At 40.4% G+C, this 72,089-nt stretch overlaps 1 protein-coding gene across 5 annotated transcripts; it reads left to right on the top strand.

The window, feature by feature from the left end:
* Window positions 1-14,072: 14,072 nt before the first annotated feature.
* E2F7 (E2F transcription factor 7) lies at window positions 14,073-58,884 on the top strand. 5 transcript variants are annotated; one of them, XM_063694175.1, is made up of 14 exons: window positions 14,073-14,354; window positions 14,532-14,781; window positions 15,492-15,584; window positions 24,011-24,286; window positions 29,399-29,567; window positions 33,816-34,106; window positions 35,344-35,502; window positions 36,940-37,074; window positions 46,075-46,260; window positions 46,997-47,069; window positions 49,790-50,291; window positions 51,995-52,250; window positions 54,151-54,575; window positions 55,948-58,884. In XM_063694175.1, the coding sequence occupies exons 3-14, from the start codon at window positions 15,492-15,494 to the stop codon at window positions 56,116-56,118; spliced, it is 2,736 nt and encodes a 911-aa protein (XP_063550245.1). In that variant the 5' UTR covers window positions 14,073-14,354; window positions 14,532-14,781; the 3' UTR covers window positions 56,119-58,884. The 5 variants fall into 5 exon arrangements, with proteins under 5 accessions (XP_063550245.1, XP_055215182.1, XP_063550246.1 ...); XM_055359207.2 differs by lacking the exon at window positions 14,073-14,354 and having other exon boundaries at window positions 14,467-14,781; window positions 54,151-54,216; window positions 54,346-54,575; XM_063694176.1 differs by lacking the exon at window positions 14,073-14,354 and having other exon boundaries at window positions 14,467-14,781; window positions 15,474-15,584.
* The last annotated feature ends 13,205 nt before the right edge of the window (window positions 58,885-72,089 follow it).

Below are 72,089 nucleotides of genomic sequence, written 5' to 3'. Positions count from 1 at the left end.
AGCACAGTTCCAGGCACTGGACACACAGCACTGAATATACAGACAAAAAATGATGACTTCATAGATGTTATACGTATAAAAAGAAAGACAGAAAATGAAAAAATAAACAAAGTATGCAATGTGCCAAATACTGAAAGCATTCTAGAGAAAGACAAAACAGACAAAGTAGATAGGGAATGCTGAGAGTGAGCGCTCAGGATAGTTGTAGCGGTCAGAGAAGACTTCACAGAGGAGGTGATGTTTGAGCAAAGACCTTGTGGTAGATAGAACTAGCAGTCCACAAAAATTTATGCTCCCCTGCTTAGCGCAGAATTATTGCTAAGAGCTGGCCTCTGAGCCAAGACTGCATTTCCCAGCCCTTCTTGCATGTAGACATAGCTATGTAACTAATTATCACCAATGGAATTTGAACAGAAGTGCCTTATCTTACCTCCAGACTGGAGCTTTAATGAATTAGGTGTGCCTTCTCTCCTCTCTCTTTCCCCTTCTGCCAGCTGAAACAGAAGACTCTGAGGCTTCAGAAGAGTTCTATCTGGCAAAAATATAAAGTGAGCCATATATGTTCTTCTGTATTTTCTGTATGAGTAAAAAGAAACACATGAAATTCATTTTAACAATACGTTTTCCAAGCACAATATTTCTAAATATTGTTTCAGTATGTATTCAACATGAAAAATATTAGAGATAATTTCTATTCTTTTTTTCAAAATCCACTATGTACCTTACACTTAGAGTACATTTCAATAGCTACCAGCCACTTTCCAAGAACTCAGTAGCCACATGTGGCACCGTATTAGTGCAGGTCTAGAACACCTTACAGCAATGAGATTAAAGGGGGCAGGTCCCTGATGGAGGACAGCCACCGTCAACCAGGAACACCCACATTGCATTATTACATGAGTGAGAAGTAAACTTTTTTACATTAAGCTTCCAAAATGTTGAGGTCTGCTGGTTGCAGAAATTGATTTCTTGAAGTGGTATATTTAAAACTCAAAACTAAAACATAAGGCATTGTTTTAGCAGTCAGTTAACAGGTGGTTCTAAATAGACATTAGAATCTGGAAAGCAGAGAGCTATGTTAAAATGAATTTCACAGTTTTACTATGGACACTTGAAAGACAGAACAAGTACCTAGTGATGCTGTAGCATTAGAGTAAGTGCTTTGAAAGGCAGAATGTCAGCCAGGCACAGTGGCTCACGCCTGTGATCCCAGCACTTTGGGAGGCCAAGATGGGTGGATCACTTGAGGTCAGGAGTTCAAGACCTGCCTGGCCAACATGGTGAAACCCCATCTCTACTACAAATACAAAAATTAGCCAGGTGTGGTGGCGGGCACCTGTAGTCCCAGCTACGCGGGAGGCCAAGGCATGAGAATCACTCGAACCTGGGAAGCAGAGGTTGCAGTGAGCCAAGATTGCGCCACTGCACTTCATCTTGGGTGATAGAGTGAGACTCAGTTTCAGGGAATAAAAAAATAAATAAAATAAAAAAGAATGTCATTAGATTCTGTATTAGTCTGCTATGACTGCCATAACAAAATACCACAGATTGGGTGGTTTTAACAACAGAAATTTATTTTCTCAGAGTTGTGAAGGCCAAAAGTCTAAGAGCAACATGCCAGCAGGATTGGCTCTGGTGAGGCCTTTCTCCTTGGCTTGCAGATGGCCACCTGCTCACTGTGGTCTCACACCTCCTTTTCTCTGTGCATGCACACTCCTAGGCATCTTCCTCTTCTGATAAGGACACCAGTCCTATTTGATTAGGGCCCCACCCTTGTGACCTCCTGCAACTTTAGTTACTTCCTTAAAGTCCCTATCTCTACATACAGTACATTGGAAGTTAGGGCTTCAACATATGAATTTTGGAGGGCATAACTAAGGCCATAAAATATGCTGAATGCTCCTTTCTGCAGTGAACAAGGGTTATAAGAAAGAAATGTGATCAGGAAACAATTGGCTGGTTTGCAAGCAGAAATAAAAGATAAAAAGAATCTAGAAATCAAGATGAGTTTAGGGTCTTGCAGGTTTGGAAAACTGACTGCTTCTAGACACCAAGCAGTAGGCGATAGGACCTAAAATGCATTCAGCCAAAATGCTCTTGAGTTGTCTTGGTTCAGCAGAGGTTTGCAAGGTTGAAGCAGACACATCATAGTAACTCAATTCTTTTTCTACCAACCCTGCTTCTTCAAGGAGCTTCAAGTTAACTGCATTAAATTAAGAGAGAAAAGTGTAGGCACAAGCAAATACAAGGAAAGAAACAGAGCAGTCTTTAAGCATCATTTCTGGGAAAGAACTTTGGATATGGTTACTGTCACACTGAACCGAATGGAAATCAAGGGAATCGTGTTTCCCAAAAATTCACAGAAACAGTAAACTCTGTCTTGAACACCTGTGGCTGTAAAAATTTCCCCAGGATTTCAAATATCTACCAGTAGGAAGCAGGTGTGAAAGCTGTGCAAGCTCCAAGGAGGTCATGTTCCTTGATGCCAATCTCAGATACTGCCAGGAAGTATAATGGACAAACAAAGAACATCACAGAGAGCACAGGCGAGGAACATAGAGAACAGGGAAAAGGAAGTTCCTCCTACAAAGCAGGACCATGCTCTAATGAAGAAATCTGCTCTATCCAAGGGCAGAGAGACTTCATAATGTCTACCCAGTTGGATTCCTCATGGCTATGGACCAGTTGCTGCCATAGGTCTTCCAGTCTTCCCCTGTCCAAATAACAGTTTTTATTTTAGTTATCTTGTTCTGGGTCCATATTTGCTGTATTAGATTGGTGGATGCAGAAAGTGGAAAATAAAATGTGTCTTTAAATTCATAGATCTCTGAACCAAAGGAGCCACATTAGCCGGAGTTGCTGGACTTTGTCATAGCTGGAACTTTGTCTCCTTTAGGGAAGGGGCCACACAGATATTTGGTGGCCAGAGGGTAGTTTGTAGCAGCAATGGCTAGCTGCCCCATGAGTTCTTTCTCTCTATGCATAGTGTTAGTTTCTTGCTGGAATGTGCTGCAGAGCCAGTGACTACAATCACAGCTCCATTTGAATCTAGAGTGGCCATGTGACTGGTTGTTCTTTCAAGAGGATGTGAGTAGAGTGATGTATGCTTTATATACTGTCTTTTTTCCTCTTGTTCGAGCTGGAAACAGAGGACTTAGGGGCCTGTGTAAAGACACTGCAAAGCACAAGGTGGAAGAAGCCTGGGTCCTAGAGTCACCACATACAGGAAAACCACCTGCTATCCAGGAACATCATTATTAGACCATTGCATGGATGAGAGATAAACTTCTGTTTTGTTAAGCCACTGAAATTTTGAGGTTTTCTTGGTATAGAATCTAGCATTACCTTAATGAATATGCTTCTGAAAGAAAAGGAAAGAGCTATGCAGCCCTTGATGAAATACTGGATGGAAAGTATTCCAGGCAGGGAGAACATGCATGTAAATGTGTATTCCTGGAGCAGAAGAATAACAAGCGTTTCCAAGGACCCACAAAGAGCCAAGTGTGGCTGAAGCAAAGAAAACAAAGGGAATAACTGAAGGTGATAAGATGAGAGCAGTAAAAAGAAGACAAATCCTTATGGCCTCTCAAGCCACTGGGAGGACTTCCGCTCTTATTTTGAATGAGTTGGAGAAATGAGAGTGTTTGCAGCAGACAGGGGACACAACCTGATATTTTAATTGGATTCCTGTAGCTGCTGTTGAGGAACAAGTTACAGAGGGACAACATGCAGGGAGATCAGTTTTGAGACTATTAAAATGATCCATGGGAGAGATGAAGGGGGTTTAAAATTGGGTGGTTGCGTGGGAGGACATAAGCAGTATTTGAATTCTGAATATAGCTTTAAGGTAACCCCTTGTCTGTAATTCAGGCATAAATGCTACTTACGCTCTGGCTGGCTCAAGTCAGAGAACTATATACGCATTGAGAGAAGAAACTGGCTCCCAGCACCTCATAAAGTGCCTGGTGTCCTCTGTACCGAAAGGGTTCTGCCAATACATAATAGTGTTATTGTTTCATTACAAGTATTAATAATTAATGTGCAAAGAGTAAATAAAACTAGCTGAAGGATTTATGAATGCTTTCTGAGTTACCTAGGTCATAAATACTTTTCATTGAGATTGAATGCTATTAATACATATTCATCTCGGTGCCATCTTTCAGGTTAACCATGAGATTGCCATTGGCCTGAGGGACAAGATTGTTTTGGGTTCTTTCAAACAGCCAACTATGATTATTTCAAAACAAGCAAACAAACAAAAATATTAGGCTACCTGTATTACCAGGGTTTTCCAGAGAAACAGAACCAATAGGGTGTATATACGGAAAGACATTTATTCTGAGGAATTGGCTCATGTGATCTATGGCACTCTGGCAAGTCCAAAATCTGATGAAGGAGGCTGGCAGACTGAAAATTTAGGGAAGAGTTACACTTTGAGTCCAAAGGCAGTCTATTGTATGAACCAAGAAGAACAGAGGTTGCAGATGATGTCAGAAGGCAGAACTGACTCTTGCTCCAGGAAGGTCATCATTTTGTTCTTGTTCAGCCTTCAGTGATGGGATGAGGACCACTCAGATTATGAAGGGCAAACTGCTTTACTCAAAGTCCACCAATTTAAATGTAAATCTCAACCAAAGCTCCCATCTTTGTCCATTTTCTGCTGCTATAACAGAATACCTAAGAGGGAATAACTTATAAAGACAATTTTTTTTCTCTTTTTTTGGCTCAGTTTTAGAGGATGGGAAGTAGAGGATCAAGGGACTACATCTGGTGAGGGCCTTATTGCTGCATCATAATGGGCAGAAGTCATCACACAGAGAGCGAGTAAGGGAGAGAGAGAAAATTGAGCTGAACCTTTCTATCAGGAACACACTCCAGAGATAACTGACCCACTCCCAAGATAATGGCATTAATCCAGTCCTCATGGCCATTAATCTTCGTGGCCTAATTGCTTCATCTTAATGCCCCATTTTTTAGCACTCTTACAATGGTGATTAAATTTTTTGAAAAATTTTTGTATTAACACTCCTACTGTTCTAAGGCAATTAAATTTCAATATGAGTTTGGGAGGAGACATCCAAACCATAGCAGTATCTTTATAGAAACTTCTAGAACAATGTTTGGCCAAATATCTGGACATCATGGCCCAGACAAATTGACATATAAAATTAACTATCAGACTACCACTTTAATTAGAAAACTTCAAGATGTCCTTTTAACAGCTCTTAAACTCAGTGAATCTTGCCTCTTATCAGCCTCACAGACTCTATGGTGATTTCCTTTCTTCACTGTGTAATTGCATATTTAATGAAAAAATCATTAGATAATGATGAAAGCCCAATTATTTTCTTACTATTGTAAAAACGTTAATTCATCTCTTGCTTTTTGAAAAAAAAATTAGCCATATAGTTATAACATGTGGTATCTCATATTGGCAAAATTGTCTGCTTTCCTCTCTTTAAAATATGTTGTCAAATGCTTCATATGAGCTTATAATTTTTTACTCCTTTAAAAGAGTCAGTGGAGAAGAAAAGAAAATTGTCTACATAACTGTATTATTTTTCAACTAACTATTTTGCTTGGTTTATGTTGACAGAGACTAAGGTAGAATCTTCTTGATATTTTTAAATATTAAAAAAAAATAGGCCAGGCAATGTACCTCATGCCTATAATCCCAGCACTTTGGGAGGTAGGATGATTGCATGACACCAGAAGTTTAAGACCATTCTGGGCAACATAGTGAGACTTCATCTCTACAAAAAATTAAAAAATTAGCTGGGCATAGTGGCATGCACCTGTAGTCTCAGCTACATGGGACACTAAGGTGGTAGGATTGCTTGAGCACAGGAGTTCAAGATTACAGTGAGCTATGATATGGCCACTGCCACCATCATAGAGGGTGGGCAACAGAGTGAGACCTTGTATTAGTCTGTTTTCATGCTGCTGATAAAGACATACCCGAGACTAGGCAATTTACAAAAGAAGGAGGTCTAATGGACTTACAATTCCATGTGTCTGGGGAGGCATCACAATCATGGTGGAAGGCAAAGGGAGCAAGTCACGTCTTACATGGATGGCAGCAGGCAAAAAGAGAGCTTGTGCAGGGAAACTCCCACTTTTAAAACCATCAGATCTCATGAGACTCATTCACTATCACAAGAACAACGCAGGAAAGACCCGCTCCCATAATTCAATCACTTCCCAACAGGTTCCTCCCATGACACGTGGGAATTGTGAGAGTTACAATTCAAGCTGAGATTTGGGTGGGGACATAGCCAAACCACATCAGACTCTGTCTCTAAAAAAAATAATAATAATATGGCCAGGTGCAGTGGTTCTTGCCTATAATCCCAGCACTTTGGGAGGTGGAGGTGGGTGGATCACGAGGTCAAGAGATGGAGACCATCCTGGCCAACATGGTGAAACCCTGTCTCTACTAAAAATACAAAAATTAGTTGGGCATGGTGGCGCGCACCTGTAGTCCCAACTACTCGGGAGACTGAGGCAGAAGAATCGCTTGAACCCAGGAGGCAGAGGTTGCAGTAAGCCGAGATCATGCCACTGCACTCCAGCCTGGTGACAGAGTGAGACTCTGTCTCAAATAATAATAATAAAATAAAAAATAAAATAATAAATAAATAAATAAAATCACAAGATTACAAAAAAAAATTAGAGAAAAGAACAAAAACAAACTACCCTAAAAGGATACTCTAGCATTATGTCACTGTAATTGCAAACATCAATAAAATATTTAATAATCATCAGAAAAGTAAAGAAATCAGTAAAATGGAAAAAGAAATTCCTAGTGCAAATTTCAGCAAGCTTAAGAAAATAGCAGAAGTGGCCACATGGGAACATTATTAAACAATGAGACATCCAGTAAAACCGAATGCAATAACAGGAAGAGATCCTCCTTGAGTCAAAACAATAGGAAGAATTTAACTTCATCAGCTAAAAAAATAGAAATTAGACACACAGAAAAAAAGAATATTAGACCAGCTTAATAAACATATGTAAGCCTAAGAGGGAAGAAATAAATGCAACAAAATATTAGATATCAGAGATGTGCTGGCCTGATACGACTTTGCAGACAGTGTGAGGGTTTGAGAGGGCGGTCAGTGCCATCTTCCACACTCTGCAGAACCAGTAGCAGCAGGAGCCCCAGTCTTAGACACAGCAAAGACCCAGACTGATGGCAGTAGCAGCAGCTGGCTCCCTTGATGGAGGATACAGAGCTTCCCGCCCTTCTGAGTGATGACAGCTTAGTTAGCAGGAAGGAGTTGTGCTACCTGGAGATGCCTGATGTCATGCATCAGCAGTGGGGCAGAAAGAAGCCAACACATGTCAGTGGAGTCCTGGGGTGTCACAGAGGCTGAAAGAACTTCTACAAGAGTATGGATGATTGAGGACTCCCAAAATTTACTGGGAAGGCAGGGTGAGTCTTTGAACAAGATTAGAGATTTCAGTACTATATATAAGATGTTACAGAGAAAACATTGTTTCCTACTTTAAAGTTAACCCCCAGGTATGTTTTGAGTAAAGATGTCTTATGTGCTACATAGATGATGTTGGTTAAATGATTACTCTTTCCAGGAAGTTTGTATTTTAACATTGATTTTGTGCAGACAATACTTTAACCTTTGTCCATTAATATTTCCCTCGGATTGTTTAGTGAAGAGATGGTGGGTTCAATATCCCACATCTCTAGTTTTTTCAAGGTAGAAAGCTCTACATCCGATGAGGTGGCTCTAGGTTAGAAAAATGCATTCATTGTATTTGAACTTCAGTTTTCAGTCCCTGAGCTGCTAACCCCAAACTCCTCTCTCCATCACCCCTTACTCCAAACTCCTCTTTCCACTGCAAACTGAAAAAATTCTCATTTCATCCTACAACGTATCATAATAAACAAATGCTAGTGGTGGCTCACGCCTGTAATACCAGCACTTTGGGAGGCCAAGGTGGGCAGATCACAAGGTCAGGAGTTCAAGGCCAGCCTGGCCAAGATGATGAAACCCCGTCTCTACTAAAAATATAAAAAAAAAGAGTAGCCAAGCATGGTGGTGGGTGCCTGTAATACCAGCTACTCGGGAGGCTGAGGCAGAGAATTGCTTGAACCCGGCAGGCAGAGGTTGCAGTGAGCCGAGATCGCACCACTGCAGTCCAGCCTGGGTGACAGAGCAAGACCCCATCTCAAAAAAAAAAAAAAAAATGCTATTAAAATAATGCTATTTGGTAGGTATTAAAAGTTACCTTCAGCCATTTAATTCTAAGCTTCTAAAAATGAAGGTCACAAAGGTCACTTTGGCCCAATATTTAACATTCTCATTATTAATGTATAAATGTACACAATGTAATTTAGTGAGAATGTGTTCAGTTTCACCAAACATGAAAATAAGAAAGTGGTTTTAGCAATATTCTTACATTTCCACACTGAGTGATTAGGAGTCAATAGCAAATCATTTTAAGGGATATACTAAGTATCCAAGTAAGTATTATAATAAAACTTAATATTTAAATATTAAGAATAATTAAGTATTAAGCATTAAATATTAAGAATTCACAGATTCTACAGAGGTCTTCCAAGTCAGCCCATCACTTCACAGAGAAAACTAAGGCCTATGTAGGGAACACGTTTTGTTCTAGGTACCCAGGAAGTTCATTCTCAAGGTTGACCTAGAATCTATGTCCCTCTACTCCTCAAAGTGAATTCCTTCCCGTCTGGATAAGACTTTGGTGATTAGAGGGAAGCTTGTGTTCCCCATTTTCTCCAGAATCTCACGTCCAGGGCAGTAGTCCATCCCATTTTTATTGCACCAATGGGTGCACTGTGTTGCCTCCAAATAACCTTGCCCAAACCTTCAGCATAAATGCAGCATTATGTAAAGGAGTGGTCCATTATACACTCATCATTCTCATACTTTTCCCAGAAACACCCAACTTAAAATTCACCCAGTCCACTGTGATCTGGAATGTTTGCTTTAACACAACTTCCTCCCTGGCCTCTGCCTTCAGCATGGACACACAAATACACACATACACACATATGCATACAAAATACACTATATGCATTCAGCGAGGATGCAAATCACGTGACTATTTTAAGAACACCGACCTTGCTCCATAGTGCTAACGATCACAAGGAGTCTAAAACTTAAAGAATGAATTCCCTCCATTCCTTATGGGACATTTGATCACAGCTGAGGCACCTCCCTTTAAATAGCTGGACATCTGGATGTCATTTGAGATGGGAGCCATAAATGCCCTTTGGCCTTATTTTCTTTTATTGTGGCTAAGGTCATGAGCAGAAACCAATCACTTTGGTTTCTCATATTCTCCTCACATTGCTTATAGTTGCTCCAAGAATAGATTTTTTTGCCTTCTCTGAAGTTGTTATCAAATAGAGAAGCAAATGCATCACATTCTCAGACCCACAAATGGCTGAAGACTAAAGTGCATTTTAAATGGCAAGACTCAGTTTAAGAACTGTTGAACAGGTCCATGCAAAGAAACTTGAGAACTGCCAGGATGTGAAGCCAAGATCCCTGTTACCTTTGTGGTGAAAAATCAGTTACCAATTCCTTTCTGTGGCTGCACGTTTGAGAACAGATGTCACACCAAGATGACTGCACTTGCAGTAGTGGGAGAAAAGGAAAGTATGTGAGGAGGCTGATACTTTAACCGAACAACTCACACTATCTTGCCCTAGAGCTGACTGACATGAATTGTACTTTTACTACGGTATATTCTTTCTGTAAAATGTGATAAATCTCTTTTTTTCTGTAAAGTGTGATTAATCTTGGGATTTGAAACCCCAAAAGGGTAAAAGACTATTCACAGGTTTGAGAAGTGGTGGAGATTTTTGCAGAGAGGAATGTCAGACATAACCTGTATATACATCCTTCTGAGCACAGCCTTTGTTACTCACTCTTCTGTTACAGCTCCACCCTGCTCATCAGATTCCTCATTTACAGCCTCAACTCCTTCCAAAAACCAGTGACATTGCCACAAACCAGCGAGATGCAGCCCCTTGAAACCTCTGTGCCTACTCTGGAGGGCAGCACACCTGTCCGGCTCTTCCTGTCCTCATTGATGGGACGTGAGGATCCATTTCTGAAATCACTGAGTCAAAAGCATCCAAAAGAATCAATGAAAGAAGAGTACAACTAGCAAGATGCTAAGGAACAACACACTAAGCACTTAAAAAATACTTGATACCCAAGGGCCAATTCCAGATCAAGTAAATTAGAAATCCCTAGGTGTGGGGTTCAGCTGCTGGTATTTTTTTAAATCTCCCCCAGATGACTATAAAGAATAGACAAGGTTGAGAACTACAAGATTAGCACAATACAGAACTGTAGGGAGAGCTGCCATGTAGGTAACACTATACTGTTTCAAAGTCAATGATGTCTCAGGCAGAAATTATTGAGGTAGAGTCATAGGATACTCCAACTGGCACAAAACCTGGTGCGGTAGTTTTAAAATATGTTGAAGAAAAAAACAAACAACCCCATCAAAAAGTGGGCAAAGGATATGAACAGACACTTCTCAAAAGAAGACATTTATGCAGCCAACAGACATATGAAAAAATGCTCCTCATCACTGGTCATTAGATAAATGCAAATAAAAACCATAATGAGATACCATCTCATGCCAGTTAGAATGGTGATCATTAAAAAGTCAGGAAACAACAGATGCTGGTGAGGATGTGGAGAAATAGGAATGCTTTTACACTGTTGGTGGGAGTGTAAATTAGTTCAACCATTGTAGAAGACAGTGTGGCAATTCCTCAAGGATCTAGAACCAGAAATACCATTTGACCCAGCAATCCCATTACTGGGGTATATACCCAAAGGATTATAAATCATTCTACTATAGAGACACATGAAGAGGTTTATTGCAGCACTGTTCACAATAGCAGAGACTTGGAACCAACCCAAATACCCATCAACGATAGACTGGATAAAGAAAATGTGGCACTTATACACCTTGGAATACTATGGAGCCATAAAAAAGGATGAGTTCATGTCCTTTGCCAGGACATGGATGAAGCTGGCAATCATCATTCTCAGCAAACTAATACAAGAACAGAAAACCAAACACCACATGTTCTCACTAATGAATGGGAGTTGAACAATGAAAACACATGGACACAGGGAGGGGAACATCACATGCCAGGGCCTGTCATGGGGTAGGGGGCAAGGGGAGGGGTAGGGGTAGCAAGGGGAGGGGTAGCATTAGGAGAAATAGCTAATGTAGATGACCGGTTGATGGGTGCAGCAAACCACCATGCCATGGCACGTGTATACCTATGTAACAAACCTGCATGTTCTGCACATGTATCCCAGAACTTATATATATATATATATATATATATATAGAGAGAGAGAGAGAGAGAGAGAGAGAGAGAGAGAAATATGGCCCCAAATTCTTTGACACTTCTCCCATTGAGAGTGAGGTATATGTCTTCTCCCCTTGAATATGGATGGGTTTTTGACTGTTTCCTCCCAAAAACTGTAGTGGAATTGATGCTATCAGTTCTTAGGCTACGTCACAAAAGGTGATACTATTTCCACTTTGCTACATGACACATTCATTTTGGATCCCAGGAGCCACCCTGGAAGAAGTCCAACTATCTTGAGCTACCAGGATATCTAGACCAGGCCATATGGAGAGGTCACATGTCGAGACTCTTCTTGATACTCCAGCCTAGTTCCCAGCCAACATCAGTGTCAACTGAATTACTGAGAGATTAACAGGTTATGTATGCATTCTGGGACTTAAAAACATCAATATAAATAAGTGTGTTGGAATAATGTCTCTGAATTTGTCCATCAAACATTTATTTTTCAGTTTTCCTCCAAATCTAAGATAACTCTTATAATCAATGAAATTATAAGTGCCTGAAGTGATGTATCCAACTGAGTTTTTTTTGTAACTTGAATAGAAATTACATTTGTATCAAAATAGAAAAAGTACTTTTACTCTAAAAATGTTAGGAAAAGCCCTGTACCGTGAAACTGTCTAACCTCAAAGAAACGATCATTAGTATTTTGAAATATCAGAGAAATGAATGGACTTTAATAATTTGAATGTTGGTCTAGAAGGCTGAATGGTGGGCCCCAAAAAGGTGTATCCATGTCCTAATCCCCAGAACCCATGAAGGAACGTTACTCTGGAAAGAGGATCTTCCCAGATGCAATTAAATTGAAGATCTCAAGATGAGATCATCCTGGACTATCCAGGTGGGACCTAAATTCATTGACAGGTGTCCTCATAGGAGACACACAGGAGAGACTTAACAGACAAAAGAGAAAGCAACGTAACTATGGAGGTAGAAATTGGAGTGAGGCTGCCACATGTCAAGGACTGTTAACAGCCACCAGAAACTGGAAGAGGAAAAGGACAAGAGCCCCAGAGGGAGTGTGGCCCTGGGAATACCTTAACTTTCCAGAACTGTGAGAGACTAAATCTCTGTCCTTATAAGCCAGTTGTAATTTGTTACAACAGCCATAGAAAATGAATACTGTTGGGAAAAGTATTTCCTTATCTAAACTTCTGCTTCCACATATGTGCAAAATTTAATAAGCTGCAATTTTTTATTGTTTAAACTTCTCATTAGGTTTCTACCTACAAAAGAGATTTCAGTTCAAAATGTTATTCCTATTAAAAATGTCAGATTTTTATTACTATTTTCTTTTGTTTAATGTTTTGCACACTTTTCTCTTTTCAATGTATGACCTAGCAGTGATTTTTTTTTTTAGGCCGTATTTACCAGCAATCTAGAGTACGAAGTGAAGGACTTGATTGAGCATTCTGAATTCTGCTGAGAGTTCATTTAAAATGTATGTATTTGAGGCCGGGCACGGTGTCTCACACCTGTAATCCCAGCACTTTGGGAGGCCAAGGCAGGCAGGCAGATCACCTGAGGTTAGGAGTTCGAGACCAGCCTGGCCAACACAGCAAAACCCCATCGCTACTAAAAATACAAAAATTAGCTGGGCGTGGTGGCGCACGGCTGTAGTCCCAGCTACTCGGGAGGCTGGGGCAGAGAATCGCTTGAACCCAGGAGGTGGAGGTTTCAGTGAGCCGAGATCGGGCCACTACACTCTAGCCTGGGTGACAGTGCAAGACTCCGTCTCCAAAAATAAAAGAAAATAAAAATATTTGGAGGGTAAGTGGTGAAGAATGGAGTCTTGGTATAGAAAGGAAAATGATACCTTTGCTGTAAAGTATATGGGGGGTAGGGACATGTCTGTACATTTAAGAATGTCTGATGCTTTAAGAAGGCTGTTTCACATTTCAGTTGAGGGATATCTTACAAAATACTTGACCAATACCTGGACTCAAAAATGTCCAGGTATCAAAAATGAGGAAAGTACGAGAAACTGTCATAGCCAAGAGGAGACTAGAGACATAGGAACTAAAGGTAATGTGGTATCCGGAACACAAAAAAGGGCCATTAGGAAAAAATTAAGTAAATCTGAATAAAGTAATGACTTGAGCTCAGAAGAATGTACCAATATTAGATCATTAATTTCAAAAAATATTCTATACTAACACAAAATGTTAATAGTGGGTGAAATTGGGTGCTGAATATATGGGAATTCTTGGTACTATCTCAATTTTTCTGTAAATTGAAAACTTCTAAACAATAAAGTCTATTTTGTAAAAAGTCTATCTCTACCAACATTCATATTTTAAACAAGAAACTGTAGGATGAAAGAAGTGAAACATTTAATACAGATCAGTGGTGTTGAGGAAATTTTCTAGACTGTCTCCCAGAATGCTAGTCCCTATTGCAAAGAACTACTTTTTTATATAAAGCTTTTTCCCTCCTAATTATTTGCAATCTGCCGAAAAGGGAACACCAAAAAACATTTCCGGATTTGCCACACACACAAAACAAACAAACAAAAAAAGTTAGAAAAACTTCTGGTTTGGCTTCCAGTCTTGTCTCCAGGGCTAACTGGCGTGCCATCTGCTCGCAGCAGAGCGGTAACCATGGTTCATGTGTCACACCAGCGTGCGATGTTAAGAAGTTTGCCCCGGCAAGTCTGGACAACTCCGCTTCCGCACAGGTTGCTGAGAGCGGGCGGGGATGGCGGCAGCAGCATCCAGAGGGTGTAGATCGTTCTTCCAAACCCCATCTGCTTTCCTCTCCTCTGGCTGTGCCCCGGGTCCCCGGGCGCGGCAAGCCGCGGGGACGTGCGCGGGTCTTCTATGCATAACAAAAGAGCCCTCCTCCTCCTCCTCTTCCTTCTCCCGCCGCCCCGCGCCACCCCCACCTTGGCTTCCCGCGGCCGCCGGGGCCCGCGTCCCCAGCAGGAATTGGCTCCCGGGCCCGAGGTTTCCAGGTACCCGGAAGGGGGAGGGGGCCGAGGCGGCAACAATTGGGCGGGTGAGGGCAAAACGCGCGGCTCGGAGCGCCAAGACTCCGAGGGGCGGTGAGCCCGGGCCGTGCCGCCGCACGATTGGCCGGAGCCGCCCCGCCGGCCGCCGCTGATTGGTGGATTCTCAAATTCGGTCTCAAGGCGCCAGAGGAGGTGTTTTAGCGGGGACTACGATCCAGGCTGGAGTTGCGCTCGGCCGGTCTGAGCGCTGGCGCTGCCCGGACGCCACGGGGTCCCCGCCAGCCCAGGGCACTCGGCGCAGGGATCTGCGCGCCTCGCTCTCCCTTCCCGATGCCGCCGCCCGGGTGCTGATCGCCGCACCACCTTCCCTCATCGGCTTGGGTCCGTGGAGGTCCCTGCAGAGGCAGGAAGCCTCCTTAGGAAAGCAGGGGTAAGCGTGCGGCCCCAGCGCCAGTGGGGAGGCGGGAATTGGGATACAGGGCCCACTCCCGCCCCGGCTGCCAGCCTGCCACTCCTCACGTCCCCCGGCTGGCGAGGGCTCGAGGTGTTTCTGCCGGGGAACCCGGTGCGCAGAGGGTGTGCCGGGTGCAGCTCTCACTCCGGCCCGGCAGTAGAGGGGATTTGCCCTTCCCCACAACTTGGAGCTTTCACTGGAGAAGTTTATTTGGGGGATCTGCTTGGAGGCCTGGGAAGGGGCTGCGCTCAGCGCTGAGTGGGTTTGGTCTAGCGATCGGGTTTCCTTCCCCCGATTCAAAACCCCTCAAAGCCGAATTCCTCTCAGTTCTTTGCGCCAAAATTAACTGACCTGGGAGACCCTGTACTTTTCTGACAGATTTGCCCAACACCCTTCCGACTTGGTAACTTTATTTTGCCATCTAGCTTTTCATAAGGAGTTACTATTTTTGTAGATTTTTTTTCTTCCCAGATTTTCAGTATTACTAAGCACACTTTAGGTGTTTGAGTTTGTTCGCGTGAGTTTTAGAAAGTTGAGGGTGGCTACAACTCCTGGAAATGCCCAGGATGTGCTTAGAGAAGGGGGAATTTCATATTGACAAACAAGTAACACATATGTAGATATTTTTGTTTGAGGAAAAAATACCTAATTGCAAAATCATTTTCTAGTGTAATTGTGCATTACAGATGGAGGTAAATTGTTTAACACTAAAAGACCTGATCAGCCCCAGGCAGCCCAGACTAGATTTTGCAGTTGAAGATGGGGAAAATGCACAAAAGGTAAGCAAACATAAACACCTTAGTTTCTAATATATTAAGGATGGTGATGTTGAATTCAATTAAGTGTTCCAACATGCCATTTGTATTTGTATTTAAGCATAATAATTAATATTGATAAACATTATAGAAACATTCTTTTTTAAAAATAGAGCCATCCAAACCATTATTGTTGGAATTCTACTCTCAGATATAGTGGGAAAAATAGGCAAGGTTACATGTAATGTTGTAACCAATTTATATAAGTCAAAAATACGCTGGCTACAGCAATCAAAGTTTATAATACAGTTGTCAAGGGTGGTGTAGCTAGTGCTCTGTAGGAATGCTAAGCCTCAGTTCCCAGGAAAATAGACCTTTGCAGGCATAAATGCTGGATTATTAAAGTGCTGTGAAATGTCTTCATACCAATGTACTAGCTCCCAGAGACTGTTCCATTCACCCAAGAGTAGACCTGTGCCTACTATATAGGGAGATAAAGTGGCTGAACTCATCAGTATATTCTGAATATTTTACCATACTGTTGCTAGTTTTGCACTGAGCCATTCCCTTACATTTTGCACCCCTTGTGATTTGTAAGACCAAGATGTTGTTTTCAAGAACATTACAAAGTAAACTGACCATAACAATGTCTAAACTATCTGAGCATTTTTAGGCACAGGCAAATAGAAATAACAAACCAAGTTTTAGAAACTTTGAATATAAATCTGTGAGTAGCAACTTGGGCATTGAACTTCTCTGAGCTCCTGGTCTTATTTTTAGGCTTAGCATCAACAGTGAAACTCCTTGGTTGCAAAGCAACCCAGGCTCATATGAGCCTTTGAAGAATACTTGATAATTGCTAATTTAGGATAGATGCGAAATTGTATGCTCCCCCATCTAGGGATTTTTTTTTTTTGTCTGGCATTTTTGATTTATTTTTATTAGGTAAAGAAATACAGTAGTCCCCCTTATCCACAGGGAATGTGTTCCAAGACCTGCAGTGAGTACCTGAAACTGTGGATAATAGTGAACCAGATTGCCATTAGTTGGAACACATTTCTGTTTATTCTGTTTATGTTTTCCACCCCCAAATTTAGTGCCTTTTCCATCTTAACTAAGTACTTATGTACCATGGCTATAACTTTTGCAGTTTGGGGTATGACAGCAAAACTAGGATGAATTTCTCTTTCATTCTTTACAATTTCACAGATAGGAGACTAATTCTTACAGTAGATCTTAGCAACCTTGGCGTACGATTTTTTTCTTTCCTTAAGTCAAGAACGTTCACCTTTTCACTTAAAAGAAGCACTTTATGGCTTCCCTTTGGCATATCCAAATTGCCAGCATCACTACTCTTGTGCTTTGGAGCCATTATGAAGTCAAATAAGAGTTACTCGAACATGAGCACTGCAATACCGTGACAGCCAGCCTGAAAACACAGTGGCTGCTCGAGCAGGTAGTATCTACCGTGCAAATACGCTGGACAAAGGGGTGAGTCACATCCGAAGCAGGACGGAGCAGGATGACGTGAGATTTCATTACACAGAACTGCACACAATCTAAAACTCATGAATTGTTTATTTCTGGAATTTTCCATGTGATATTTTTGGACCACAGTTGGCCACTGAAAGTGAAACCACAGATAAAGCGAAGATTATTTAAAGTGGCCTTTTTTTTTTTTTTCTTAATTATCTAAGTCATGAGGATGGAAATGCCCAGACTTAAAGTATATATTCAGAGTTTTGGCTTTGAGAGTTTTAGAGCAAAACTTTGTTTTCCTTTCCAATTTGGATGGTTCAGCCTTGAAAAAATACACATCCATACATTTATATAACGTCTAAGTCAGTGCTTTACTTCTCTTCCTCTGGGTCAATGACTTTTATCAAGTACCTTCAACAAGGACCCTTCTCCTCTAGCATCAGCAAGTGCTACTGTGTCCAGTTGAGCTTTCACATTCTAATGTGTGTGGGGAAAAAAACTCAAGTGACTTAAAGAGATTGAGAAAGCAGTGACAATGTTTGAAATAGCATTTATGAGCAGGGATTATGTCAACTCAAATAGAAGGCAAGAGATGAGAACAGGGTGCTTCCACAGAGTTACTAGGAGGGGCTTCTGTCTGTCTTTTTCATGCTGCTATGAAGTAAAGGAAGGATGCTTTCTAGGGATAATGAAAACATGGGGTTTAAGAGCCAAGAGGTCCTGGGTTTGATTTCCTACTTTGCCATTTATTAGCTATGTGAACCTAAAACAAATATACTTAGAAAGTCTTTCAACAAATATTTTTGTTCCAGATGCTGGGGATGCGGTGATTTAATGAGTTTCCTAATCTCCCTAAATCAATTTTTTTCTTCCAGAAATTGGAATCAATATATAATACTCCCCACATTGGGTTTTTGTAAAGCACCCATAGGCACATAGTCTTCACACTGTTTTGAATCAGACTGATAGCCTAAAGATGAACATGATGTCCACCCTGCCCTCAGTTACCAGGGAGACTTTCAGGGGCCCAGATGTAAAACTATACTGTGATTTGGTGAGTGCTATACTAGGTGTAGGAACAAATTACCTGGGCAGAAAGAAGAGGAGGAAATAAATTCATGGGAAGTTCAGAGAGAGTTAAAAAGCTTCACAGAGGAAGGAACATTTGGGCTAAGCCTTAGTGGATGAGGAAGCTCAACCTACAAGAAAGCAAGAGTGAACGAGATGGACATTTTAGGCAGAAGTAACAGCGTGAGGTGTGAGCATTCAAAAAAATGTTCAAGAAATCAAGAGTGGCTGGAAGCTAGTGGTGCTGAGTTGTTCCTTCTTGGAATCTCTCCGGGGAATACCTGGAGTGGTGTCTTGCTGGATCAGCGGTCATTTAGAGGATTTCTTTCTTGGCCATTTGCCCGTTGGTCAAGGTCTGTAAGTACTGTATTATGCATGCATCTTCTTACCAGTCATGGAGAAACTTTTCTTTAAAACATAAAGGAGTTTCCAACTTCATTACCCAAAGTTACTATGCCTCTTACCTGTTTACAATGCACTTGAGACAACAAAAGTGGAAAACAGTCTGGGCCAAAGAGGCTAGGAGAGCTTTGTGAAGGAGCTAGCACCTGAGCTGTGGCTGGAAGGAAGGAACACTGAGTCTCAGGCAAGTAGAGAGGAGGGGAGTTAGTGAAGAAGTAGAAATGAGCATGGCATATTTGGGGACAATGCCCAAACTTAATGGGCATGGGTGTTCTTTGAATGTCATTCATCTCTCTTGGGAGTGGGTGAGAATGAAGGTGAGTTCAGTTTGGAATATGTTTGTACCTGTGTGGTTTATAGGTAAATAAATATGTGCAGAAAGCAGCAGGTAGCCTGATTTTGGAATTCATGAAAGGTCGTAATCAGGTCCGAACAGGAATTGTCAGCATACAGGTTGATTTTAAAGCTTTATACGTGGGAGTGGCAAATAATGAGAGAGCGGCAGAGGCTTGTGTGTGGACTCTTGCGGTTTGGTTTGTAAGAGTGAAAATAGAAGGAGGCTGAGAAGGCACAATCAGAAGTATGAGAAGAACCAGGAGAGAAAGAAACAGTGGTATCTCACAAGTTAAGGGCTGAGAGTTCTATAGAACAAAGAATAGTCAACAGTCTTAACTGCTGCAGTGAGGTCAAGTAAGATATTTTGCCATTGACTTGATCTGGCAACTGAGAGGTGACCTAAGTAAGAGCAGTGGATCAGAACAGACTGGTAGTTTGAGGGACCCCTAGGAGGTAGGCAGAGGAAACCCTCAGTGTGGATTGCTTCTAGAAAGTGTGCTCTGGAAAGAAGGAGAGTTGTCGGTCCATAGCTAGAAGGAGACACTTTCTAACATGTAGTCGTTGCAATGAGACTTAAATAGTAGACAGAATTTCAACAGGCAAAGCCAGTGGCATTAAAGAGGAAGTGGTGGTGTGAGCACCAGCTTAGCTGTGACAAAGTGCAGGGCAGGTTTGAGTAGCAGGGGGACTGTTTGGGCAGAATGTGGGATGTGCATGAGAGGGAACTGAAAAAGAAGTTGGCTAAATATGGCCCAGAGCTAATATATACACTTGACTGTGTATATTGTTTGAGATAACATGATCAAAGCTGTGTCGGACACAGGAGCAGGACTAGAACCAAGACAACGAAGACCTTTGTTTGGCAGCATAAACTAGTTTACCTATAGTCAGTGTGCTGGTGTTATTAGTAATAATAATGAACATTTGTATAGCACTTCACAGATGACACAGTGCTTTTACCTTCTGAGCTCATTATCACAGCAACTCTGTGGTAGGTAAGCCAAGGTATATTACCTCTATTTATATATAAGAACTAGAGGGCCGTTTCACAGGACACTCTAATGGAGGGAGTGATTTCCAGGGTGTTGCAGGTTAGATTTCCTGAAGCAGATCTTACCCAGAGGTTAAGTGTGCAGGAGGTTTTTAGGAAGTACTCTTGGGATCAATGCCTAGGGAAGGGACAGGAAGGCATGGAATTGGACAGAAGGAAAAGTGGAGCTGCAATACAGTCACAGTGGAAATGACCCTCTGGGGAGTTCTAGGGCAGCCATCAGAGGAGTCCAGAGTTGGGGCAAGGAGGCCTGGCTTTTTTTTTTTTTTTTTTTTTTTGAGACAGAATCTCGCTCTGTCACCCAGGCTGGAGTGCAATGGCATGATCTCAGCTCACTGCAAGCTCTGCCTCCTGGGTTCACGCTATTCTCCTGCCTCAGCCTCCAGAGTAGCTGGGACTACAGGCACCTGCCACCACGCCCGGCTAATTTTTGTTTTTGTATTTTTAGTAGAGACAAAGTTTCACCGTGTTAGCCAGGATGGTCTCGATCTCCTGACCTCGTGATCCGCCCGCCTTGGCCTCCCAGAGTCCTGGCTTTTATATGTCTGTGCTACTTCTACCAGCCAATGAGTACAGGAGAGGCTTCCCAGGAAGTGGTGTGATCTTGGACAAGTCAGCCGTCTTCAGCCAAAGCAGTCCAGTTATGGGATGACTGTTGGCATTACTTCTAGCAGCTGGGGAATGAGTCATGTCTGAAGAGATCAGGGTACATCCCAGCATCCACTCCACAGCTAGGCAGCCTTGCTAGAAAACCTTGGAGATAGATACTTTCATCTAAATTCCTCATTTTATACATACGGAAATCTGGGCCCAGACAGAATGAACAGTTGTCCAGGATCAAAAAGATACAAACAGCTGGGACACAAATCAGGTTTCCATTGCAGTGCCCTTTCCACAGCCGTATATGCTGTCAGCATAGCAGGACAGACAGATGGAGCAAGGTGTGACTAGATTGCAGTTGACTTTCTGTCCACCTGAGACCTTAGAAAACAATTGGCTTGGCATTTTTTTCTCTTGATGTAGAGGTGTAATACAATCATAACCTACCACATGACCTAGCTCCCCTCCTACTTTAAGTATTCAGTAAACTACAGTGAAAATATATCAAAGTATATGAAGAAATAATCCATTCTCAGTTGCTCCCTCGCTAGAGAAAAAGTAACTCTGTTGGAAGCAATGGAGAAGACATGTAAATCTCTGTCCACCCAGCATGCCTGGACCACACCCTCCACCATGAGGATACCTTTTGGAATAACTCATCAAAGCACAGTGTTCTTTGAGTATCTGCAGTGGGCAACGCATTGTGCCAAAAATTGCGATGAACAAGACATGTGGAACTTGCTTCTTGACCTTTTCAAGGGCACAGTCTTGTTACTGAGACAAGACACACATCCTGGAAGTTAAATAGCAATATGATGTGCTGTAGTATATTTAGCTCGAAATGCCAGAGTGAATGGTAATAAAGAATAGAAAAGAGGGAAAAGATAATAGCTAAGTTTTATCGAGCACTCACTATATGCCAGGAACTAATCTCATAACCCTTGAGATTGGTATTTTTATGAACTTCATTTTCGGTTGAGAGAAATAAAGTATAGTGAGGTACAGGAACTTGCCACACTCACCCCTGCTGATAAGCAGCAGGGGTAGGTTAACTGGCCCTACATCCTGCGTATATAACTATTTCCCCATGCTGCCTCTCCCTAGGTACTAGTGAGGATCAGTGGCCTGCTGGGTACCTTTGGTTGGAGCTGTGGAAAAGATAACTTCCTCCCAGTTTGTGCCCAGGACACAGGCTCATTTTTAGATGTAGAATTTCAGAAAGTTCTGCCTTCAGCTGTTTCTTGCATACCAATGATTTTACACTGAATAAGGTCATAGGTGACCTCAGCCAAGTTATTTGACTTCTCTGTGCCTCAGTTTCTTCATCTATACAACGGAAAAACATTAGTGCCTATGTCACAGGATTGGATGAGGAGTCAATACATGCAAAATACATGAAACAGAGCGTGGCACATAGTAAACAGTAATTTCCCTTGAGAGTTCACCTGTAGAAGCCTTTATCAGAATAGCACACTAACAGGGACTTGTTAAAAGAGGTGGGTAGATGCAGCATTCTGGGCCGAGTACTTACTGTAGTATGAGAAATCGCCACTTCCACTGACTCCTCTCCTTCCTCTTATACTAGCACCGAATGTTGCCATGGCTAGCATGCAGCTTCTGCTGATCCAAGGAGCAAGAGTTGCCTTGCCTACACAAACTCCAGTTTCTCCCAATATTTTACCTCTTCACACGTTGCTCATTTATAGGAAAACACTTACTGTAACCCCCTGCTCAACCAAAACCCAGCATTCAGTAGCTATATAGAATGTACAGGGAAGGAGTGACAGAGAACTCATCTACCTTTGTAATTATATGAGACACTATTGACTGGAAAGGAATACTACAGAAACAGCAGAATCTTTCTGTTTTTGAATATTGAATTATCGAATTCTCATATTGAATTTTTGAAACTTTTTTAGGGGAAAGATATGTTTTAATTACTTGTTAGTTCCAAAGGTGGATTCTATATACTTAGTCCTTTTTTACAATGGGCCCATCGTTAGTCTTTTCTTAGAATTATTTAAGACAGTCTACCTCAACAGGTGGTCTGGAGGCAGATGCTATTCCACAAACTATCACCAGGGTGCAAAAAATTAAGAACGGAACTTGAGAGTTAAGCACTTAAAAACCTCAGTAGTCTAGATGTGGTGGCTCATGCCTGTAATCCTAGCACTTTGAGAGGCCAAGATGGGATGATTACTTGAAGCCAGGAGTTTGAGATGAACCTTGGTAACATAGTGAGACCCCGATCTCTACAAAAAATTAAAAAAGGCCAGGCCTGGTGTCTCATGCCTGTAATTCTAGCACTTTGGGAGGCTGAGGCAGGAGAATCACTTGAAGCCAGAAGTTCAAGACCAGCCTGGGCAACATGGCAAGACCCCCGTCTCCACACAAAATTTTAAAAATTAGCTGGGTGCAGTGGTGTGCACACCACTGTAGTATGCACACCACTGGAAATCCCAGCACTTTGGGAGGCTGAGGTGGGAAGATCACTTGAACCCAGGAGTTTGAGGCTGCAGTTAGCTGTGATCATGCCACTGCCCTCCAGCCTGGGTGACAGAGTGAGACCCTATCTCCAAAAAATAAAATATAAGTATTTGGGTGTAGTGGTGCATGTCTGTGGTCCCAGCTACTTGGGAGGCTAAGGCGAGAAGATTGCACATGCCCAGGAGTTTGAGGCTATAGTGAATTATGATCACACCACTGTACTCAGGCTGGGCAACAGAGTGAGACCCTAACTTTAAAAAAAAAAAAAAGGAAGAAAAATAAACCTCAGTAGCAATTCAGTATTGCCACCATATCTAAGCTTATGATTAGTGGTCTCTTCTTGTTGACGAAGCTGTGGGTCAGTTTGAGTGACAAACTCAAATGGCAAATCACATCTGGTGGGAGTTGTGTTGCACATTAGTCCTGTGAAGTAAGGTCACATATCAGTTTGCAGGAGTTTGGAAATCTAAAAAAACGAGTCCTTTACCATGGGTAGTTTGAGATGCACTGCTCTGGAGAATGACATTAGAGAGCTCTCTAGGTTGGCTTAAAATGTGGGATTTTGTTGGATACTCTTCCATTAACTGGTCCTGCTACTAAGTGCTGTATTAGCACTGGTGCACATTGAACTACAGAAGCATTGTTGCTCTTCACTAGTCAATGCAAACTTGTAAGTAGTGTTTTAAAAAAGATGACACTTAGAAACAATATGGACTCAACCCACATTGGCCCTCATAGTCCTCATCTGTTATAAACATGCAACAGTAACAGATACGTTGTGATTTCTTTTACAGAGATACCATGAAAGATAGGTGTAAAAGGAGTAGCAGAGTATAATCTACTTCTCATTGGAGCCACTCTTCTATTCCCATGACTACTTTTCGTTAGTCCTATCCTGATACTTTTCAGCCCTAAACATATGGTCCTATTTGTATTTTCAAGTCTTAGTGAATGGTGGGAACAAAGTATACTCTTAGCTGATACCTGCCCTTTCTCATTCTTGCTAAAAGTTTCTTTTTTAAAATAGGAAAATATATTTGTTGATCGATCAAGGATGGCCCCGAAGACTCCAATAAAAAATGAACCAATTGATTTATCGAAGCAAAAAAAATTTACTCCAGAAAGAAATCCCATTACTCCAGTTAAGCTTGTTGACAGACAGCAAGCGGAACCATGGACACCCACAGCTAACCTGAAGATGCTCATTAGTGCTGCCAGCCCAGATATAAGAGACCGGGAGAAGAAAAAGGGACTATTCCGACCCATTGAAAACAAGGACGATGCATTTACAGATTCTCTACAGGTAAACAGACTGTGCTCCTCAGGGATTTTTTAGAACTTAAACAATTTTACTTGATTATTAAAAAGTCATAGAACTGTCAACTTTTCAGCTCCTATTGAGCCAAAAGCAGTGGCAAACTGAATATCTTTTGATTTGTAGTATAATTCTCATTCTATCTTATTTTTCATAATGAATGCTCTCTTTTCTGTATGATACTCCCTGGACCAGGGCTCATTTAAAAATGATAAATTATTTTAAAGTAATGATATTTAATCATTTTTATTTAATGAAGGAATTTGGATTTTTTTAAATGCTGCTGTGAATTTTAATTTTGCCCAGATTTTAGGGATAATGTTAATGTAAATATTTTTGATTTAGGAAATTCCATTATTCTTATATATGTTCAGTTGGTTAGTTTGGGGCTTTATTGAAGTTAAGCCATCTTTAAATTACCTGTTCTGTGGGGAACCAGTGCTGTTGAATAAGCAGCATGTCTATACTTTGTTAAAAAAAAAAAAAAAGTTAATTATTTTCACTTCCCATCAAGCTTTTTCTCAGACTTCCTAAGAAAAGTTTTGCAGATTTCAGTATTCTTAACCATTTTTCTCTTTTTGGCGGATTTTTCAAGCTATAAAAATTGCCAAAATGAAGAAATTGGGAAGAGAGAAAAAAGATGTCTCGAATTACAACTTGAAATTCATAGAACAAAATGAATTTAATCTGTTATGTATCTTGCAGTGGTAGATTAGCAGTAGTAGTAAGAGATTCTTTCATGTAACTAAATACAAATCACACAGTAGTTCCTATGTGCTTGAAGCCAGAGGAATTTCACAATTCCTTTTTTTAAGTCTGGGCTGTTCTTTGGCTTCCTTTGTGTCTTATGTTTGATGTGGATCACACAAGGAGCTAGTCTAAGGCCTTAGGTTCAAATCACTAGCTGGGTGAGTGGGGGATATCACTCAGGATCTCTGCATCTCAATTTACTCACCTGTAAAATGAGGGTCGTGGTACCTGTCCTGGTTTTATTGGGGTCCTAAAAACTAAATAAGATTAAATGTGCCTTTTGTTGTCAAAGGCATGTAAGTATTAGATTTTTTGTAATTTTTTTGACAAAAATATAGCAAAGTGAAAATCAGCCAATGGGAATCGTTAGTGACCTCTTTCACAAGGTAACATTGTTGATCTCTTACTTTGGCAGAACTACTTGTTTAACACGCCCCTAAAACAATTAAAATTTTGGTTTTCTACCCAGGCTTTATAGAGAGATTTTAGCTAATCAGTCACTAGAAAGGTTCACCACCTGTAGGAAGTAAATGCCTAAAATTTCGGTGGATTTAAAACAGACTTTCTTTTAAAATCCAGGGCTTTAATATCTTGCAGCAGTGTTTCACAATTTTTGGTATACAGGTGTTATACATCTTTTGTCAGATTTATCTCTAGGTTTCCAAATTTTTTGATGCTATTGCAAATTTTATTTTTTTTTTAGTTTCAATTTCCAATAGTTTGTTTCTAGTATATACAAATACAATTGATTTTGTGTGTGTGTGTATTGATCTTGTATCCAGAAAACTTACTATACTGATGCTTTTAATGTCTGATTTATTAGATCAAAGTCAAGTGTTTTAAGTAGTTTTTTTTTTTCTTTCTAACTTTTAAGTTCAGTGGGTACATGTGCAGGTTTGTTACATGGGTAAGTTGCATTTTGCGAGTGTTTGGTGTGCAGATAATTTGGTCACCCAGGTAATCAGCATAATACCCAACAGGTAGTTTTTCAATTCTCACCCTCCTCTCACCCTCTACCCTCAAGTAGGCCCTGGTGTCTATTGTTCCCTTCTTACTGTCTTGGGGTACTCAGCGTTAAAACAGACTTTTAATACCTTTTTAAAACTAGTGTTTATTACCTTTTGATAGACTATTTGATCATGTAAAATACACTTATCCTTTGCAGTACCTTTAACACCATGAATCTACCTCTCAGCCCAAAAATGGATGCAATGTAATTAATTTACATTTCTCTCCCCAACAGAATAACCATTCTTCTGAATTTGTATTTATAGTCTTAGAGGACTTGCTTTTGTCAATCAACATACATCCCTTAGGTTCATTTGTGTTTTCGCATGTAGCTGTAGTTCTTTCATGGCTGTATGATATTCCATTGCATGACTACACCACAATTTATTCATTCTCCTGTTTATAGCCATTTGGGTTGTTTGCAGTTTAGGGCTAATACAGACTATGCTATGATATTCATTCTTGTTTATGTCTGCTGGTGTACATATACAAGTTTGCCTTGGGCAGTGGTTCTCAAAGGGTCATCTGGGGACCTCAGTGTCCACAGACAGTCTTTCAGAGAGTCAGGAGGTCAAAACTGTTTTTCATAATTATACAAAGACTTTTGCCATTTGAACTCCCATTCTCTCCCAAGTGTACACTGGAGTCTTCCAGGAAGTACACAATGTGGATATTGCAACAGACTGACTACAAAAGGCAAGCACAAGAATCAGTTCTCTTCTATTAATCCAGAAACTAAAGAGATTTGAAAAATAATATATAAAATACCCCTTTCTCACAAAACATTTTAACTGCCTCAATTTTAATTTCTAACATGGTAACTATCAATAGATAACCCACATAAACAAAAAGCCCTGTGGAGTCCTCAGTAGTTTTTAAGAACATAAAGGGGTCCTTGGAGCAAAAAGTTTGAGAACTACTGTTTTGGGTACATACCTACTAGTAGAGGTGCTAGGTCATTAGATATACAGATGTTCACAAGATAATGCCAAATTACTTTCCAAAGTACTATTTGCCTCCCCCCAGAAATATATAAACTTTTAGTCATCCATATCCTCTCTGACACTTGAAATTGTCAAATTTAGTAATTTCTGCTAATCTCATGTCTATACAGTGTGTATCTTTTTGTGATATTCATTTGCTTTTCTTTGATTACTCATGAGATTAAGCTTCTTTCCACATGTTTACTGGCCACCATGTTTTTTTGCTCCTCTGTGAAATGCCTGTTTGTGTTGTTTGCCAATTTTAATTGGTTTTTTTTTGTCATATTGATTTGTAGGGGTTGATTATATAATGATACTAAACCTTTATTATATGTGTTATGTATCTATTCTTTCAGTTCGGTAATTGTCTTTTCCCTTTATGTTATTTCTTGATGGACAAAAGTTCTTAAGTTTAATATAGTTCATTTTTTCCTTTTAAGGGTAATGTTTTTTGTGTCTGAAGAAGCTCTTCCCTATTCCAAGGTTAGAAAAATATTCTCCTTCATTTTCTTCATTTAAAATTTGCTTTACATGAAATCCTTGATCCATTTGGAATTGCTTTTTGTGTATGGTGTGAGTCAAGATACAACTTTGTTTTTCTATACATATCATCAGTTGTCCCTGCACCATTTATTCAGGAGGTCTTTCTCTTCCCCCTAGCTGGCAGTGCAACTGCTTTCATATTAAAATTCCATTTACATGTGTGTCTGTTTCTGAACTCCTCCTGTTCCATTGTCCATCCCTGCCCTAATACCCTATTGTAATAAGCACTGATATCAGGTAAAATGGGACCCTCAACTTATTTTTCTTCGGTGTGTGGGCTACTCTGGGCTGTTTGTTCTTCCATGTGTATTTTAGATTGGATTTTATTGAGATTGCGTTTAATCTAGAGATTAAGAATTAACCTCTTTAAGATACTGAGTTTTCTTATCTATGAAGACAATATATTTCACTAAATTTTAAGTATTCTTTAAAATCTAAGTTTTAGGATTTTATGCAAATAGATTTTTGCTAGATTTATTTCTAAAATCCTTATCATTTTTGTTGCTTTCATAAATGATGTCTTTTCAATTTATTTGCTGTTACTGTTGTATAGGAATGCAGCAGACTTTAAAAAACATATTATCTTGTATTCAACTACCTTGCTAAATTCTAAAACTATTATTAATGATTTGTCTGAAATTCTTTTGAGTTTTTTTGTGTGAATAGTGACATCTTCTGCAGAAGGAAAGTAGCTGATTACTTTCCAGTCCCTGTGCCTCAGTTTCTTTTTCTTGTCCTTATGCATTGACTAGGGTCTTCAATATGATATAGAAGAGAAAGTGATAATGGGCATCCATATTGTTTCCTGACTTTAAGGGAACACGTCCAAGGTTTTACAAATAGATGTTTGCTGTTGTGTTTTCATGAATACCTTTCGTTGAAGAAGTTCTCTGTTATTCCTAGGTTTTTTTATTGTATTTTTATTATACTTTAAGTTCTAGGGTACATGTGCACAGTGTGCAGGTTTGTTACATATGTGTACATGTCCCATGTTGGTGTGCTGCACCCATTAACTCATCATTTACATTAGGTATATCTCCTAATGCTATCCCTCCCCCCCTGCCCCCCACCCCATGACAGGCCCTGGTATGTTATTCCTAGTTTTTTAAAGGTGTTTTTGAAAATCATGAATGACTGTTAAATTTATCAAATGCTTTTTCTGAATCTGTAGAAATAATTGTATCACTTTTCTTTTGAATCTGTTTGTCGAAAAGCCTTTTAATTTCTTGGGGCTTGAATGGAGCCCCTTTCAAATGTCGGTTGAGGAGACAGGATGCTAGTTTAATGTATTTACAAATAAAAGGATAAGGAAGAATATGATTGGACTGCCTTCATTCACTTTCATCAACCTTTGGTCGATTGTAAAATATAAAACAGTTTGGTGACAGAATGCAGGCCAGTGCGTCTGAAACTTCCACGTCATTAGAAATCACCTAGAATCTTATGAAAAGGCAGATTCTGATACAGCTGATGCCTGAGCTTCTACATCTCACAAGCTCTTGGTGATGCTGATTCCACAGGCCTAGCGAGCGCACTAGTAGCTAGACTGTAGCAAACTGTAAATGACTCTCATTTTTCATTTGTCAAACTTTTGACTAATAGACTCAGCCTCAAATTATAAAGGAGAAAAAAATCAGTCCAGAGAAGACAATAGATAAAACATTCAGGGAATTAGATTAGGAAATGTATTTTAACTAGAATCTAGGATGGTATGGATTGAGATGTCCCCCCAGTTTGCCAACACTGGCCATTGCCATTTCTCCATTAGGATGTTAACTGTGACATCTTCCCCCTCCCTTCTATCTGCCCTCTGTAGCTTGATGTTGTTGGGGACAGTGCTGTGGATGAATTTGAAAAGCAAAGGCCAAGCAGAAAACAGAAAAGTTTAGGACTCCTGTGCCAGAAGTTTCTAGCTCGCTATCCAAGTTATCCCTTGTCAACTGAGAAAACTACCATCTCCCTAGATGAAGTTGCTGTCAGTCTTGGTATGTATCATCAGATTACCTGGAGGCCTGTCTCCAGTTACAGTGGGAAACTGGTTTCCTTGGGCAGGCTGAAGGCTTGAGGTAGAGTGGGCCCCTCAATTGGGTGAAGACAGAGGAACAGGCAGAGCTTCCTTTGTCATCGTCAAATTTGTTTTCATTATACATGGAATTTCAGGGAGCCTTTTAGACCTGAGGACCAAATGAGAATGCAGTCTTTTTTAACCTTAAAAAATATTTTTATAATAAGTAATATTTTTATAATAGAGTTACATTACAAATTAGTATCTCATATTTTAAATTCATCTTACTTCAGACAGACGCAAAACTATTTAGAAATAGCCTGCTTTTTATTTTTAATAATGCTTCCAGGAGTTCAGCACTAGTGTTATTTCAACTTTGTAAAGCAAGATTTGAGAGGAAGAGCATTATGTTTAAAGCCCTATACAATGATTGGCACAGCAAGTGGGTCAAATTAGAAAAAGGTCATTTGGACATAACTCAAACAACTAAACCTTATAACAAAGAAGAATCCGTGTGTGCACGTGCATGAGTGTATGATGTGAGATGGGTGTGTGTGCTGGAAATATGTATACACCTGCTTCAGAATAGAGACCCCTAGTGGACATTGCAGTTAGTTCCAGAGTGAACATATTGTTGACACTCGTTAAATAAGCAGAAATCATAATGACATGAAGGTGTCAGGGTGTCCCCTTAAAAATAGGAAGGTTTTACATACACACAAAAAAAGAAAAAGTTCTAAAGAAATCAGCTAAATAAATAAATGATAGATTATAATTTTTAGTTTGTTTCTTAGTTCTATTTCTTCCATATCCTAGAGAAATGTGCCCAAGTAGAGGAAGGTCTACTTGAATTATTCAAGCTGAAAGCTAAACAGATTTTGGTTGTTGGAAACTGAGAAGAAGAGACAGTGGGTTATGATAAGAAGACCATGGGCTGGGCTTTGGGTCACATAGGGCTGGATTTGAAGCCCAGCTCTCTAATTTACAGGCTGTAAGAGCTTTAAAAAGTAAATTAACCTTCTTTTGGTCTATAACTTAGAAACTGCAGCACCTACCTTGCAGAGATATAGCAAAGTTAGGGATAATGTCAGTAACATGCCAAAGTCAATGGCTGGCATGGAGAGCTCTTATTATGTGGAACAGTTTCTAGTCAGCTCTTACTAGAATGTTGATACCCTAGCTGTCCTGTCCATCTCTATAGGAAGAGGAAGTAGAATGCTATGGTTTGGGGGCCGATTTGGAGCCCAGAAGTATAATATAGTATTCTAGGATTGGGGGCAATTAATCAAGAAAGGGAAAGTGAGCCAACTGAACATCAAAAAATTGGGTCCCCTTGCTGGCCCTGGGTGTATCAGTTGCATTCACACGGCATTTCTAATGGGAGGGTATATGGAATGTTATACTCCCTCAACAAGATGTGTTAATATATGAAAACCGACTAGAATAAAGAAGCAGGCAGTTTTAGGCAAGGGACTGCTGACTGCTCCTGCCAGCATCTTCCAGTAGGCATGGTGAAAATCCAGTTGAGGGCTTTTGGGTCCAGGGTCCTAGAAAGCAGTCTTACAGTAATGAAAGTAAAATGAAAGATCATCTGATATCCTTTTCATTGGGGTTCATGAAGCCTACTTCTTCCGTGTACCCAACTTCCATTGAGGAGTCTTGCACTGGTGTCACTGCAGAAGACAAAGGATTAGATGTTGGAGGGCTGTGTTACATCCCAGGGAGGACAGAAAAGTGGACTCCTACTTTTGTATGGCTGCAGATCGTTGTGCACATCCCCATGTTATGGCTGCCTGGAGCAGAACTCCAGAGATTTTTCCACAGCTTCCCAATGCCTCCTGATCACCCAGACCTGCCAAACAAGCATGCCATCTTTTCATGTGACATCATAAAATGGCATCCCTTGCTGGAAGCTGTTTCACTGACGACTATCTTTTGGGGTTGAGTCTGAAGTCTGTGCTACATCCCAGGTTACAGACTGCAGGACTGTATTTAACTAAGGACGTGCAGAGCATTCAAATTGCATTGTTTTCCAGATTCCAGGGCCATGTAGATTTAACACTGGATATCATGGGTAACAGTTTAGAGAACTGGAAGTGACTTAATAGCACAGCCTAGGAAACTGTTTTCTGGGCTGAGAATTCTTAGTAAGTCCCATCAGCAACTAAGGGAAGCATAGCAAAAATTAGTAAATCCTTGACCATATAACTAATGCCATGATTGGGATTAATAGAATGACCTCAATACAAAAGAAAAAGAAGACTGAATGCAGGGAAAACTGTTCTGACAGAGCAAGCCCCCAGAGTAATCTACAGGTCTTGAGACCTGTGAAATGGAACTTTTTAGTGCACCAGCCAGTGGATGGGTAAACTCAGTTCAGATGAAAGAGGTAAGGGATTGTGCAGACAGGTAGCTCTCATGTTGGTTTTCACCAAAAGCACCTACTAAACACTCACTGTGCATCCTGAGAATCATACTGAGAATCTCCAGGTGGTCAGAAACTTATTTTGTTTTCCCTTCTTGGGATGTCTAGCCACTAGATGGAGACTTAACAGCTTGTTATCAGATATCAACTAACAAAACAGCCGGGCATATGGCTGGCCCTGGGGTGTCAGTTGCGGTCACATGACATTTCTAATGGGAAGGTTTATAGAATGCTATGCTCTAAACAAGATATGTTAATACATGAAAACAGACTGGAATAAAGAAGCAGGCAGTTCTGGACAAGGGGCTGCTGCCTGCTCCTGCCAGCACCTTCCGGCAGGCATCTGGCACCGAAGCCTGAGCTTGTGAGGGTAACAAGCCTTTCAGGGTCATGAGCTGAAATGTTCTGATTTACTGTGAAATGCCTCTTCATGCATGTGATAGAACTTCCTCTCAGCTCTGGAGTTCTCATTGTAATTTGGTATATTTCTCATGTTAAATTTTTGAAGGGCCAACAGCTACATTCAGAGTCTGCCCTGATTATATAACAGCTCCTGGCAAGTGAAATGAAAGAAGGCATCTTTGTAGCTGGGCTGGTTTTCTGCAAGATGCCTGGAGGCTTTTGCTATGTGCCCAAGGGCCTGTTGGATAACAGAATGAGTCACAGACGTGAGATTTTTAAAATCTGTTTCTACTATGACCTCTTATGCTAGCAGGGATTTTAGGTATAACCAATGTCATGCCAAAAGGAATGACAAAAGTATGTATTTAAAATTAACACCTACTGGGGACTCTACAGTTACAGTTACATTTCATCCTCATTATTATATAAGATACATACAAAGGCACAAAAAGGTTAAATAACTTCCCAAGATCACTCAGCTAGTAAGGGATATATCAGGGATTCAAATGTAGGCAGTCTGACCCAAGAGTCCCCCACCCTTAACAACTATAAGTTTTTTTGCTAGGTTTAATGGACAGTTTATAATCCCAGCTGCCTTGGGAGTGTTGGGAAAGTGAGTAGTGAGCTGCCGAGCTTCGTGGTCAGCTTGTACTGGAGTCTCTGTGTTTCACTTTTGGGCTGTTTGCCGGGCTATGGTGAATGAGAACACAGAGAATTGTCAATAGCCATGATGAACAAAAGGAGACTCCCATGTTGTTCCAACCCCAGCTCTGGCTTCTTTCAGCAATATGAGAAGGGTATTCAAGCCCTTGACACCTGCATTTCCAGTTCAAAATAGAAAACATAATATTTGCATCCATTTTCCTTACTGGTCCATTGAGAGCGTTATCAAGGTAATTTTTTTATATCATTGGAACTTCATGAAAGGATAGATAGTATTGTCTAATAGGGAAGTGTCAGTTATTGGACACAGTTGATTTTGTAGTCTGCATAATTAGGAACACAAGTCACAGTCAACCATCCATTCATCAAGTGTCCATTAGGCACACTGTTACATGTATTGCTCAGGCCACCAGTTTCAGCTGCTGAAATGTTTGTGTGGTTTCCCTAATGGGTCTAAAGAGCAGTTGCTATACTGTTTGTCAGACAGATGGAAATGTCACCATCTCTAGATAGATGTTTTATCTTAGATTTTTTTAAGGGTTGGATCTCAAGAAGGAAAAAGAAAAATAATTTCTATTGCTTGCATCCTTACAGGTTGAATTTCTTGAGCATCCACGCAGTGGGCATTATATTGGGGATCAGACAAAGTAGTTCACAGACATAGTCCAGGCCCTCAAGGAACTTCTCTTCAAAAATGTTTGTCTGCATGATGTCCATCAACCTCTGTTTTTCAAACAGGTGTGGAAAGGAGACGCATCTATGACATTGTAAATGTGCTGGAGTCGCTGCATCTGGTCAGCCGGGTGGCTAAGAATCAGTATGGCTGGCATGGACGGCACAGCCTGCCAAAAACCCTGAGGAACCTCCAGAGACTAGGAGAGGAGCAGAAATATGAAGAGCAAATGGCCTACCTCCAACAGAAAGAGCTGGACCTGATAGATTATAAATTTGGAGAACGTAAAAAAGATGGTGATCCAGATTCCCAGGAACAACAGTTATTGGATTTCTCTGAACCCGACTGTCCCTCTTGTGAGTCCATTGTAACTTCATGAGTAATGGCAGAGAAAGAGCAAGTGATGGTATCTTCTGCAGATTCACTGCTCAGATGGGAAGTGCCAGGTTGACAACCCTGGAGGGAGATGTTCTCTTATTCTCCTCACTGAAGAAAGAGAAGCAGATCGCTCCCCAACTGGACTGCCCACTTGACCTCATTCAAATAAACCTGGCTCATGGCAGTTCACTCGAGTTTGGCCTGTTGGGAGAATAGATCACTAGCATTACTCCCATTTTTAGATTGGCAGCCCCATGCTGGTTCTTTTTGTGCATCTGTATGATTTACTTTGAAAAAGTTATATTTTCAAAGAATTTTATCTAATTATATATTGGAGTAGACTTAGACTACTTAGAAAAGAACTCCATTCACAGAAAATGTTGATAAGAAAGACAGACAACCTCTGCTTTCATTTGGTGCAGAATTTTTATTTACATCGGCATCGTTCTTCCCGATTGATATTTAGCCTCTTGTTTTAGCCATTGATCTTCATCCCTGTTGCTAAGATGACAAAGTACAAGTATCACGTCTCACTTGCAAATATAAGAAATGGAAAGAAAGGTGGGCCTGGTTTTCTTTAGAGTCACTGCCTCCTGCCTTTTAGTTCCACCCCATGAGCCAGTACTTATCTTAATAACCAGAGAAGACAGCCATCTGTTGGGGATGGTTTGCCTGCCATCCACAGGAGCACATATCTAATCTGTCTCCTGTTTATATGTAGTTCATTTATTCACATATTTCTGAAAAGAAGTGGAAGAGGCGGGCATCTTCTATGTTTAGGGTATAGTCTAGATATTGTGGACACAGAAATAAAAATGGAGTTTTTGCCTTTGAGAGGAGAGTTGAGGCTCTGAAAACAATTCTGTATTCCCACCCTATCTTTTTATCCTTCTACATTAATCTTTCCAAGAAGTTGCTTCAGGAAAACTACCGTATGGATTCTATTATAGGAAGTATAAGTATAAAGCATTGAGTGGTTTAAAATATGCATCTCAGAGTTTATGCCTACTGTAGAGTAATTTTACGAGCCACAAGAAAATCTGCCTCATTTCTTCCTTAGCTGACTTCTGTGATGTGTATCCAGTAAGCTTCTGCCAATGACAAGGGTGATCTTTCCATCTGCTGATAGGGCTAGATCATTTTGGCAAGCTGCAAGTATAGTCTTTCTTGTAGAAAATCATATGCTTTGATGCTTTTGTTTCATTCCTTGTGTAGCATCTGCAAACAGTAGAAAAGACAAGTCTCTGAGAATTATGAGCCAGAAGTTTGTCATGCTGTTCCTCGTCTCCAAAACCAAGATTGTCACTCTGGATGTGGCTGCCAAAATACTGATAGAAGAAAGCCAAGATGCCCCGGACCATAGTAAATTTAAAAGTAAGAATCTTCACCTACATCAACTTACTAGCACATAAAGGGTGGGATTTCATGTGTTGATATTTTCTGCTTCCAAGATTAAAAATATATATATTGTTTTTGACATACATACTCCTTTCCTGCATTCATCAAGGTTTTTGGTGCTGTGAGAGGTAAGTTAGTCACCTACTAGAATTCAGCTTAGGGTCCTGTCAGTGCCTTTTCCTCGGTGGTTTCAGTAGAGTGAAAAACAGAACACTATCCTGAGAACTCCGGTCAGGGAGGGTGTGAATTATTTTGCATTTCTCTTTAGTATTGCTGTATCCAAGACAGAATGTCTGAGTTTTCTTTCCCCTTTTTTCCCCACCCCCTGCATACTCTTCTGAAGGGTGGAGATGAAAATTGTCTACAGGTAAGAACCAGAAGAATGGCCAGGGTAAGGGTGGTGGGACATGGACAGGGAGAGAGTTTCCAAGCATCACACCCAGTACATCCTCCTTTTCTGTCCAGCTTGGATACTGAGCCAAATGCCCTGGGCTGCTGGTAGCCTGTAAGCCCCGGGAAACCATGAGCTGCAACATCTGGCTATTTTTTGTTTCCAGCTGAAATTACAGTCACCCTGTGGGTGAAATGGCTAGATAAAATCAGGATTGGGAAGAAGAAAGCTGCATCCAGGGTGAATGCTTCCTATTTCTGGATGATAATTCAAACTCCTTTGCTTGATCTTAACACTGAGGTCAAGTGGGTTTCCTACCTGTAAATCAATTTCTTGAATAGAAAATACTTTGTGGTCATTATCCTGCCTGTCTCATGTGCTACCATCCCTTCTGAGTATTTCCTGTACTTTGTATATATTTAAGTGTTTCTCCCAAAGCCACTTAAGATTCAGGCAAGGCCCATCCAACCCCTTCTCACTGGGTGGCTAGAATGCTACAATTTCAGGTGAGGAGCTCCCTGTCTTTAGTACAGTTGTACTGTTGACCTTGAGCATCCTGTGTGCCCAGGAGTGCAGCCTGGCAGGAAGCTCTGGGGAATCTTTGTCATTTTCACAGACCAGCTGCCTTGTGGAGCTGGCGCCACAGTATCCTGCTTGGAGAAACTCAGGGCATGCTTTTGACATGCCATGTCAGAATTACATTTACTAAGCTTTTAATTACAGCCCGTTCTCTCCCTTGGTGTTTTTGCAATCACAGTGCTCCCTGTGTGTTGCCAGGTGCCTCTTGTAAGAGGTGTGAAGTTGTGGAAATGGAAGGACACACTGACCTTCCCTTAGCCTTCAGATACCGCAGGTACATAAATCCTGGGTGATTTTATGACAGAGCCACTGGTCTCCTCATCCCAACCTGCTGCTTTCCACCTGAGGTTTATATGGCAGCCGAGAAAAGTTACCTGTCACATAAACTAAACTGTCATGGTGTCACAGGCAGCATGACCGTAATCGTGTTTTATATCTTCAAGCAAAGGTACGACGCCTCTATGACATAGCCAATGTTCTGACCAGCTTGGCTCTGATAAAGAAAGTGCATGTAACAGAAGAGCGAGGCCGTAAACCAGCCTTCAAGTGGATCGGGCCTGTGGACTTCAGCTCAAGTGGTAAGGTGGCATGGTTTTGCTAGCAGGCTGTTTTATTTAGAATTCTCAGTTCCTTTTCCAAGTCTCACATCTACTACACAGTGAGACTGATCTTTTTCCCATGTCACATACAAAATAGACTAGTGACTCCACTCTTGGAACAGTTAACATTAGCCTACAAATTGTGCATGCTGGTTTGCCCACACATGGTAGGAAAGGAAATACTGAGTGTTTATAATGTGGGAGTTTCTGTAACTACTAATTTGCAGCTCTTTGTTCTGAAGCTTTTTCCTGAAAGTTTGGGACCGAGAATTAAAAATGACACCTCTTTTGAACTCCAGTTGTTGCTACATTAGCAGAGTAAAACGTGGTTTCTCTTTCAAATTCTATATAATGTAAAAATTATAAGTAAAATTATGAGTAAAAATCACATCAGTTACCATCACAAAACTAATATGTGGTTAAGATTGCATCTAAATATAGTATGGATGTAATGGACTTTTTTTATTTAAAAGGTTATAAATATCATAATTTTACAAAACTGGAGTCAAAGAGGATATTAATCTTCTACTTATTTCATGGGTAATATATGAGCAATCAGGGACTAGATCCAACTGCACCAGCTATTTTACATACAGCTGTACTGCCTGGGAAAAAGCCATTAAAGTCATTTTTAAATTACCCTTCCAATTTTGGTGTTAGTGGTATAAATGTGAGCCACTTAACCCAGGCGTATAAATATATAGCTCTCCACCTCACTTGTAGCACATTATTCACTTAGGATCTAGATGAAACCACTTAAAATCAAGTATAACAAATTCAACCCAGTGCGTACACACTGAGTGTGGACTCTGTGCCAATGACTATATTAAGGGCCCTGAGAGACTGAAGATGTGGGTAACACAGTCCCTACCTGCATGAAGCATACAACTTTGCCTTTTTCTCCTTTCTGCCTCTGGTTTCTCCCGTTCTTTTCACCTGTGAAGCCCTCTTCTTAACATGAAAATATTCTCAACCTTCAAGATCTGGCTCAAATGTCAACTCCTCTATGAAGTTTTCCTGATAGCCCAGAGCAGAGTGTCTCATCTGAACAACTGCAATTGAGTATTGTGCTGTTTGTGCTGGGTGAGGTAGATATGGTGGTGTCGTCCCTGCCCTACACATTTGAGACCAGCGTTATCTTTATTCATCCTTGATTACCCCATAGTATCCAGAACAGTGCCTTACTCACTTTAGTTGGTTAATGAGCTTCTATAATTAGGCATATAGTTAGCATACATTTGAAAGTTAGAGCAATTACATGCTAGACTGGGTGGTACTGGCTCTGTAGGCATTCAGAGAGGATACAGATTAAGTTCTGATGGGCTGTTAGATTTTGGAGGGATGAAGAGAACATGGGATAGAAAATAATGAGATACAATGTGATCAGTGGGGACTGCATTTTTGGAAGGCCTCAAAAATTGAGGGCAAGAAATTTGGACTAGATGTGATAGACAGAATTAACCAAGAGTCTTCGGACAATGATTAAAAGAGAGGAAGGACTCAAAGGTGGTCGTACCATTGAAGAAAATAAGATAGCTGGGCTGGGCATAGTGGCTCACACCTGTAATCCCAGCACTTTGGGAGGCCAAGGCAGGCAGATCACCTGAGGTCAGGAGTTCGAGACCAGCCTGACCAATATGATGAAACCCCATCTCTACTAAAAATAAAAAATTAGCCAGGCATGGTGGCATGCACCTGTAATCCCAGCTACTCAGGAGACTGAGACAGGAGAATCGCTTGAACCCGGGAGGCGGAGGTTGCAGTGAGCTGAGATCGCGCCATTGCACTCCAGCCTGGGCAACAAGAGCGCAACTCCGTCTCAAAAAAAAAGAAAGTAAGATAGCTGGAAGATGAGCAGCTGTTGAGAAGTCGAGGAGTTCGTGTATTTGCACGGAGGGATAGAACTGGGAGAACTCTGATTTGACATGAGAGAAAGACTTTGGAGGCAAGTCAGGAACATTAAATTGAACGTATTTTCTCTGCCCTCCAGAAACCTGATCTTTCTGTATTCCCTAGTTTCATTACTGATAACATCAAGTTTCCTTTGATTCCTTGAGCCACTCTCCTCCCTTGGCTAGCAATTTCTCACTAATTTCATAAATGTCTTTCTCCTCTTCTTTCCTGCCAGCAGGGTACAGTGTATTACGAATAGTGTTTTCTTTTTAACAGCTTTATCAAGGCATCATTGATACGCAATAAATGGCAGGAAGTTAAAGTTACAATTCGATGTTTTTCATATGTATGTACCTGTGAAATCATCAAGAAAATGAACATATCCATTACCTTCAAAAGCCTCCTCCTGCCCCCTTTGTAATTCCTCCCTCCTGATCCCCACTCCCATCCCCAGGCAACCACTGACCTGCTTTCTGTCATTCTGGGTTTGTTTGTGTTTTCTATAATTTTTTGGTAAGTGAATCATGTATGGTTGATCTTCGTTATTCACAGATTTCATATTTGCAAATCTATCTACTTACTAAAATGTACTTTTAACTCCAAAGTCGGTACTCAGGGTGTTTCCACAGTCAGTTGTGGTCATGCACAGCTTGGTGGAGAATTTGGGTCTCCCAATGCACTTGTTCCCAGATGAATCAGGCGGTACTCTGCCTTCTTGTTCCAGCTCTCATACCATAAGCCAGCATTCTGTTTGCAGTCTTTTTAGTGCCACTTTTTCACATTTTTGTGCTTTTTGGCTCCCAAATATTGCTGTCTAGTGTTTCTTAGCACAAGAAAGCTGCATTGTGCCTTATGGAGAATATACATGTGTTAGATAAGCTTTGATCAGGCATGAGTTACAGTACTGTTGGCCAAGTTCAATGTTAATAAATCAACAACAAATATTAAACAAGGTTTCTTTAAAAAGAAACACACATAAACAAGGTCATATATTGATAGCTTATGAAAATATGGTAACCAGAGGCTCACAGGAACCTAACCCTTTATGTCCCCTAGAAGCAATGGGTCAGTATTTGCTAATTCAGTGTTTGCAGTGACTTTATAGAACATAACTACTGTGAATAATGAGAATCAACTATAACCTGTACTCTTTTGGTCCGGCCCCTTTCACTCAGCATAATTATTTTGAGATTGATACATATTGTAGCATGTTTCAGTAATTTATTTTTATTACTGAAGAGGCTATTATAAATAAAGCTCCTGTGATTATTTGTGTACATGTCTTTGTATGGGCATATGTTTTCATTTCTCTTGGGTAAATACCTAGGAATGGAAAGGCTGCATCATATGGTAGGTGGATGTTTGAAATTTTTGAGAAACTTCCAAACTGTTTTCCAAAGCAGTTATAGCATTTTACATTCCTACCAACAGTATATGAGAGTTCTAGTTCAACCATATCTTGCCAAAACTTGATATGGTCAGTCTTTTTAATTTTAGCCATCCTGATAGGTGTGTAGTGGTATCTCATTTTGGTTTTAATTTGCATTTCTCTAGTGATTAATGATGTTAAACATCTGTTTTGCCATCTGTTTATCTTCCTTGGTGAAGTGTGTGCTCAGTTTTTTTGTCCATTTATTGCTATTGGGTTGTTTGCTTTCTTATTACTGAATTGTGAGAGTTGTATATACATTCTGCATACAAGTCTTTTTATCAGATACATGATTTCCAAATATTTCCTCTCCATCTGTGGCTTTGTCTTTTCATTTTCTTAACAGTGTCTTTTGAAAATCAGAAGATGTTAATCTTCAGGAAGTCCACTAATGTATTAATTTTTATTAATTTTTTCTTTAGTGGGACATGCTTTCAGTTTTTATCTAAGAAATCTTTGCCTAACACAAGATCACACATGTGGTGTGAGGTATGGATCAATGGGGTGCTTTTCTGAGGGGATGGGAGGTTGCATATGGATATCCAGTTGTACCAGCACCATTTGTTGAAAATATTATCCTTTCTCTAGTAAATGTCCTTTGTGCTTTTATTAAAAACAAATTGACGACATATATATATGGTAATGTTTCTGGACTCTCCAAACTGCTGCATTGATCTGTTTGTCTATTTGATGTCATGCTAATACTGGCCTCTTAAAACAAGTTGGGAAGTAGTTACTCCTCTTCAGTTTTCTGGAAGAGTTTGTGTAGAATTGTTACTATTTTTTCCTTAAATGTTTGGAAGAATTTGTCAGTGAAGAATTGATAAATAAATAATTTTCCAGTGAAGTCATTTGGGTCTGGTTTTTATCTGTAGTTAAAAACTTTCTATGTGAGAAGGTTTTTAACTACAGATTACAATTTTTTAATAGCTATAGAGCTATTCAGATTATCTCTTTATAGCTCCTTTAACTTTGAGTTAACTTTGAGTTCTTATTCTAGTTTCTCAAGGTGGAAGCTGAAATCATTAATTTGAGACCTTTCTTCTCTTCCAATAAGCATTTAGTGCTATAAATTTTCCTCTCAGTACTGCTTTAGCTGTATCTAACCAATGTCGATGTGTGTGTTTTCATTGTCTTCCAATTCAAAATACTTTGTATTTTCCCTTTTGATGTCTTCTTTGGCCCACAAATTATTTAGACATGTAACATATAGTTTCTAAATATTCTGGGATTTTCCAGATACCTTTCTCTTAAGGATTTTTAATTTCATTTAATGTAACCAGAGAATATACTTTGTATAACTTGAATCTTTTAAATTTATTGAGACTTGTTTTATGGTACAGATAGAGTCCATCTTGGTAAATATACACAAATATACAGAGTATATATTCTGTTGTTTGGTGGAATGTTCTATAAATGTCCAGTTCTTTTATATTCTTACTGATTTTATGTTTACTTGTTCTAGCAATTATTGATAGATGGATATTGAAATCTTTGATTATAGTTGCAGATTTGTCTGTTTCTTGTTGCAGTTCTTTAAAGTTTTGTGGAATGGATTTTGAAGCTCTATCATGAACTCTGCATAAATATTTAGGATCACTGTCTTCTTGATGAACTGACCCTTTTATCATTATAAAATGACCCTCTTTGTTCCTGGAGATAATTCTTTGCTCTGAAATCTACTTTGTCTCGTAGTGATATAGTCACTTCAGCTTTCTTTTTATTAGTTAGCATAATATATATTGTTTATCCTTTTATTTAAATAATTTCTGTCTCTATTTAATGTGAGTGTCTGGTGGGCAGTATATAGTTGAATTTTTTTAAATCTAATCTGACCATTTATGCTTTTCAGTTGGGTTATTTAATGACCGTTTATACTTAATGTGATTCTTGATCTACTTGGATTTTAATCTGTCATCTTGCTATTTGTGTTCTGTTTGTCCCATTTGCTTATTGTTTCTTTTTCCTCTTTTTCTTTCTTTTGGATTTATAAGTATTTCTTATGCTTCCATTTTATCTCCTTTGTTGGTTTCTTGGCTATAATTCTTTGTTGTGTTATGTTAATGGTTCCTTTAGGGTTTATAGTATACAGTTTTAATTTGTCCCAGTCTACTTTCAAGTGATAGTATACTACATGTATTGTACAAGAATCTTGCAATAACTTGCTTTCATTTCTCCCTGCCTGGCCTTTGTGCCATTGTTGTCAAACATTTTACTGCTATATATGTTACAAACCCCATAGTGTGTTACTGGGGTTTTTTTGTTTGTTTTTTTGGTAGAGACAGGGTTTCACTACGTTGCCCAGGCTGGTCTCGAACTCCTGAGCTCAAGTGATCCACCCGCCTCAGCCTCCCAAAGTGTTAGGATTAGGGGTGTGAGCTACTATGCCTGGCCCACAGTTAATTACCTTTTAAAGAAACTTTAATAAGAAAATTGTCTAACCCTAACCCATGTTGTTACCATTTCCAGTGCTTGTCATTTTTTTGTAAATGTAAGTTTCCATCTAATATTTTTTTTCTGCCTGATGAACTTTAACATTTCTTTTAGTGCAAGCCTGCCAAAGATGAATTCTTCTAGCTGTTGTATGTCTGAGAATGTCTTTATTGTGCCCTTGCTTTTGAAAAACATTTTTGCTGGGTAAAGAATTCTAGGTTGGGCCGGGCGCGGTGGCTCACGCCTGTAATCCCAGCACTTTGGGAGGCCGAGGTGGGTGGATCACGAGGTCAGGAGATTGAGACCATCCTGGCTAACACGGTGAAACCCCATCTCTACTAAAAATACAAAAAATTAGCCAATTAGCCAGGCGTGGTGGCGGGCGCCTGTAGTCCCAGCTACTCTGGAGTCTGAGGCAGGAGAATGGCATGAACCCGGGAGGCGCAGCTTGCAGTGAGCCGAGATCGTGCCACTGCACTCCAGCCTGGGCGACAGAGCGAGACTCTGTCTCAAAAAAAAAAAAAAAAAAAAGAGAGAATTCTAGGTTGACACCAGGTGGTATCGCCCATGCCTGTAGTCCCAGCTACAATCCTCCGATTGTTTGAGCCCAGGAGTTCGAGTCCAGCCTAGACAATACAGTAAGACCCCCGTCTCAAATAAATAAAAGAATTTTGCGTTGAAGATTTTTTTCCTTTTGTTCCTTTTTTTAAATTTATTTTATTTTTTTTGGAGACAAGGTCTTACTCTGTCACCCAAACTGGAGTGCAGTGGCGTGATGGCATGATCATGGCTCACTGCAATCTCAAACTCCTGGGCTCAGGCAATCATCCCACCTCAGCCTCCCAAAGTGCTGGGATTACAGGTGTGAGCCCACACACTCAGCCGTTTAGTTCTTTAAAGAAGTTGCTCCACTGTTTTCTAGCCTGCATAGTTTCTGGCAAGGAATCAACCATCATCCTATTCTTTATATGTAACATGTCATTTCTCCCTGGTTGCTTTTAAGTTTCTCTCTATGATTGGTTTTAAGCGATTTGATGATGTGTGACTTGGTGTCCTTTTCTTCATGTTTCTTGTACTTGGTTTTGTTGCATTTCTTGGATCTTTGGGTTTAAAGTTTTCATCAAATTTGGCAAATTTTCGGCCATTACTTAATCAAGTATTTTTCCTGTCCCCTCCTGTTTTTACAGATTCCACTTATGCTTGCTTTTGGTTACCTAAAGTTGTCCCACAGTTTGCTTTGTTCATTTCTGTCTTTTTTCTCTTGTTTCATTTTTGTACAGTTTCTATTGCTGTGTCTTTAAGTTCTCTATTCTTTATTTCTACAATTTCTAATCTGCCATTAAATGTATACACTGTATTTTTCATCCCCCCACTGTATTTTTTTTAATCTCTAGAAGTTTGATTTGAGCCTTTATATTTTTGATGTCTCTAAGACTTAACATATCCAGTCTTTCCCCTAGTGTCTTGAATTTATGGTATGCAATACTAGTATATGTTTTAGTGTGCTGATCTACTTCTCTATCATCTGCGTCACTTCTGGGTCCATTTCAATTGATTTTTCTCCTCATTGTGGGTAATATTTTCAGTTGTATACCAGACACTGAGAATTATACATTATTAGGTGATAGACATTTCTGTATTCCTAAAAATGTTCTTGGGCTTTGTTCTGGGATGTGGTGAAGTTACATGGAAACAGTGATCCTTTTGGGTCTTGCTTTTAAGTTTGGCTTAGCAAGACTCTATCAGCTTTTAGTCTTTAGTACATTTTCCCCATTACTGGGGCAACACCCTTTTTAGTACTCTAACAAATGCCTCCTGAATTAGGAGGTTTCTCTACTGTAGCCATTGGCAACAGGCACTTTTCCCAGTCCTATATGAGCTGCATTGTACCCTCTAGTGCTTTTGAATGGTTCTTTCCCTGGCCTTGGGTATCTTTCTGACATGCATCTGTACTCCACTGAAGGTTCAGTTTGGACCTTTGCAAATCCCCAGCATTCTCTCTCTGTATAGCTCCCCTCTCCAGCATTCTGCCCTGCAAACCCTAGCTGCCTTGACTTTCCAGGACTCCCAGCTCTATCCTCAACTTAGGGAGACCTACAGTCTCTGTCTAGGTCCCCCTCCCTTCATCCCAACCTAGAAACATTCTCCAGGCAGTAAGCAAAAATCGTTATAGAGCTCACCCTATTCGATTCCTGTCTCACAGAGATCACTGTCCTTCATGTCCTGATGTCCAAATGTGTTGAGAGCCACAGTTTTATGCATTATGTCCAATATTTTGTTTCAAGAAGGAGGCAGATATGGCCCCTATTACTGACTTGACCTATTTTCTTTTTGATTTCGTAATTTCTGATTTTTCTAATTGGGCTTTTGTTATAAGAAAAAGAAAACCGTTGTTGTTGTTCATTTTTAAGTTGCATTAATGTGAAAGCGCATGTTTTAGAAAACATAAGTCCAGCTGGGCCTTTCAGTTTATTAAATCAATCCTCTAACTAAAATGTGCATGCTTTGAGCTTAGAAAAAAATCAGCACAAATGAATATGGTAGAGATGACTGTACAACAAGGATAGCTGCCTCAGTCTATATAGAAAGTTGTGTCTTAACCCCACATATACTCCGTTAAACACAAACTGTGTCTCCAGGGCCTAACCTTTTATTATCTCACTGTTCTGCAGCATTTCAACCATGAGGTTTCTGCTGACCTTATTCCTTTGGTCACGTAGTAACTGAGCCTCCTACTGCATAAGAAAGAAATAATAAAGCATCACAGAAAATAGAGATTCTCCTATTCATTGCTGTAGGTCTGTGGCATAGGAAGCTGATCTCAATTAATCTTGAAAGTGAATCTCAAAATATGCATGTTGGGCTGAGCATGGTCGGGCTTTCCTTTGATACTCTCTGCTCAAATAGAGCATCTAAAATGTGAGGCTCATTCTAATTCAGGTTGAAGAACATCTTGCTCTACTTCTGTTGCAATTCAGATAATTTTAGAATATATATGGATTCAATCTCATTTTATAGTCATCCACTAACTTAAAAAAAAAAGTACATTGAAAGAAATGGGGGTTTGAGACAAGGCTCATAAAATTCCTTTGATTGTCTTAGTTTTTGATTTATAGGGTGGTAGCTCCATTACAATTATAGGTTCAAAGCCATCTCTTAAATAGACGAAAATTATCCTGAATTACAGCTGTATAACAACACTACCAATTCTCTCGTTTATGTAGATGAAGAACTGGTGGATGTTTCTGCATCTGTCTTACCAGAATTGAAAAGAGAAACATATGGCCAGATTCAAGTCTGTGCAAAACAGAAGCTGGCTCGCCATGGTTCTTTTAACACAGTTCAGGCTTCTGAGAGGATCCAGAGGAAAGTGAACTCAGAACCGAGCAGCCCATACAGAGAAGAACAAGGTATCTGCCCTTGCATAATCTATGGAGTCCATCAGTTGCCATGTAGCTGTAGCCCATGCCAGTGCAGCACCCACGTGCTGGCGTTTTAAAACAAACTGACTCTCTCAGCCCTGCCTGTTTTTTCCAGTGGTCTACTTTTTACTTAGCTGAAGTGAAACAATTATTGGAAGCAAAGGAGATGCTGATATCACAGTCTATGAACATGACCCCTTGCCTAAAATTGATCCTAGTCACCTTGTAGACCAATTGGTTTGGCATAGTTGACCCTATTTGATGTATCTCAGAAATTCATTAGACTTAAAGCAATGCTTGTTTTAAATACTTCTTTTTTCTTTTTCTTTTTCTTTTGAGAGAAAGGTAATTCTGTCACCCAGGCTGGAGTACAGTGGCATGATCACGGCTCACTGCAGCCTTGACCTCTCAGACTTAAAGAGTCCTCCCACCTCAGCCTCCCAAGTAGCTGGGACCACAGGCATGCATCACCATGCCTGGCTAATTTTTCGTTTTTTGTAGAGACGGGGTCTCCCTGTGTTGCCCAGGCTTATTTTGAATTCTTAATGAGACCTGAATTCATGAACAGCTAGCTTCTGAAAATTTCTCTTTGAATCAAAACCATAGCAGATTTGAGTAATCTTTGAGCTGAGAATAATGAATTCTCACCTAGATAATTCTCAGTATATAGTTGGTATGTATAAGTCTCTTGCTATATTTGTTAAGCCTTCATCTTCCTTTTCAGGATCAGGTGGCTACTCTTTAGAAATTGGAAGCCTGGCAGCTGTCTATAGACAGAAAATAGAAGACAATTCACAGTAAGTAGTCTATAAAAGCTCAGAGTGTATTCTTTTCTATCTCCTAGTGTTAACTTTGACTAAATTACAGTGCCACCCATCAAAAGAAAAAATTTAGGTTAGCCGTTTATTTGTTAGGAATTGGTAAGTTTTCTCTTTGTGCCCTACACTGTGCAGAAAGTAGCATCAGGGACACAAAAGTATGAAAAATGTATCCTGTAAGCTATGATGGCTTATAGGAACAAGATAAAAAGACCAACACGGAAAAGAGACAATTCATAATTAACATGACCCTGAGAAATGATGCATCAGAGTTCCATGAATCACTTCATCATTATCATAGTTGGTTTTGCCACTAACTACCAGGTACCGTTCCAGGAGCCTTAGTGTATATTGACTCATCTGATCATAAGAGCAATCCTTTGAGGTTTTACAGAGAGGTATTACCCTCATTTTACAGAGAGGAAACTGAAGTGCAAAAAGGTTATGTAACTTGCCCAGTCACATTGCTAATAGGTGACAAAGCTGGGATTCATACCCAGGCTGTCTGACTTAAATTTGGGGCCCAATTTTGAAAGAAATCATGTGTCACCAGAGAAAGCAGAAGAAACGCTAAACAGAGTAATTAGAAAAGTGTTTAACGACAGATATGGGAAGAAGCAGATTACGAGGCAGGGCCAGGGAGCAGAAGACACCAAAGCCTGGCTCGTTTTGCTGTCATGGTTTGTCCAAACAGGACAGGAAAAGGAAAAATCATTCAGCAAAAGAGGTTAGGTGTTGGAGGCAAGTAGGTCAAGTTGGCAAAAAGCTTTGAAAGCCAGAGAAAAGTTGGATTCATCAGGGAAACCATAAAGAGCTATTGGAGGTTCACTGATGAAGATCATCCTGGCTACTTTTTGCAGGTGGGATTAGGAGTAGAGAAAGGCAGGCCACAGAACAGAGCATTTGTAGTCGTTCTGGTCTGCTGTAGGGCAGAGCTGAGCTGTGCTCACCAGAGGTGGAAAGAAAGGGAAACCAGTGTGAGACAGTGAGTTGGCAGGGCTCGCTAAAGGAGACAGGCATCAGAAAGAATGTCTGCATGTCAGGTGATAGTGATGTCATTGGTGGAGATGGAGAAGTTGAAGGTGGATGGCTGGGTGGAGGGATGGTGGGTGATATACCCAGGGTGGGCATGTTCAGTTTCACAGAGCTGAGCAATACCCATTACTCAACCAGAGGCAGCTGATTGGAGAGATGACTCATCTCTGCGGCCCAGGGTACTGCATTTTATTCTCAGCAGCACAGTAGGCAGTGAGATGGTAGGCAAAACAGGTCTTCCATGATTCCATCAGAAAGACAGAAAGAAATCCTGGTCCTCTGTTTACTGTTTTTTTTCTTGTGTGTTTTTATTTTGTTTTGTTTTGTTTTCTGCTTTTTGCTTTTTCTTTTTGGAGACAGAGTCTCACTCTGTTGCCCAGGCTGGGGTGCAGTGGCATGATCTCAGCTCACTGCAACCTCCGCCTCCCGGGTTCAAGCGATTCTTGTGCCTCAGCCTCCAGAGTAGCTGGGATTACAGGCATGTGCCACCATGCCCAGCTAATTTTTGTATTTTTAGTAGACACGGGGTTTCGCCATGTTAGCCAGGCTGGTCTTGAACTCCTGACTTCAGGTTATCCACCTGTCTTAGCCTCCCAAAGTGCTGGGATTACAGGCGTGAGCCACCACGCCTGGCCCTCTGTTCCTACTATTTCTTAAAGGATCGTTCTTCTCTATTCCTAAAAATATACTAAGAACATAAACATGGCTTTAAATATTTGGAAATTTTTCCAAACGAAAGGCCCAAACATTGTTTATATCTTATTTATTTCATTTTCTTATTTTAGAGACAGGGTCGCCCAGGCTGGAGTGCAGTGGCGTGATCGTAGCTCACTGCAGCCTCGAACTCCTGGGCTCGAGCAATCCTCCTAGGCCCCCCACAGGAGGCATGAGCCACCCTGCTGGCCTATAAACTTGTACATTTATGGGACTTAATTTTGATTGTGTGCTGCCTAAAATTTTGTTAATAACACCAAGCAGAATGGGACAAGAATGACAGAAAATAATAATTTAGAAGATAAGTTTGTTTCCTCACTGCCCACTTCATTTCTTTCATACTGGATTTGTGAAATGAGACGAATGAGATTAACCTTTTTTTAAATCAAAGTCCAGTCTCTGTTACTCTCCCAGCGTCTCTCACAGTCACTGAGAACATGGGTTTTGCCATCAAACAGATGTGGGCATGGGGCCCAGCTTCTCACTTCAGAGCTGGCTCACCCGAGGCAGGGTGATCAACCTCTGCGCTTCAGTCTTCCTCGCTAGTAAACTGGGGAAATGAGAGTAGCTATTATTATAATAATTGCATAAAATTGTTATACTATTAATGCTAATTATAATAGTATGTACATGCCTGGCAAGGGTGTAAGTGCTTGATAATTGATAACTATCAGATGTGGAAGAGATGAAGGAGGAATGAATGTTCACTCTCACCTGAGATTCCAATGGCTCTTCCCACTTCGGCTCTCCCACCCCATCCTAACCATTTATCCAGGCCATACCTGGGCGTCTAACTCTGGGATGAGCTAACACGTGCTCAGCAAGTGCGCTTTCGTATCTGCCTGAGGAGTATTATCTCATTCCTGATTTGGCATGGCTGTCTTTGGGAAAGTAAAGGGTCAGGAGTTGGTAGAATGTGCTAACTTCGTTACGCTTCTTTTTTATTATAGGGGAAAAGCCTTTGCCAGTAAGAGAGTGGTGCCTCCATCAAGCAGCTTGGACCCTGTTGCTCCTTTCCCTGTCCTCTCTGTTGACCCAGAATATTGTGTTAATCCTTTAGCCCACCCAGTATTTTCTGTTGCTCAGACAGACCTGCAGGCATTCTCCATGCAGAACGGTCTGAATGGACAAGTGGATGTCTCACTTGCTTCTGCAGCCTCTGCTGTGGAGAGCCTGAAGCCAGCACTCCTTGCTGGCCAGCCTCTAGTGTACGTGCCCTCTGCCTCACTGTTCATGCTGTATGGAAGTCTGCAGGAGGGACCAGCGTCAGGGTCAGGGTCAGAGAGGGATGACAGAAGCTCAGAAGCCCCAGCCACAGTAGAGCTGCCATCTGCACCCTCAGCTCAGAAGCGCGTCTGTGAGGAGAGGAAACCTCAGGAGGAGGATGAGCCAGCCACTAAAAGGCAAAGTAGGGAATATGAAGACGGCCCGCTGTCGCTCGTCATGCCCAAGGTAAGGGAGTGCAGGTGGATGTGTCTGGTGACATCCTGTTAGCCCTGAGCTTCCTAATGAAGATACACTGATATTAATAAGCAATGGAGTCTGGAATATGGGGCTGTTTCATGTCACTTGCATAATTAATTAAGCACTGGAGTGGCTCTCCCAAAAATCTTGTCTTAAAATAGTGCATAAGAAAGGTGATTTTTATAAAACTCACACTTTCTATAAAATGCTAAAAAGTATAAAGAAGAAGAGTTACCCAGAATCCCACCACATAGAGGCATCACTATTAACATGTTTATATATTTCCATCCAGTCTTTTTTACATCCTTTTTTTAAAACAAATTAGGATCACTGAAATAAACATCTTAATCCAGGATGCAGCTGAGTTCCAGAGGGAGGAATGTGTGTGCTGTCTGGCTATCAGATCTTATGCTTGGTCACTTCTCTTCACTGTTCAGTGATCCTGTTTCCCTAGCTTCAAAATGAAAAGAACAAAAGTATGAGCTGTCCACATCTCCTGCTTAGTAGCCATTCAGAGGTTAATGAGATATGACCAGTAAATCCAGAAAGCAGGAGCTCTGTCATTACAGTGGTTTGCAGTGGGTAGGCTGGGCACACTTCGTGGAAATCATTACAATAATTAAGAACCTTTCTCTATTTTTTTTCTCTTACCAGAATGAATTTTTCTCATTTTGTAGATAGCCTGGGGTTGCAGATCAGAAGTGAAAGACTGACTGGCATATCTCTTAGGTAACCAAGACATCTTGGGCCAGCCCACAGTTCTTATAAGACCCGAAAAGACTAGTATCAACACCCTTTATGTGTGTTACTAGCTCAGAAATATATTTCACAGTCTAACCACCATGGCCAGTTTTCCATTGCTAAAATCTCTTGTCATTTCTCTACTTCGAAATCACAATACTATCAATGCACAGGACATGACCTTTTCAGACCATTCCTACAAATACAGTGGAAACCTCTGACATACACAAATCAGTGTGGCACGCAGCTATATGCTACCTTTATGTGTTAGCAATATTAAGAAAGCTGTTATTAAGATTTACTAATCCCAGCCGGGCACGGTGGTTCACGCCTGTAATCCCAGCACTTTGGAGGCCAAGGCGGGCGGATCACCGGGTCAGGAGGTCGAGACCATCCTGACTGAAACAGTGAAACCCTGTCTCTACTAAAAATACACACAAAACAAAATTAGCTGGGTGTGGTGGCGGGCGCCTCTAGTCCCAGCTACTCAGGAGGCTGAGGCAGGAGAATGGTGTGAACCCAGGAGGCAGAGCTTGCAGTGAGCCGAGATCGCGCCACTGCACTCCAGCCTGGGTGACAGAGCGAGACTCTGTCTCAAAAAAAAAAAAGATTTACTAATCCCAGTACTTTGGGAGGCTGAGATGGGCGGATCACCTGAGGTCAGGAGTTCGAGACCAGCTTAGCCAACATGATGAAACCCCATCTCTACTAAAAATACAAAAATTAGCCAGGCATGGGGGATGCCCCTGTAATCCCAGCTACTCGGGAGGCTGAGGCAGGAGAATCACTTGAACCTGGGAGGCGGAGGTTGCAGTGAGCTGGGATCGTGACACTGCACTCCAGCTTGGGCAACAGAGTGAGACTCCATCTCAAAAAAAAAAAAAAAAAGAGAGAGATTTACTACTGGAATTTTAACTTACTTTCTTGCTTCCTGGTTTGGTTGTGTTTAGAAACCCTCAGATTCCACAGACCTTGCCTCTCCCAAGACTATGGGTAACAGGGCATCTATACCCCTCAAAGACATTCATGTGAATGGCCAACTCCCTGCTGCAGAAGAGATTTCAGGAAAGGCAACAGCAAACTGTTTTGTTTCTTCTGAGTGGGGAAATCCTTCAAGAAATACAGATGTTGAAAAGCCTTCAAAAGAAAATGAAAGCACCAAAGAGCCTTCTTTGCTACAATATCTTTGTGTGCAGTCTCCTGCAGGTAAGGGATGTCATCATGTCTTAGAGTCCCTTGCGGCAGTCAGATCAAGAATTGGATTTTTAAATTTTTGTCTGTGTCACCTGACCCAAAGTGGCTTAATGATGTGCCTGAGTCATTTTACTCTTAGCCCCTTTGTTTTCTCCATCTATAAATGAAGGGAGAAGCTGCTTCTACTTTCACCAACTTCAGGAGTAATGGGAAAATAATTGAGGCAGGTGATTAAAAAAAAATACATTAAACTTTATTTGGTGAAAAAGCACGGTAATTCAGCTGAATCTAGCATTGGTTTAGTATAATAGTGTGAACCTGTTGGCCATTGCATGCAGCTAGTGTTTTGAGGTCTTGAACATCTAGAGGTACTGAGTATATAGCATTGTGGCCAAGTGCCAGGTCTGGAGTAAGAGGGCTTGACATTTAAAACCACTTATTATCTGCGTGAACTTAAGTATTATTCATCCTCATTGGTTAAACAGCAGTAATAATAGCACCTGCTTCATATGGGTGCTGTGAAAATTGAATTAAATTTAATAAGATAATACATCTAAAGCACTTAGAATAATAGCACCTGGCACTTAGTAAGACTCAATAAATGCTGTTACTATTTTGTATTAAAGCCGAAATACAGATGCCAGATTTTAAAAATATGTACTTTGTACATAAAGCTGCTCTTGATGCAAAGATATCTAAATTGATTTTCCTCAATTCCTTGTTGGCTTAAGCCTAACCTGCTAGAACAGGTTAGGTTAGTATTTATTATTATTCACTTATCTAGAAAAAATTCTTTATTTCTTTAGTAAGTATCTTTTAGTGCATTCTCTAAGCACTGAGTATTGGGGATACACAAATGAACAAAAATAGATTCAGCCCCTGCTGAATGAAAATTACAGCCCAGCACAGGGGTTTTTAACTTCTTCTGTGCCATGGACCTTTTGGCAGTCTGGTGAAGGCCATGGATTCCTCCTCAGAATGTTACGGATGCATAGAATTAAATACATGGGATTACAAAGGAAGCCAATTATATTGAATGCAACTAGAAAAATCATTTTTAAAATTACTGATAGTAATAAAAAGACCTGGCAGCAAGCCCAATAGTGTCAAAATTTCCAAGTTGTGATGAGCTTAACAGTATATTAAGAAATCTGTAATAGGTTTAATGTAATATGCACATATCTGTACTATTTCCTAATGACAAAGTCAAGGTACTGTTAAAATTGTTAATTTGTTGCCTGTGATAATTGAGGGAAATAAAAATTTTCAGTTAGGAACTTATAAAGATATTTTGGCCAGGCACAGTGGCTCATGCCTGTAATCTCAGCACTTTGGGAGGCTGAGGTGGGAAGATCACTTGAGCCCAGGAGTTTGACACCAGCCGGGCAACATAGGAAGAACCTGTTTCTACAAAAAATAAAAAAAAATTAGCTGGGTGTGGTGGCATGCTTGTGGTCCCAGCTACTCTGCAGACTGAAATGGGACGACTGCTTGAGCCCAGGAGGGCGAGGCTACAGTAAGCCATGATCACACCACTGCACTCCAGCCTGGGTAACAGAGCAAGACTGGGTCTCAAAACAAAACAACAAAAAATAAGTAAATAAATAAAAATAAAGATGTAATCTTTCCCATCTAAGCTTTTTGCCTTCTCAGTTTGGGTTCAGTGGAACTCATGTTAAAAACTTCACAGGCACCAACTAAATGATCACACAGATAAATGTGGGATTACAATCTTGGCCACAGCTGTGAAGGAGCAGGGTGTGGGCTGTTTGGCCTGGCCAGCTGGGGGAAGGTCTCATCATTCATTGATTTATTGTGGACTCCCGTTTGAAAGGGCCATGACAAATGTGAGCTTGAATGATATCCTCATGATGACATATATTGATTTTCTCCTGTTCTGCTTTTCTTTCAGGATTAAATGGTTTCAATGTACTTTTATCTGGCAGTCAAACCCCCCCTACTGTGGGCCCGTCCTCAGGTCAGCTGCCGTCTTTCAGTGTCCCTTGCATGGTCTTACCATCTCCATCTCTGGGCCCTTTTCCTGTTCTCTATTCTCCTGCAATGCCGGGCCCGGTTTCTTCTACTCTTGGTGCTCTCCCAAACACAGGACCTGTGAATTTCAGCTTGCCTGGCCTTGGATCAATAGCCCAGCTTCTCGTCGGCCCCACAGCTGTGGTTAATCCAAAGTCGTCCACACTCCCTTCTGCAGACCCTCAGCTTCAGAGTCAGCCCTCACTAAACCTGAGTCCAGTGATGTCAAGGTCACACAGTGTCATCCAACAACCTGAGTCCCCCGTTTACGTGGGACATCCAGTCTCAGTAGTAAAATTACATCAGGTGAGGCCTGAAGTTTCCTGAAGACACTGTCACTCTGGGAAGGGGTATGCCTGTGTTTAGCTTTCATTTTAGCCACATGACTGCCGGACAGAGGCACTAGGTCAGGCTCCACCTGGCTTCCGTTGTAGACCTAGAGGTATCTGCTCCTTTTATAAAGCACTGAGACATGAGGTGAGAGATCCTGTGCTTTAAAGACAAAAATGTATGTTTTTAGTTGTCATTCTGTTTCTTATAATTAGAGGGACCTGTTTTAGGCACAGTTCGGGGGGATTTTTGAGGAATGCTAAATATTTTTATTATTTTGGTGATCTTCAAGCTTTTATTTCACTAGGTCAATAAAAGAAGCTACCCTAAATTTTAATTATACAGCTATAAAAACAATCAAAGGAAACAGAAGTCTTGATAGTAACTCAGAGATTCTTAGCCTGTCAGTCATTTCTTAAGATGTGATGTTTAGAGACTGTGTGTGTGTATAATGTCTGTATGTATATACATCTATAATACATAGATGTATATACATCTATACATATGCAGAAAACATACAAATATACATAAAGATATGTTATCAATATAAGTCAATGAGTCTATATTTGTCCCCCAACCTCCATTTGTAGTTCAAGTATTCGTTGAATTCCTATTACACATTAGGTTGTTCACAGTGATTACTTTCTCTCCCAGACAAAGAATTATGTTTAGCCAAAAATATTTTAGACAAGTTATTCAGAGGCTCAAAAGTTTGCGAGACATTGAAATGAACATGTTAGGTTTGAAACAAGATGATTATAGCGTAACATAGAATTTTTTATCACCATGTGCCAGGCACCGATCTAGTCAGTGAAGATAGAGCAGTGAACCAGTGAACAGGATAATGGTCCCCGCCATTTTATGGCACATTAAGGGAATAAATATTTAACATTTAACATTAGGGGATAAATATTAGCAAGTAAAGAGAAAGAGCCAACACACAAACCATGTTGGCCTCACATGCTCTAAAGTGCTTTACAATTATCTTATTTAATTCCTACAACCTTGTGAAGTCAGTACTTTTACCATCGCCGTTGGATGGAGGAAGAAACTGAGGGACAGGTTGCTTAAGTAACTTGTCCACAGTGGCAGAGCCCAGTCCCTGGCTCCAGATACCAAAGATACCTCTTTGGTAGACTGCCTTTCTGCACCCAAAACAACAAATATGAATTTAATTTTCAGTTGTGGTAAGCAGGGGAGACAAACGGGGTAAGTGTGATAAGAAAGCAAAGAAGAAGGAACACCTGCCTTGGGATCCTAACACACAGGTCAAGAAGGGGCTGCCTTTCTACTCAGAGATCAGAAACAATATGACTTCACTTCTGTTTTTACTTTTTTCTTTTTTCAGTCACCAGTTCCAGTGACCCCCAAGAGCATCCAATGCACACATCGTGAGACGTTTTTCAAGACACCCGGCAGCCTTGGAGACCCTGTCCTGAAGAGAAGAGAAAGGAACCAGTCACGAAACACCAGCTCGGCCCAGAGGAGACTAGAAATCCCCAGCGGCGGCGCTGACTAACCTGCCGCTTTGCCAGGTGGGGGTGGGATCAAACGCCCTGAGAGTCCCGGATGTCCGAGGCGGGATGCAAACCATCGCGTCCTGAGCACGGGTCCTTCCTCTCTCTTTCATCCACACTTCTGTTAACTTCCCACCACCATCAATCATCTGATTTCCTGAAAGTAATTAATTGTGCATTTAATACCAGTTAGAGTTCCGACTCTGCATGGTGTCACAGTGAAAGCGCCGACTGACTTATGGTTTTGATTCAAGAATCGTCTTATTGCTGGAAGTAGATCTGAATAGGCTACCGGAGCCTTGTTTTTCTAAAGGGGGGCGCTGTCTAGCACTTAACTAGGGTAAGCATTCTTAACATGTATTTCCACTTGCCCTGAGTAAATCTGTGGTGAGAGAAGCTTCCTTTCTGCAGTTTAAAAAAGCTACTGCTTCCTTAGGCTTCATCAGGAAGCCACCTTCAGTTGTGAATCCTATGGTATTATTTATTTTGTTCCTGAAATGGGATTTAGTGCAAAAAGTTTACAACTACAGTCTTTAACACATTTTTTTCAGGGTATGACGACTTGAATGTTTATACTTTTATTCTATAATTTGCCCTGCACTTATTTTACAACCTAGTAATAATGTGGATAAATGTATCTACATGACACATGTCAAGACCAAAATAACTGTGAATGACACACCTTGCTGTAAATGAACTGTGCTAACCCTGACTGTGGGCTTGAGAACAAAGATGAACTCTAGAACTCTAGCAGCCTAACTGCTGCTTCTCAAATAACTGTGTGAACAGTGAGATATTACTGTTTGTTTCTAAAAATCCTACTGTGCCCAGTTTCCTTCACTACATGCCCTGCATTTTTTATTTAAATGTTTAGCTGTAGTGCCATCAGATATGGATGCCTTCTAACAATTGCTGTTTGTAAAATAAATCAGGATGGTAGAAAGTGATTATATGGAAAATTGGAACCTGGATGAGACCTTTTCGTTGAATTCTGAAGAGCAATGATGTGAAAATTGATACAGGGCAAGAGATGATTCTTTTGTTTTTCTTCTACTTCATGTCCGGAAGAGTAAGAGGGAAAATGGACATATGTTTCATATCCAAGGGTATTCAAACTGTAGTTAGTTGGTACCTCTGAAAAATGAGAATGGTGAGCGCACGGGTTGGTTGTTCTAGCATGAATACAATTCTGGAAACTGTTATGCAATTTCCCTTTTTTAACCCACATTACTTTAGGGGTGCATTAAGTCGCCAAACTATACTAGTTCTTTGTATTCCTAGACTTGCTGATATTTACCTCTCTCGTCTCTTCAGAGTAAATGGTTCCCTTCTTTCCTTCCTACTTTCCTTCATTCTCTCTTCCTTCCCTCCTTCCTACTTCTTTTCTTCCTTCCTCTTCCTCTCTTAAAACTATCTTAGATGTAGAATCCTGGTGTAGGGTTTTATTTTATTTTTATTTTTTGACCCAATAAAATGTTATATGAAAGAATGAAAATATTAATTTAAGAGACTCTGGGAGTCTGAATAAAGTAGCTTTATATTAACTACAGTATAATATTAGCCTTATTACCCCCACAAGATTTTTTAAAACTTGAGGTAGGTAGCTACGTTAAATAAATTTGCTACTTATATAAAAATTTTTATCAACACTAAACTTTTAAAGTTTACAAGATTTTTTTTTTCCTTTTTTACAGTCTTCTATAGAGTTAGGTTAAAAATGTGGTTCTAACCATCAACAATTGCAAGGTAAAATGACCCTGAACTAAAACTGATGGGTTCCCTATCAAAACAAATAAAAATATACCTTTTTCAGGTTTCAATCTGTGCAGGGTATATGCATGTTAATTCTACCATGCTTAAGAACTTCCACAAAATATTTCATGGAGAGGTCTGCATTTAGACGGAAACAGAAATTGCTTTTCCCCTCACTGTTCCTGAATGCTCTATACTTGTTTTACATTTTTGCTATCTTTTTTTATTATTCTGATCATGATATGACCATTTAACCTCAGAATTCATAATTCCTGAGGGGTGTTAAGAAGCAATCCCATTGGTGAGGATATTATGACTTGGTGACCATTCTTAGGAGTAGAAAACCAAGGACAATTGCTTCTGTATTCAGTATCCACTTCTTAATGTGGCTTTATATATAAAAATAATAATGCAGTGGTTGTTTCTGTCAGGAAAATAAATCTTACAGAACAACTGGTGGAATTGAAGCTGCTGCGCTAGACTTGGATATTTTGGGTAGTGAAGAAGCAATGGCAATCTTGAGTCTATTATTGTATAATTTAGTAAAAGAAAAAAATAATCATTGGTGGTCCTACTAAGAGAATGCAGCTTTTTTGAGTTATCACAGAGGCTGTGTGTGCCCTACACTGACCAGGGTTTGTAAAACCCTTTCATTCTGGTACAAGAGTCGGGGGTATAACTTTTATACTTGAATCTACCTACCAAGTTTACATTTCTCAATTCCTTTTTGTAAGGTGCTATTTCTGTATTTAAATAACTTTCTTTTAACGTAAAGCTGCTTTCTGCTTATCTTATTGCACTGCTAGTTGTATGTAGGTATTAATTTTATTGCTGCTTACTGCTTTTGTTTTCTTATTATTTAGCTCTGCTCTTTTTCCTAATGGCTATATTATCTATAGCTATTTACTTGTAACTGTACTACATGTAAACTGATTTTTTGTTCTGATTTTTTTCTAATATTTTTAGGAAAATATTAAGCTTTATAAAATAGCAATAAAAAATAATTCATTTAAGAAGAGATGGTGGTTGTATTTTTTTGGTAGGCTTTTTTTGCATACTGTTTTGAGTAAAACCATTAACAGCTACAACATAGCCAACCAGGCCCTCATAAACACAAGTCAGATCTTTTTGCTGAGATCACCCCGTGGTTGCTAAATGCTGAATCTTAGTGCATCAGAATTACATGGGAGCTTGCGGGGGTTGAGGTACTGTGTAACTGAGCTTCTGATTTCTACTAAGTCCCAATCTCTGTAGGTTTGGAGCTTCCAGATGATTCTGATGTTTATCCAATCTAGGAATCACAGGTAAATGCAGACCACCCCTCAACTTCTTGTAGCATCCATTAAGTCAAATGCTTCTCATTGTAGCTAATGCCCACCTTTCACTGAGAGCCAATTTCTATTGTTAGCCTCACTTTTAAATTGACCTGCAAGAAGACTTAATCTGATGTCCCCCTAGCTCTTTATATCTCCAGAGTGATCTATGTTGCACTGTTGTCGGACTCCCCTGCTAAATTCTGAGGTGACACTTGGAGATGTTTGAGCTGATTCACGTGGAGAATTCTTCGAAGGCCTCATCTTGGGAGCATTTGCCCGAACTGTGATGCAAGCAATACATATTCTTCCAGCTGCAGCTCTCTCTCTGCTGCTGGTTCTCCTGCCGTCCATTCCACACAGATCCTTGGGCAGGATTTTGAATGGTCCTAGTCTGGCCCTGATGTGGTTAACTGAATCATGGGGGTGGTTTCCCCCATACTGTACTCATGGTAGAGAATACGTTTCATAAAATCTGATGGTTTTATAAGAGGAAACCCCTTTCGCTTGGCTCTCATTCGCTCTCTGGCTGCTGCCATGTAAGATATGCCTTTCGCCTTCTGCCATGGATTGTGAGGCCTCCCCAGCCACGTGGAGCTATGAATCCATTAAACCTCTTTTTTCTTTGTAAATTACCCATTCTCAGGTTCATTTATCAGCAGCATGAGAATGGACTAATACAGGCCCTATCTCCCATCAGCCACATCCAGTGCTCTTTGCGTTGATTCTAGGAGAGAAAACCCAGCCAAGCACACAGGCTTCTCCCTCCACTGCCAAAGCTGCTGGCCCACTCATCTCCCTTAGGTCCCCCAGGTGAGTCAGACACCAGAGCATACCTCTCACTGCACGAAAGAGGTGTGAGAGAAGCATCACCCTGAACACCTCCCCTTATTGGCTCATAAGTGGCAGAAGTGAAGAATTACAGCATAACTTCAAAGAGATCCTCACTAAATCCATTTCTTTTTCCATCCCTTCAACCCTTTCACAGACTTGTAGGTGAACGCATTCAATACCTGGTTCACTAGTTTTGTAAAACTTCCTCCACCAATTCTGCAGAGTCCAACACCTTTGGAATGCAGCATTTCCTGTGACTAGGTGCTGTAGCCAAACTTGCCATTCAATCTCCTGTTACAATAGTTACAAGCTGCCATTGTCCAGGATTTGCAGTTATGGCACTCCATATTTCACACTTATCAGAGTAACTTTTGATAGCTATCAACTTGTTTTTAGTGTGAAAATCAGTTTAATTCGATGTCCTTTTCTACTCGAAAATGCTTCTGAAATTAATAAATCATACCCAAAGCTAAAATTATTTTCTTATTTTCATACTCTTACATCAAAATCCTTTTTTTGTAACTAACCCACTGGTAGTCTCCAATTTGACTGTCTTTTCTGTTAATATAGAAACATCCAGTCTTGCCCCAACTGTGCTCTGAAGAACTCAGTATTCTTAATATTAAGATATTAACTCAATATTCTTAATAGTAAGAATCAGAAGTGGATAATACTGGTAAAACAGTTATTTTTTTTCACTGTAAGATTAGAGACATAAGCTTATAAGAGGAAATATACATACAATGTGTTTTTTTAAACTGGTTTGATTATGAGACCATTTTTTCTTAGACTGTCTTACAAGCAGCAGAAGATACTCCAAGAAGCAAAGAATCCCATTAAAAAACCCTGAAATTACTTACTCTTCACTGAAAAGAAAAACAGTACTAGCTTCTTAAGGGCAGAGCCCCTGGGTGATTTATATCTGTATTCACCATACCCACCACAAAATGTGTACTCAATAAAAAACTGGGGGGAAGAATATGGGATGGATTAGTTAGCACAAACATTGTTTTTAAAAAACCTTACAGGGCTCTTTCATTGCACGGTTCCATGTACATAGCTTGTTTGTTTTGCTTGTTTTTGTTGGTTTGTTTTACTTTAGAATGGCCTCCACAGCATCACCAATGTTCATAAAACAAAATTAATCATGATAATTCTGCATTTAAACTTTTTTTTTTTTTTTGAGCTGGAGTCTTGCTCTGTTGCCCAGGTGGGAGCGCAATGGCACAATCTCAGCTCACTGCAGCCACCGCCTCCTGGGTTCAAGCAATTCTCCTGCCTCAGCCTCCTGAGTAGCTGGGACTACAGGTGCGCGCCACCACATCAGGCTAATTTTTGTATTTTTTTTTTTTTTTTTTTGAGACGGAGTCTCGCTCTTTCCCCCAGGCCAGACTGCAGTGGCACTATCTCGGCTCACTGCAAGCTCCGCCTCCCGGGTTCACGCCATTCTCCTGCCTCAGCCTCCCGAGTAGCTGGGACTACAGGCGCCCACCACTGCACCCGGCTAATTTTTTGTATTTTTAGTAGAGACGGGGTTTCACAGTGTTAGCCAGGATGGTCTCGATCTCCCGACCTCGTGATCTGCCTGCCTTAGTAGAGACGGGGTTTCACCGTGTTGGTCAGGCTGGTCTCAAACTCCTGACCTCATGATCTGCCTGCCTCGGCCTCCTAAAGTGCTGAGATTACAGGCATGAGCCACTGTGCCTGGCCTCTGCATTTAAACTTTAGTGGCATGCCATGCAGTGTTTTCCTCTTAGGCATGCCTTTCCAGTTCCTACAGAGTCTACCCTGGCTCTCAACTTGCCTGCCAGCTATGCAAGATATTGCCTATTGACCCTCAGCATTGATTTTCACTCCTTTTCTAAGTTTTTTTAATCACAGGGGCAACAAGGCAGGCAACTACATTTCCCACATTCCCTTGCTACAAATGATTTTGTTAGTAAAATAGACTTATGCAAGATTTGGTAGATAGAAAGGAAGCTGAGGCTTCCTTATAGTAGAAGCACTTCATGCACAAATTGCAGCAGGCTCAGTTTTTGCAGCAGCCATACTTTATTCTACTGTCTAGTCCAGGACTGTGTATCAGCTGTGACACTGGTAGTGGTTTTACACTGTTCCCAGCCATCGTGCAGCAGCAGCGTTCCCCCCATCCTCTGAGTAGCAGCCATGGTGGCATGATCCAAAAACATTTCACAGCAGCCCCTTAATTTCCACTTTCCCTCCCTTCCTACAATTGTGTAAGCACCTAATTCCCTGTATTAAAACCTTCCTGTTAGAAATACCTAGAGTGTTTTCTAATTTCTACACAGAACCCTGCAGTGCTATCTCCCACCTCTGCTCCCTTCTTCTCCCCACTCCTCTGCCCATCCTGTCACTCTACTCTTGGTGGTCACATTCTTCATATTATTTTATTCATCCATGCCTTAGTGCCAGCCATTCCCTTTTTCTAACATACCCTGACATCCCCATTTCTCTTCCTCTGTCAGGCTACCTCATATGCATCTTCCCAAACCCATTTCAAATGCCCATCCCTCAGGAAGAAGTTGTTTTCCTCACCCCATTGTGAGATCCTTCAAGGCAGGAATTAAGTTTTTCTCATCTAGGGCCCAGCATTGGGCTTAGTATATGAACAAATAGTCAACCAGGCTGAAAAGGTTACATAATAGTGCACCTTGACTTATTAGAGTAGCTGTAGTTTAATATGCAATGGCAACATGAAAATAGTGAGTACAATAAACAGAAGCTTCTCACCAAAATCAAACATTTTATGCATAGCTCTATTGCACCATAGTCATGCTAATTATTTATTTACTCAATAAACATTCATGGTTCCTATGCAAACAGAAGTAGCCTTGGTGGGAGGGCATTCCACCCTCTTTTTTTCTCTTTAATAACGGTAGAGAACTCTAGAAACTTAATGCCCAATGGAACTTTAAAAATTGTCTTATTTGTGCACCTATTTTACAAGGAGGAAATTGAAACAAGGAAATTAAGTAACTTGCCCTGCATTAAACAGTAATTTAACCACAAAGCTGAGACTAGAGCACAAAACTCCAAATTTCCCAGTCCCGCACCCTCACCCCTATGCTATGCCACTTACCAGGCTAAGACAAATTGTTTTAACAAAATGTGATAGGTGTAGTCCATACAAACCCATCAAATAGGTGATCCATACAATTCCCAGATTGTACGCATTTTACAGACCACACACTTGTATGTGCAGGAAGTTGTAATTTTATTATGCAGACAATCCTCTCTTTACATAGTAATGCAAGACCACAAAAACAGTCATGCATACTGAGAGTGTGCAAAGCAATCTTCACTTTGAACTGGTCTTGAAAGATGCCTATTAGATTGCTGGGTGGGAGGCATTTTAAGCCAAGTGATTGCTGCAAAAGCATGCATGCATAATTGCAATTGTTCTGTGACTTCTTGAATTTGTATCAAGATATTAAAAATTCTCTTACTGTTGGCTATAGAGAAATGAAAAGATATTAAAACTAATATTTAGTGTATAATTTATAGTATTAGAGAGATTGAGAATTAAAGTGTTTTGTTTCTTTGTAAAAACTTATCAAGAGCAGCTTGAAGAACTCTTACCTTCTCATCAACATATAACTTACGATAAGTACTGAACATCTTTTTTATGCCTTGGTGAATTGTCATGTTCCTTTCTAAGTTTGGATCAGCTTCCAACATTTTATCTTTTACACTTTTGATTGCAGAAAATATCTCCAAGAGTTCATTTAATGGATAGTTTTTACAGACATCTCTTCCTCTGGGGCACCTTCATGGTTTTCATCACAGCCACATTCCTCACAGGTTGATACATTCACCCTAAGTTTCCATAACTGCATATCTACAGTTTCTCATATGGTACTTCACTTTCATCTTTCCTGGCCAATTCTCTCTTCTGATTATTCATTTTATTAAATGTCATGTGTCTATCGCTAGGAAACAAGCAGGCAACATTACTCCATGCTTTGCTGTCTACATGAAGAGAGACTTTGTGCATCAACAACAGACTTTGAAATAAATGACGTCCGGGCACAGTGGCTCACCGCTGTAATCCCAGCACTTTGGGAGGCCGAGGCGGGTGGATCACGAGGTCGGGAGATCGAGACCATCCTGGCTAACATGGTGAAACCCCATCTCTACTAAAAATACAAAAAATTAGCCGGGCGTGGTGGCAGGCGCCTGTAGTCCCAGCTACTCTGGAGGCTGAGGCAGGAGAATGGCGTGAACCCAGGAGGCGGAGCTTGCAGTGAGCCAAGATCGAGCCACTGCACTCCAGCCTGGGTGACAGAGCGAGACTCCGTCTCAAAAAGAAAAAAAAAAAAGAAGAAAGAAATGACATGATTGCTTGTTGGTCATGATGGGCATCTGTTATTTATGTAGAGAGTGTATCATACTAACTAAAATCTGAATCATATTATTAGAAGATTAATATTATTTAACCCATGACAACTGACATACATGCATATTAGAACCAGGCAAAGCAAGGGCTGCCTATATATATATATTTCTGGGATTGAAAGTAATTTCTATTTTAAGCCCTCATTCTACCTTCTGGCAGAAATTAGTCTCATTCAATTCAGCCTCCACTCTACACACAACTCCCTGAAACTCTCTAGAGGCAGTTGAAGTACTTTTAGTGGCAAGTATTTGAAAACATAATTCAAACAGGCTTAACAATAAGGGGCCTTGTTGGCTTACATCACTAAAAGCACAGAGGTAGGACAAGGACTCCAGCTCGTTTTTGTTCCAGTTCATTTGGTTCTGCTTTGCTCCATATGTCAGTTTAATCCACAGGCTGCAGCCTTCTCTTCAAAGGAAGAGAAGAAAACAACTTATCAAAGTTCTTCCAGAGGGGTAAGAACTTTCTCAGAATTCCCCAGTAAGTCTCTCCCCAATTCTTATTGGCCCAAACTGGGTCCCGTACCCATTTCTACACCAGTTAGGTCCAGATGGGATTATCTTTATTCCATGTAGACCTATCCTGGAACTGAAGCACACGGGCTCCTGGAAGCTGGGGGAGGAGGGGGGTAACACTTGACCAAAAATCAGGTTCTGTTAGAATGGAAAAGGCATAAAACAGATGCTAGCTAGCAACAGCAATTTCACTACAGCCCTGAACCCACTTCCTACAGTCACACATCAAGCCATGAGCAAGGGCAGACTGGTTCTCAGTCCTTACCTGTTCAAATTGTCATCAGCTAAGATGTACATTTTCCCTTCTGCTCTTTGGCCCTAGTTGTCCCTTTTGATGTCACAGCAACTTCCTTGGGTGCCAAATCCACTCCCTGGAATACCTGGCCGGGCCTTGCTCGGCCCCCGCTCATTGGAAGGCAAGGCCACTCTAGGTCAGCTGGCTCTCAGTTCAATGTTACCACGGCACTCACAGCCCCTACGAAAGCTTTCTACTGCCTTACTCACCGCCCAGGGGCCCAGGAGAGGCTCATGAGGCTGTCTTGGCTTCTTTCTGCCAAGAAAATCGTCTAGGGTGAGACTAAGCCACAGTTTCATTTCCTGTGAAGTCTGCCCCCTTGGAGCCACCATTTCTAAAGCTGCAACTTGAAAAGCAATTAGCTTTTTAAACCCTACAAGGCCACTCTGTGAAGCCTTTCAATTATGTTGTTGGCATAAATCTTAGAGAAACTCTTGTACACCGAGAGACAGGTATAACAGTGTTTATTGTGCCATTGTTTGTAACAATCAAAAGATATAAACAAACTGAAGTTCCAACAACAGGGATAAATAAACTGTGATCTCTTTCCATAATGTACTACTACTAAATAGTTTAACTGAAATAGCTAGATCTGTATGTAACAACATGGATATGTCTAAAATATATACTGCTGAGTGGAAAAAGCTGTAAATATAGCAAATGTTAACAGTTGGTAATTTTGGGATATAAATTCTCATGTCTTTTTTGTATTGATCTCTGTACTTTTCCGTATGATGGAATAAGTTGTAAAATTAAAATGAATACAGTTGACCCTTAAACAATGAACGGGTGGGGACTGTGACCTGCATGTAGTCAAAAATCTAAATACAACTTTTGACTTCCCCAAAACTTAACTACTAATAGTCTACTGTTGACCAGAGGCCTTACCAATAACATAAACAGTTGATTAACACATATTCTGCATGTTGTATGCATTATATACTGTATTCCTATAATAAAGTAAGCTAGAGAAAAGAAAATGTCATTAAGAAAACTATGAAGAAGAAAAAATGTATTTACTATTCATTAAATGAAACTGGATCATCATAAAGATCTTCATCCTCATCATCTTCACATTGAGTAGGCTGAGGAAGAGGAAGGAGAAGGGTTGGTCTTGCTGTCTCAGGGGTGGCAAAGGCAGAAGAAGTGGAGAAGGTGGAAGGGGAGGCAGGAGAAGCAGTCTTACTGGGTGTAACTGTTTTGAAAAAAAGTCCCGTATAAGTGGACCCACACAGTTCAAACCCATGTTGTTCGAGGGTCAACTATATTTTTAACAATTTTAGAAAATGATAACCATCTGTTTACTATGGTTATCAACAGTTCCTAGATTTTGGATTTTTGTGATAAGTTATTACATTGGCTTGAAGACCTGTGATCTCTTCCTGGAGGAAGTGTGTACATCCTTACCATGTTGAACTCAACAGAGGCCATGAACTTACTTTTTCTAAAGAAACTAGATGGAAATGATGTGTGTTCTCCTGGAACAGAAGTTTTGAAAGACTGCTCATGGTTTACAAGATCTTGTTTCTCTCTCTGCCAAGAAACCAGATGCTCCAAATGGGCTGCTCTGTTACTGTCTTGGGCAAGAAGCAGAGCTATAGCCAATCTGCAATGAACAAGGACTTGTCTTCAAGTTGTTGAGTTTTGGGGTTGTTTGCTACCTCGACCTAATTTAGGCTATCCTGACTGGCATAATTTAATAATAATAATAAGTGAGGGGACCAACACAGCATGGCCAACATGGGATTTTAGAAAGTCAGAGCTTTCAAAATCATTGCTAACATTTTCCAACACCATCTTTTGTTGTTGGTTTGGTTTTTTTCGGGGTTTTTTTAGTGCAGAAGTTATTCTAGCAAAATAATAGTGACTTAAACTCAGTGAATCCAACACTGAAACCTTAACTATGCCCCCTCGACCCCTACCATGGCAGCTCATTTTGGCATCAGCCTTATGAAAAGCTTCCTTATAGAGAAGCTTTTGGGATAAACCAGTGATTTCAGCATCAGTGTGGAAAGACTTTTCAAAGGATAGATCTATACAGATAACTTTAAGGGGATTAATTTATTTATATCTTCAAATTCCATTTGGGTGCATCTCTAAAATATATTTGCCTAGGTAATCTCTGGTCAACTGTTAAGCTAGTTCTCTGTTCCCACTGCCCCTTTCTCTAAATTTTCCCTCTCATTGCAAAAGAAGAGCTTACCTCCCATGCAATTGAAGGTTACAAACGTTCCCTGTCTGGGGTATAGAAACCTCTAGAACATCCATCACAGGGATGATTTGAAATATTATTGTCTGTGCTGAAAGAGTAAATGATTCTGATGACTGGGCACCAAATCCTGCTGCAGGTCCTGTAGTTTCCGATTCCTTGGCTGTCAACAACCTTGAAGCAAAACCTAATCAAGGTGTCTACTGGTCATTAAAAAAAGAAAATTATTTAAAGTATAAGTCGGCTGGGCACAGTGGCTCTCGCTTACAATCCCAGCACTTTGGGAGGCAGATCACCTGAGGTCAGGAGTTCGAGACCAGCCTGGCCAAAATGGCGAAATCTCATCTCTACTAAAAAAGATCACCTGAGGTCAGGAGTTCGAGACCAGCCTGGCCAAAATGGCGAAATCTCATCTCTACTAAAAATACAAAAATTAGCCGGGCTTGGTGGTGGGCACCTGTAATCCCAGATATTCAAGAGGCTGAGGCAGGAGAATTGCTTGAACCCGGGAGGTGGAGGTGCAGTGAGCTGAGATCACGCCACTGCACTCCAGCCTGGGCGACAGAGCGAGACTCTGTCTCAAAAATAAAATAAATTTTTTTAAAAAGTATACATCATTTAGGGCAAATAACTTGGAAATTGTTCTAAAAATTCAGTTAATGCTGCCTAATAAAATTTCTTCCATACTTATTTCTGTGACTGAAGTTTCTTGAGGCTTACAACTAGAGAAAAATGATAAATATGAATAGTATCGATGCTGACCCTTGTCTCATTCTAGCAATAATGAATATTCATCATGGATATGTAAACTAATTTTTTAAAGCCTCATATATCTCAAGTATTAATTACTTTTTAATGTTTAATAATTATTTTAAATATTATTTTAAATAAATTTAAATAAAGTAAATAAAATTATTTTCAATAAATATTTTAACATTTGTGTTTCAATCAGTTGTATACTTAAAAATGTAGATAACTAAAGCCTTGTGGTCAACAGAAAAAATTATAACTTAAATTTTAATTTATATTTATTTTTGTTACAGAGAAATATATATAGTGTTTTATATGTACATAATATTAAATATAGCATTATATATTAAAACATAAATGTGTGTAAAACAGAATTTAAGTCTATTGGGGAAATGGAATTCAAATATAAGACCAAGGAGGAAAAGGAATTATGTGAAAATTACTCATTTAAAAAAGCTTTTTTGTGTAATTTAAAAATAGCTGATGGTGAATATCAAATCCCACTGGTATTTAAATTCCCTTCTATACATTTAAAGGAGAAATATAGCAATTTTATTTTGAAATGTCAATATTCATGAACCATAAGAGATTATATTATTTACAACCATTTAAACTTATAATTAAAATGTTTACATATCAACTTAAAAATGTGCCATAAGTTTTCAAAATTATTTTCAGGGGCACGTGAGCAAAACCATCGGAAGGTCTCAGAGATAGAGCTTCTTATACCCATCCCTCAGCTCCCGCTAGGCTCCCCGCATTGTCCACACGGTGGCAGTAGTGTCTGTGCAGCCTGACGGATTTCCAAAGCTAGAAGACTTCTAAACCATTTCTATATTTCATTTGCAATCAACGTGTTAAATAAACAGTTTACATTTCCCTTGCATTAGAGCAATAAATGTCCACTGTGACTTACCACTGCTGAATTTCAAAATATTTCATTAAAATTTCCAGTCATGTAACAAATAAATAGCTATAAATACCAGAGCTACATAAATCACTTTTCACCCACCTGGGAATGAGCTGGACGTTAAATTCGTTTTTACACTCCTCCCTGCTTCTCTCCTCCCCACTGTTCACACAGTGTCTGCCCACCCCTTAGCTTCAGTTGCTAAACAACTGAAAGAGCTCTGTTGTTCTTGAACACTAACCATTAACTGCCCTCATTTTCTCTAATGAGAACATGCCTGCAGCCCAAATTACCTCCTTTGCCTGAAGAACAGACCAAGATGCTTATAACTTATGCTAATCATAAGGCAAATCCCATCCCAATAGAGAAATGCAAGAAAAGGACATCCAGAATGCTTGAGCAACTCTGAACATAGTACACAAACACTGTACTCATAAGGGCCAAGTTTGCCTTATTTAAAAGATTATGATTTTATTGAGCACCTATTATATGCTAGGCACTATGCGAGTGCTTAACATGCATTATTTATTTTAATACTCAACCCCACTTTTTGAAGGTTTTTATGCCTCAGAATGGGACAACTTTTTAAGATTGAGTTGGACAAAAGGTAAATTGTTGTTTTAAGGAAGGGGAAATGGGAATGGAAACTGGCTTACCAGTTAGTCTTAGGAAAATCTGGTTTTCTATCTTTTTTTTTTTTTTTTTTTTTTTTTTTTTGAGACGGAGTCTACCTCTGTCGCCCAGGCTGGAGTGCAGTGGTACGATCTCGGCTCACTGCAAGCTCTGCCTCCCGGGTTCACGCCATTCTACTGCCTCAGACTCCAGAGTAGCTGGGACTACAGGCGCCCGCCACCACACCCGGCTAATTTTTTGTATTTTTTAGTAGAGACGGGGTTTCACCGTGTTAGCCAGGATGGTCTCAATCTCCTGACCTCGTGATCCACCCACCTCGGCCTCCCAAAGTGCTGGGATTACAGGCGTGACCCACCGCGCCCAGCCAGTTTTCTACCTTAATTTTCACTTTAATTATCTGGATTGGAAAGCTCAGGCCCTTAGAAGTTAAATGACTTGCCTAGATTCTGTCAGAACGTAACGCCATTGTGGCACATTGCCTCTTGCTCATATTGGACACAGAATGATGTGGGAATTACTATCTTTCAACATCTTTGCCCAACATGTAGAAATATGATGAAAATTTCTACATTAAAATTCTGGTAGTCTCTTGATGCATGAAAGAAATGTTTGTGGTATGAGGGGAGTTGTGACCCCAGTTTGCATCTTGCTTTGCCACTTGTATAACCTGAGAAAGTCCCCATCTCATTTGGGGCCTCAGTTTTTCCTCTGTAAAAATAAAGGTAAGTACTATCTACCTCATAGGAATGATTTGAAGATTAATGTTGTATATTAATTGGAGTATGTTAAACTCCTGTAACAAATGGACCGCAAAGTGCATGATGGTTCAAACACTATGCAGGTTTTCTTCTCGCTCACCTTGCAGGGCAAGGCAGGCATACCTCATCAGCAGCATGCCTCTGCTTCAGGGGAACAGGTTGATGGCAGTTCTGCGGTCATCAACACAGGACTTTCAAGATCACCTAGGCATCATTTTCACCCAGGGAAGCTGGAAGCAGGGAAAAGGGGAAGGAGCATATTTGAGAGGCTTTTGGAAGTCAGACCAGGAGATGGGACACGACTTCCACTCACATTCCATCAGCTGGTACTCAGGCACAGAGACACGGCCATCTGCAAGAAGCTGAGTGATATAACCTGCCCGACTGCCCAGAAGAAAGGAACCCAGAATTTGGAGAATACCTAGCGATCTCTGCCAAGGGTCATGTTTCTGTAATCATTTCTTACTATGCACAGAATAAGAGTTGAGTTAGTGTTAGCTTCTTCCCTTCTCTCATTCCTTTCTCACTTTTTCTCTTGCTGTCATCCATTCTACTATATAAATAATATTTCTCATGTCAGATATTACCATTGATCACAGAATAAAAACTCTTCAAATGATATCAGAACAGCAAAATAGAGATGAGATAATTTTTATAAAAAACAACCTCTTGCCAAGAAGGGATTTAGGCTTACTTATATTTGTTATTTTAATTATGATCATAATTACCTCTTTTCTAAGACATCATTGGCTACAGAATACTTGACTTGCTAAACTACAAAATAAAGAAATATTCAAAACAATACTGGACTCTCCATGTTTTATTTTGTAAATATTCTAGAATGTCATAATTTCAAGTGTTTGAGGGGCCTCTCAAGATCAGTTTATCAAATTTTCCCTATTTAGAGGTAAGAAAAAAATAAGTGTAAATGGAGGTGACACCCCTAAAATCACAATGCTAGTCAGTGGCAGGGCTGAGGCTCTTAACTTTTGGTCAAGATTATGAGGAAAATGTATCTAAAGCCCTTATCAGGGCTCCAGAGATGGTGATAACTATTGAAGAGGCACATGTAAAGTGCTTTGCAAATCTAGGGCAGCTTAACAGAAGCATGGACATAGCTGATTTCCTCAGTAGGCTGATGCAAAAATACCAGTTTTATCTAGAAACAATATCATTTTTGGTTGAAGTCATTTATCAAATTAGCTACACAATTTTAAAGCAAGAAAAACAATTAAGAGAGTTCACATTTGACAGGGAAATAAAGTGAGAATTGAGGAAAGTCCAGATCAGGGTGGGAGAAGAGACTGGGGAAGCAAACCTAAGGGGAACAGGAGATATTTGCATGGGATGAGACAAGATGGTGGCGGTGGTGGTGGATGGAGCTTCAGCAGCCAAGAGCCAGCATAAAGGCTCTGAATAGCTAAGAAGGAGAGTCTTTTTCACCCTACTTATTAAACACGGGAGTTTATATGGCAAAAAAAAAAAATTAGAAGACAGGTAGATAAATGTCATCATGCCATTTTAAAGACACACAAATTCATGCATAGAGAGCAAAATGATTTGCCAAATAAAAAAGCAGAGCTGAGA

The sequence above is a fragment of the Gorilla gorilla genome, chromosome 10 (assembly GCF_029281585.2).
Source record: "Gorilla gorilla gorilla isolate KB3781 chromosome 10, NHGRI_mGorGor1-v2.1_pri, whole genome shotgun sequence".
Lineage (NCBI taxonomy): Eukaryota > Metazoa > Chordata > Mammalia > Primates > Hominidae > Gorilla > Gorilla gorilla.
Note: the sequence above shows the minus strand (reverse complement) of the source record. Positions and strands in the feature narration are given on the sequence as shown.

Bases quoted from the DNA above. Each gene is read 5' to 3' on its own strand.
- E2F7 (XM_063694175.1), top strand. From the start codon at position 15,492: ATGGAGGTAAATTGTTTAACACTAAAAGACCTGATCAGCCCCAGGCAG. The intron at 15,585-24,010 runs GTAAGCAAACAT...TTTTTAAAATAG, and splicing joins ATGGGGAAAATGCACAAAAG to GAAAATATATTTGTTGATCG. The intron at 50,292-51,994 runs GTAAGGGAGTGC...GGTTGTGTTTAG, and splicing joins TGTCGCTCGTCATGCCCAAG to AAACCCTCAGATTCCACAGA.